The 72,089-nt window shown below is 44.3% G+C and overlaps 1 protein-coding gene across 1 annotated transcript; it reads left to right on the forward strand.

Annotated features, from left to right (window-relative positions):
* The first annotated feature begins 3,350 nt into the window (after window positions 1-3,350).
* GFI1 (growth factor independent 1 transcriptional repressor) lies at window positions 3,351-25,297 on the forward strand. The gene is made up of 6 exons (XM_086953935.1): window positions 3,351-3,650; window positions 6,910-7,065; window positions 12,548-13,011; window positions 14,691-14,828; window positions 16,998-17,163; window positions 23,136-25,297. The coding sequence occupies exons 1-6, from the start codon at window positions 3,536-3,538 to the stop codon at window positions 23,312-23,314; spliced, it is 1,218 nt and encodes a 405-aa protein (XP_086810061.1). The 5' UTR covers window positions 3,351-3,535; the 3' UTR covers window positions 23,315-25,297.
* The last annotated feature ends 46,792 nt before the right edge of the window (window positions 25,298-72,089 follow it).

Below are 72,089 nucleotides of genomic sequence, written 5' to 3' on the forward strand. Positions count from 1 at the left end.
GCGGTAAACCAGAGGCGCTGCAGAGATCACTGAATTGGCAGATGTAATGCTCTCTTCAGTACAGACACCTTTGATAGTATATGTTTGTAAATTTTTGCAGGAAAAAAGCCCCCCTCTACCCCAGTTGCAAAAAGACACAAAATAAACGACTAGAGAGGGGCGGTGTAATTTGGGCAGGTATTAAAATATTTTTAAGGTCTGCTTTTGGTCCCACGTCCACCCTGGTGAAAAAACTGAAAAAGGGAAAAATATTACTCTTTTTGTACCCAAGGCTGAGTATTGCACTGTGTGCAGACAATATATACAAATACAGATGTAGAAATAAATATATGTGCATAAGCATATATACATTTGATACACTACCCTCCGAAATACATTATAAGGATATGGCAAGTCACCATGGAGTTCAGTGAATACACAGAGGAAGGAGTCCGAAGGACGATTTCCTATATAAGATCATGAAACTCTGAGAGGTGACTTTCAATATCATTATAATGTATGGCAGGGGGTACTTTATTCCTTATAATATATGGTCACACTGTATCTCTTCCCATCAAACGCCTAATTCTTTGGTGTTGCTCTTACATGTGAACTTGTTAGGATACATGTAAATATGAAGAATGCATTTAGAACCTCTAATGCAAAATGAAACATAACAAAAGCAGTCAGCTATTTGTTGAAAAAAGATATTAGAATCACTTAATATGTCAGATTTGAAGAAATAAAACACTGTAGCTCAAAGTGTGTAGATAAATGCAGTGATTTTATCCTTCCTCATACCTTAGGCATAAAAAAGTAAACATGTTGCCAAAAATATCCCCTTTCTGCTTAACATTATTCATCTAGAAAAACAGCAGAAGTAAAAACTAAGTTTCGTTTTTGAAATGATGGTCCCTGCCACGCCTTTCCCCTTGGTTGCTGGCTCTGGCAGCAGAACTTGTGACATCAGAACTCAACTGTAAAAGGCTACTACAGTTGGAGGCTATATCATTTCTTTATGACATCCGAGTAGATGCATCATAGTCTTCCTAAAACCAGGCATATTACAACACTCTTTACATGTTCTATGACATGGATAACATCACAGATGGCAACTAATGTGACCTCAATGATGACATCACTGCATGCTTAGGGAGTACATCACAGTTACTTGAGTCAACTATAACTGTTAAATGTCAGTGTTTTTTAAGTTTAAAATGTTATGTTTTAACTGACATTTTCACCTAACTTTTACATTGCTTTCATTTGTTTCAGGTTTTTATATAAAGTAAGATATTATTAACATACCCAGAGATAACAAACCATTATTCTCCTCACATATGAATATGTAGTTTAGGCAGTGCTTAATTTGAGCTGGTGATTTACGGTGCTCGGCACCAGTACTTTTGAAAGTCTGCACATGGTGGCCCTGTCAGTCGAATTTAGAGATAAGGACAACAGCTGTTTAATAATACAATGCACAATAATAAATCACGAATACCTGCCTCCTAGGCCGTTTTTACATCTTTGTGGGCCTAGAATTGTCAAGAGTGTGATGATTAGTAGTGTGTTGGAGCTGTCCTTGGCTACACTGGCAGAGACAACTGGTGGTGCAGGCTGCAATGGTCTCCTGACGAGGGCACGGGCATTTTTTTTTTTTTTTTTACAAATTAAGAACTGGGTTTATGCCACGCTGCCTCTTCATGAAAATGAATTATAAACCTTGTAAGCCAACCCTGGACACAATCTCGTGATGTTGAAGCAGAGAGTTAAACAGTGAAGTTCTGATGGAAGATGCTGGCCCAGTAAACCCGGAGGATGCAGCTACGTTATGGCTAAAACATGGGAGTTAGCCTTTGCGCGTTTTTTTAAATTACTGGATCTGCGTGTTATTATACTTGCTTTAAATAATTTATTTTATGGGGAAAGTGGCAAGTGGTGTGTGTGTGCGTGTTCGCTCTGTGCCGTTTACACAATTGACTGCGATGTATCACGTTTTCCCCGCTTCGTGCCACAGGTCTGCGAGTCCCTGGTTTCACAAGAGAGTAAATACGGGGGCTGCATCCTCCTTGCGCAGCGGGGGCACCATCCGAGCTCCACCGCATCCACTGACAGCAGACTAAGATGGGGCTGAGTAACAGGCATTGAGTAAGAAGGCGAATGACACAACGGGCTCTCTAGGAAATGGGCAGCTCGCGGGGTCTCAGGAGGCGAATATTCCCTCCAGGGCCTACTGGCGACCCCCGCGTCGGATTGGTAACGCTGGCATTCGGGCAGTCCGCGGGCTGCTCTGGGCTGCTTTTTTGAGCAGTCTGGGGGGCTATTCGGGCGCTGTCGCTGTTCTTCTGATATAGTAAGCGGCCCAGTGCGAGTCTGAGTGGCCGTTCTAGAGGCGGATGGGCGCTCATTGCCTCCGTTTAGCACAGGTATCACTCCCTTTGTCTCTCGAGCCGGCCCATTAATGTCTGCACATACTGAGCGGGGGCAGGGGGTGGGCTCACTTGTTTCACCAGTATAAACTAACGCCCCCCTCCTAAAGTTTTTTTATAAGATTACACCAAAGCAATGATATGAGGAGTGTTTATGCAAATGTGGGCCGATTTTTTTTGTTGTTGTGTGCCCAGGTCGATTTTCTTTCCCAATCCAACCCTGTGAATAACCATGTTAGTCTCTGTGTGTTGACCAGGAGTTGATTGTTAGTGTTAACCCCAGTGGGCCCGGTGGGCGTATACCACTGCCAGTCTCAGTGAGAGGGTCGCAGGTGGGCTCGGAAGACTGTTGTCCCCCTTACTCTCTGTGGGCGACGTCCAGGTGGGCACAGTGGGTGAATACAACTATGTATTGTGTCTCGTGGGCCTTGAGTGCACCCGGTGGGGTCAGAGGGAGAATGACCCTGACAGTCTCTGAGAGGGAGTCATGGGTGGGCTCAGATGGGTAATATCAAACTCAGTATATGTGGGTGCTCCCATGATGGGTCAAGGTAGTCGGTATAGCTGTTATTCCCTGTGGGGGGTGGGGGAGTCTCTGTTGGCAGCGGGTAAATATTAATGTAAATATATGTAATGTAAACAAACCCCTATCGGCCGTGGGTGCGTCCAAGGGGTGGATATCATGCCAGCCTCTTGACTGCTCCCCGGGTGGGGTCAGAGGGTGTCAGTTTCAGGTGGGGGGGCATTGGGGGCGCCCTCCTGCTGCCGGGCATCCTTTATGGCCCAGAGAGCCGCCTCCTTTGCCACCTGTCTGAATGCCACCTGGTGAATGGGGGAGGTGCTCCGCGCGTGCCCCGCCCCGCGCGCTCTCAGGCTGTCTCGAGCCAGGTTAACACCCCCAACCAATGGGTTGTCAAATGTCCCCGCAGAGCAGCCGGCACCGGCCTTAAAGTCATTCACCGCAGCCTGCGTGACAGGAGGGAGGGCAGCGGCTGTAAACAGAAGCAGAGAGTGAAGGAGGAGGAGGCGGCGACCACACCTGCCCGGCAGCGAGGCCACCACCACCGGCAGCAGGGGCAGAGCGGACAGCCATCTCCAGCAGCACCGGCCACCTCCAGCAGCGCACCATGCCCCGCTCCTTCCTGGTGAAGAGCAAGAAAGCCCACAGCTACCACCAGCCGCGCTCCCCCGAGCGGGACTACGGGTTGCAGCTGGACTCCGTGCTGGCCCACATCTGTGCAGGTATGGCGGTGGGGGCACGGGGTGTGGGCGGGGGGTGTCTGCCTCGGAACACCGGAGCATAGATCCTTATTGACGCATCTTTGCCCTACCAACCCCTGGGCATAAATCAGAAGTGTGCCACCCCAGACCAGTGGCACTGCATTCACGCCACGCGCGGGAGCTGCCCGTGTCTCTGCAAACATCTCCCCGCCTGGTCTGAGGTGACGCCTCGTTCACTGCGAGCCCTCTCCGCGAGGCGGCTTTTACTCCTATGCAATCCTGGAATCCGTATCCAGCAGGAGACATGTCACTTGCTTTATTAAAAACAACCTTTCACACATCAGTTAGCTAAATCATATACAACGAATCATTCTATTACTAGGGGCGTGTGCCACTGCATCTAATACGCGGGGGAAATACACAATTCAAATATTATACGCATAGATGGCTTTTCATTTAAATGTAAATGCGCGGTTACGAAAAATGTCCAAAGGTATAAGTGCGTTTTATATATATATATATATATATATATATATATATATATATATATATATATATATATATATATATATATATATATATATATATATATACAGAAACACATACACACATATATATATATAGTACACATTTAAAAAGAAAAATTCACGTATATACCTTTCTTTATTAAACGCAGATGACATTATCCATGTATAGATTTCACAAACACTGTGTACTCTTCGCGAGCTTTTATTGAGTTAAATGCCTTTCTTCTGAATTACGGCGTCAACTGGGTCGTTTAGTTAAACGGGGAATGTCAAGTAAGAACGAAATAAGCTATATATAAAAAAGAAAAGGATACATGTACGGTGTCCGGGTTGTTTCTGCTCTGACCTGGCTTCCACCGGGGGTGGCGGACTCTCGTCCTGTGTGTCAGTGCCCGGCTCGGAGATCCGTCCCCAAAGTCGGATTCCTGAGCAGTTCATCTGCTTAGAAGGGCGGGGGGGGGGGGGAGGGGGGGGTCCCCGAGGGCGGCCCGGGGAGGGCGCCCTGTGCAGCTTTTACACCTTACAATGTGGCACCGGTTATAGATGTTGGAGTACATGTCGTGGGCGTTTGCTGAAGATTTCGTTTAATGTAAAAGGCCTCCAGAGTTGGCTCGACCAGTCTAGGCGCTGTACTGTGAGGTTCTCCGTTTCACCCTACCACAATGTACCGCACTGCGCTATTTTATGCTGGCGGCCACCCTAAGACCGGTACTGTATGGAATATGCTCTGCACGGTACCTTGATGCCATGTTTTGTGGTGTGCTGTGCTTCGGTGTATTCTGCCGTAGTGGGTTGTTGTAATGCGTTGCTCTGCTCTGTATTACAGTACGCTAAATGGAGATGCGCTTTACTGTGCCCTGCTGTGTTGTACTGTGCCCTGCTGTGTTATACTGGGACCTGCTGTGTTATACTGTGCCCTGCTGTGTTATACTGGGACCTGCTGTATTGTACTGAGCCCTTCTTTGTTATACTGGACCCTGCTGTGTTATACTGTGCCCTGCTGTGTTATACTGGGACCTGTTGTGTTGTACTGTGCCCTGCTTTGTTATACTCGACCCTGCTGTGTTGTACTGTGCCTTGGTGTGTTGTACTGCTCCCTGCTGTGTTGTACTGAGTTCTGCTGCGTTGAACTGTGCCTTGATGTGTTTCACCCTGCCCTGTTGTGTTTTACCGCGCCCTGCGTCTTGTGCTGCATTGGTATGCGCTACACTGTGCCCTGTCGTGTTGCACTGTATTGGTATGCGCTGTGCTGTGTAATTCCCTGTCCGCAATGCTGTGCTTGCAGTACTATCAGTAATAAGGGGCGTGGCCCAGTAAATCCAAATGAATGTCAGTTAGACAATCGAAAAAACGAAGAAAAGCATTTAGGGGTCTTTTTCCTTCAGCTAAAAGAACCCACTGAATGCCATTCCCTCTTTGCAATGCACGGGAGTACAGTTCCAATGTATCCTCATACTTAATGAACTGATATGCCCGAGGCACTGGATCCCATAAACCCCTTGTATTCTTTAGACTCGTCTTTTTTGCCCATCTTTAAGTGTACAGAGTCAAGCAGTGGTACTTAGACTTCACAACAGTAGCTAACAATGCATTCGTTGGTCCTTGTGCCTATTTCACAATAAGTCCTTGTGGCAACTCGTTCTTTGCACAACACTAAGATTTCAGCGTCCTTGATTGCATAACGAAGCTGTATCTATGTTTGAGACTCGCGCCTTTTTTTCGTACTTTCAGGAATAACCTCACTTTTTTACATCACTTATTATTATTTTTTTACCAATCATCACCTCTGAAGTGTCAACGCGTTTCAGTCACAACTCATATTATTAACCTCATCAAGAAAAAAAAATATAAAAATCAGATACATTTCCTATTCTGAGAGTTGATTCCCTGATTGAAACTCTCGATTCCTATAGGTGCCTGCCCTCCGAATGGTAAGGCGCCTGCAACACCCGAGGGTCCTGGGGGGTTCCAGAGACGAGACGCCAAGGACAATGCGGCCCTCAAATCTTTTCCCGAGCGGTCCATCACTTCTTTGAATACGATATATCAGAATTGCCTATCGGATTTGAGTCCCTGTGTTCGAACAAATCAGAATTGGCACTCACAAATTAAGCTGACCCCTGAACTAGAGTCTAAGAGTTGTCCGATCCTTGAACTTTTGCCCTGATGGGGCCCCTTAATGTAGTTTTGGTCCAAACGCGGCAGGCATGAGTTTAGGATTATATCCGGGGGAAAGAGCTTCTTATTCATGATAGTATGGAAACACGGCCTATGTTCCAGCCTAGATACAGTCTTGGTATGCAGCAAGGACACTGACATGTTAGTGTTGTGCAAATAAATTGTCACAAGCACTTTTTGTGAAACAAGTTCAGCACCACAGGATGAATTTTTAACAATTGTTGCAGTGTAACGTACCTTTGATTCAACGTGTCCACTTAAAGATGAACAATACATATTTTTCATAAATAATTAGTTGAACATGATTCAGAACCTGAGCTAAAGCAGGACATAAACGATGATGTTAAATTGAAATAAATGTTTTTTAAGAGCAAAAGCGTCATGGTTGAGAACATTAAATTGTTACATCTAGTTGAAGTAAACATTGTTATATCTCGGCACTTGCAGTGCTGCACTGCACTGTCCCCTGCTGTGCACGCCATGCCGAGCTGTAGTGCTGCGACATACGATGAGGCGCTATACTGTGAGGTGCTGCGCTGCGCCATTCTGATGCCCTCCTCCTCTCTCTCTTGCAGCCAACCACCCGTCGGCCACCCATGGGGGTAGCCTGTCCCCGGGGGAGGCGGCCCCGGTGCCCCCCGAGTCTCCGCCCAGCTGCGAGGGCAGCGTGTGCGACCGAAGCCCGGACATAGAAGACTTCTGGAGACCGCCCTCTCCTTCCGTGTCCCCAGGTAAGTTCATGTGGGCCCTGGTGGGTAGCGGGAGGACGGGGCTAATCTGCACAGTTGGGGCTTGTGCAGCGTACACCGCATACAGGCCGGGTCGCGGCACTGGCACACAAGCAGTGCCTTCTGTACATACAGAACACTCGGGCGCAGTACCCGTATGAACTCGGCGTATACCCGAGCTGTGCCTCCTGTGCCTCACACCAAGGGCACTGCAGCTGGAGACGCCGACGGGTTTATATGCACAAGGTGCACGGCGCAGTCTGGGGGTCTGCATGTTAAAGCACAGTAAAGGGGTTCAGTCATCACTAGAACTCACACCAGTGTTTGTCAACAACCTCAGAGCTACACAATTCGGAAATGTTTTCTTCACAGTTATCAATAATTCTTCAACTTGTCTTAAATTAGAAATGTAAATCATGTGTACAATAACAACGTTATGTCTACGATTTTCCAGAGACTTACTTTAAAAGTATTTTTATTTTGTTATTTTAATTAATAGTTTGTTATCGATTGTCTTAACCATATAAATCATGTGTACACTATGGCAACGTTTGCAGTGAAAAACAAACTTGAAAAAGACGACATTTTGAGTGCTTGTTAAATGGTGTGAAAGCAATGGCACGGTACAATTTAAAAGCCACCTATTCTAGCCTGCCTACAGGCACGTTTCGGAGTGTGAGGTTTTATCTCCGCGCACGGATTTAACCGAGCACTCACGACTCCCACGGATTCGGCGTCATTTGGACTGTGCTTGCAGCCAACGCCAGGGCGTGTTTCTCTCCACCAGCCACGGGCACACCACGGCGCGTGCACGCGAACAAAGAGGCCGCTCGCTGTGCGCCTGTTCGGACACAGTGGGCTGCTACTCTCTGTACGACGGCATTCTTATGCAAAGTGTGTGCACGTGCTGCACTTTTGTACTACACTTGTGGGCAAATCTTACTGAGATTTTCACGGCGGCCGGGGGAAGGGGTCACCACAGAGTGTGAAAATAGCAGGTGGCGCTTGTGCCGACCGAAAGAGTTGATTCATTCCTGCAGTTCAACCCAGGCGCGCAACACCCATTGGGCTCACGAGGCTTCAGCCCCTGCCCCCACCCCCCCACCTCCGGTCGTGTGTGTCAGCCCGGGCTGACACAGCTTTGCGGGCTGGCGACCATCTAATTGCAGCCGCACCCGACTACTTAACAGGTCTTTAAAAGACCATTTACTTGTAAAGTAGGCGTTTGTTGTATTTTCACCCCTTCTTTCAGTCACTCTGTCTATGGTTGGAAGAATTAGCCCCCCCCCCCCAAATATTTTTCAAGCCCCCCCCACCCACCTCCCGAAAGTTGGCTCTAGTTGCCAGCCTGATTCAACCGCATTATTAAAGACGCCAATACTGAAATGTCCACGGGTGGAGGGGGAGTACGGAAGGATGCGCGCAGGGAGGGTGATCTGGATAGAGTAAGGAAGGAGGCACGGGCATGCGCGCAGGGAGGGTGATGTTGACAGAGTAAGGAAGGCGGTACTGGAATGTACACAGGGAAGGTGATAGGCACAAAAGAGGGCACGGGTGCTGCGATGAGCGCAGTGATGGTGATCTGCCCTGAGAAGGGCAGGAAGCACTGGGATGTGTGTTCAGAAACCAGGACTGACTGGTGGTGACCCACACCCCACAGAGGCAGAGGTCAGTGAATTCAGAAACCAGGACTGGCTGGTGGTGACCCTCACCCCACAGAGGCAGAGGTCAGTGAGTTCAGAAACCAGGACTGGCTGGTGGTGACCCTCACCGCAGAGGTCAGTGAGTTCAGAAACCAGGACTGGCTGGTGGGGACCCTCACCCCACAGAGGCAGAGGTCAGTGAGTTCAGAAACCAGGACTGGGTGATGGTGACCCTCACCCCACAGAGACAGAGGCAGAGGTCAGTTAGTTCAGAAACGCGGGCTGGCAGATGGTGACCCTCAACAGAAGACTATGCCAGGCAATAACATGGAACATCAATTACATCAAAAGTTGCTTTTCGATTAAGCAAATTGAGGAAGCCTATGAAAATGAAAAAGAACCATGGTAGGCCCAACCTCCTGGTGAACAAGCTATTCACGTCTTCCCATAATGGTGTGTCAAGGGTTTACAGAAGCTTTACCACCACTGCCTGGAATCCTGGACTTTCCCTGAGGCCTGGTTTAACAAGAGCAAGACTTGATACCAGAAGCCACACAGTCCCTTAGACTGATAGATGTGGGAGCCAAGATAGTGACCCACATACTCTTGAGGAGATGAGTAGGGGACAAAGGACTCTTGATTTTATATGTTGACTGCTCACCAAGAGGAAGTTTGACCTGCTCTCTCCACCACAGCTCAGACCTTCACTCTAAAACATCTGACGTCGAAATATATAAAGCAAAAAAACAAACCCACACATGCACCTGTTTTAGCAATGTTTGATCCTATAGATGGGAACAAATTATGTTCGGAAGTCGAAAACACCCTCATTAATCTATATGTGATCCTTCTACCAAAGAAGATTTAAACACATTAAAACTGCACAGGTGAGGTAAGGAGCATATGGCCAACTGACTCCAAATTTACAATTAAAAATAGCACTAAAACAAAGATGTTTGTTGGCCCTTTTCCTCTTCACTGCGTACATAAACAACTTTTCTGAAGAGCTTTTGGAAAGGCCTTCAATACACCAACAATCCAATAGAAGTCAGTCCCTGTCTTACTCTATTCAAACAACTCTGTTCTATATCTGTGTACTCCCAATGCCTTACAACATCCTTTATAACAAACAGAAAAATATTGCAAAGAAAACAGTATGTAGATAAACAAAGACAAAAGCAAAATCATGATGAGAGGAAATCTAAAGGGGACTGAAAGTGAAACAGGGAAAAGAGTTTAAACCTTCACCTACCTGGTCATAACATTTGCAGCTTCTAACTGCTTGAATCCATATGTAGCCAGAAAACCTAGGAAGGCTGAAGCAGCTGGTAGGGGGATTTACCTGCTGCTTTCATGGATGAATTTTGCTCTACAAGCTTACTTTAGCACATGCCACAAAAGAATCAATCATCACTCACACCACTGAAATATGGTCAAGTATAGAATAAACAGGGGATTTGGATCCACACCAAAGGTAAACTTATACCACAAGCGACACAACGTGCAGCCCTGCGATCTGATTGTGCCTATATATCTGTGGACCTTCAATGTCTCAACAGGGTGTTGTGCCACCAAGCATGGCAGCTTATCTCATGTAGTAAGTTTTTGTTGGGAGGAGTTAATTAAACTGCACACAGACCCGGTGGCAGGGTGTATCTTGCTTCATCAACTACCCATGTTTTTAATTAAAAAAAGGCTGCAGATAGTTTGCTAGCAGTCAATTCCCACCTCAGGAAACCAGCCACCCAAAATTGGTTTCAAATACAATACATGAACACACAAAGTGGGAGCGGCAATGACAACTGAGCAGATACTATTAGGGTTCAGATCCTGAATCCTTCGTGGCATGTGCTGAAGTAAGCTTGTAGAGCAGAATTCATCCATGAAAGTAGCAGGTAAATCACCCTACCAGCTGCTTCAGCCTTCCTTGGTTTTCTGGCTACACGACGAGTGTTTTCTGACAAAAACGTGTTAGGTTTCTCTTGGAGGGCAGTTTCAAAAGGCTAGCAATTGATCGCGTTACACCGTATATACACTGGTCCTTGAAAGGGACAGCCACTACAGAGGCTCATAGAGTGAATATTGTTTAGGTTCTACATCATAAATAATTATTTAAACTAGTGTGGACTGCCCTGGAACAACTTCTGGAGATATCTCCCCAGCCCCTCCATGAACTGTGTGGACCCCTTATTTTGCCCTGAAGAAACACGCATGGGTGAAACGCATTGGCTGCTGTGTTTTAAATATGGAATAAAAAGAATTTACAACAGCATCAATGTGAAAGAACTACTTTTTCTGTCATCACAGTCATCCTTCTCGCTGTGGGATCTGAACCCTTTGAATATTTGCTCAGTTGTCATTGCCTCTCCCACTTTGGTGTTCAGGAGTTAATTAAACCAATTACTAAAGCCATCAAGAAGGATCACTGTCCCTTTAAGAAAGGAACTTGAACCTACAATCAGATATTTCTTTCCAGTAGATTGTCTCCAAGCCACATAGGTTATAGTTTACTGTTTACAAGAGAATTAAAATATAAATCTCTCGATCATAGAGAATGGCATGAACAAATTGAATCACTCAGAGTCATCCACTGGATTGAGGATTGTCGATCTGCAACCTCCACAATAACCATGTCCTCCTATACTGAAAGGCCTGGAAGATTGTACACAATTGCTCTGGCATGAGTGAAATTGCTGCATACTCGTAAACAAAGATAATAATAGAAGTTGGGTTGGCATGCAGAATGTTGTTGTGATAGAAAGTCAAGGGAAAACATTACCCACATTTTCCTCGACTGCAAACGGCATACAAAGAGAAGGACGATTTTCCTCAGGAAAATACTAAGGTCAGGCCCATTTATAGAATTAGCCATGCAATTTCGCCTATGCCATCTAGAGAACTGGCCAGGCAGCCTCATGGGGAACTAGTTTCAAGGGCTAACAGATATTACTGCCACTTTTCTCAGCCATGTGTGAAAAATTAGAAAAGGGAAATTTACCATTTGTTAAGCATCTGTTAAAAAGTTATTAGTGGATGGTCCTGTCCAAAACATAACATAATACAACCCACTCCTGGCAAACACACCAATACCAACTGAGATATATAGATGAAAATCCATGAAAAGCCTTGTAGATGAAAAAATACAGCCATGACAAACAAGTGCATAAGGCATTGTCTATCTGTACTGCCACCATCCCCCTTTATTTTCCTCTACTTTTTTCTTTTTTCCCTTGTGCAGTGGAAAGGATTGGAAATGGATTGCCCAAGAAAAAGGGACTAAAAGATATGCCTGAATAATCCTTTGCCATTGGTCAATCCACCAAAGAGGTCGAACAAAATTCAATTTTGTGAATGTTTAGGTGGCGAGCTGGACGGATACCCACCACACACCATTCACATTCCCCACAATTTATCAGAAATGAGTTTTCTGAGATACAAAAACATGTTTTTAAGTTTGTCACATTCACTTTGCATGGTTGGTACTAATTATATAATTGAACTTTTGTATGCGAAAGTCCAAGTGTCAAAATACCTAATAGACATTTGTTTTAAAAAAAAATGCACCCCTCATATGGGCCCCGTACCTGCAGTGCACAGGACTAAACATGCCACAGCTGGCTGAAGGTGTCCCTCATCACCTGGGGCCTGGTGCTGTGGTGCTAGAAGGATACAAAGATGAGACCGGCTTAACATCTTTCACTGGACGTGGGATAATTTGAGCCTCTTTTAACCGCATTGAAAACAGTATTTGGTGGAATAACTTCTCCCACGAGGCAAACTCTATTGAACAAATATCTGTGGTGTGAAGAAAACTAACCATATTCCTTTTTCTTGTGTTGCAGATTCTGAGAAATCTGTTTGTGTGGATGAGAACACCACTCACCCACTGTCCTTCAAGCCCTACTGGAGCAGCTTGATAGGTTCAGAACTACGGCAGCTGGTGTCTCAAGGCCGGCCCCTGGTGCACAGCGCTGCACTTGGGCTCTGCAGGGACCGAGGCCCCGAAACCTATGACAGGGAACGAGGGACAGCGCTTTACAGCAGGGAACATGAACCAGTGACTGCGATGTACAACAGAGAACAAGGAGCAGAGCCCATCCTCTTCGGCAGGGAGCACAGCCCCAGTCTAGCACTGTATAGCGACTTTGGCTCTGCTCCTGCGCTGTACAGTGAGCGCTCTGCACTGTACCAGGAACATGGTCTCCACATGCAAGAAAAGAACTGCACCATTAAGATGGAGTCAGAGATGCTGTGTACACGCCTACTTCTCAACAATGGAACCTACAAGTGCATCAAGTGCAGCAAGGTAAGTCGGAGTACAAAACACCCAGGTGTGTGTTCTCTAACACCCATAATGCAATGGTGTGTGAAAATTGTGATACAAGATCGGTCATAGAGGTATAGTATGTGAATGTGTACCAAATGGGCAAAGTTTTAACCAAACAAGAAGTTACACTCGGAAATTATAATCCACATGCAATTCTGGTGATCACCAACCAACCACTGAAAAAAATCCATCACTTACCAATACATTAGTTTATTACTCCATCCTAGCTGGCCATTATTCTTAATACCTCAATGTAAATAAAATGAAGCAGGACTAAACATTTTACCAGCAGAATATCTTGAGTCTGGTCAAAGAGAATCCGAGAACCATAAAGGAAACCCAGATTCCAAAACCGTTTCAAGGCATCACACGAATGGTAGAAATGCACTATACAAATGCCCATCGCATTGCATCGTACATGAGTTTGGTTTCATACAGACAAATGTATGGGACCTCTGTGTTGCAAAAAAGTAATCAACTGAGTTCATATAAAAGTCAAAGGAAAGATACAGATCATGTTTACTGAGATCCTTACATCTGAATTATTTTTTTGTGAGCAGTAACCCCTGTCGTGTATTTTCCTAAAAAACTGACATACTTACAACTACACCTTGTGAAAGTTTTAAGATCTTTCAGTTTGTGTATAATGTAGGGTATTTGGGGTTACAGAGGATAAGTAACAAATACAGAAACTGACAAAGCTACTGGCAGAACCCTATAGATATCCACAGGCAAACAGCTGTCATTTCGTAACACCTTTGTGGTTAGTACGTTAGACATGAAAGTGAACCGAACAGATATAACATGAGGTCTCGCAACACCCATACACTTTCGAGACTGATGTGAGTTTGGGAAAGTGGAGGACGGACTTTATGAGAGTCCATATCATGCACATTTCCTGCACTTATAGTTTACGAAACAGGGTAGGAAATATCTTCCTACATTTTCAATACTGAAACATCTCCCCCAATTCAAGGTACTTGCGATTTGCAGTCGCGCCAACTGCTCATCTAAACTCTCTCTTTGTAGCATCCAAAAGGTGATATGAGCGTGGATAACTACTGCTTTAAACATTAAAGAACTTTATAAGTTATGCCTCTGCCAGATGTCCTGGAGTGTTCCTGGATCTCATTACAGGCAGATTTTCTCTCGTCAAACATTTGCCTGCTGAGGGTTAGAGATAACAGTGGATTTTCAATATAAACGATTTCCTCTTTCTCCACAAGGAAAACGAATTTTCCCTACACCTCACTGCAAATTGGGATGATCCCTTCCACTTTACAATCTCTAGAAACACTCTTAAGCTAACTGTTTTTTTGGTCTACATTTACAAGTGTTTACAAAGTGCTAAACTACTTGCAAAGGTTTTGAGGACCGTACAAAGTTTCAATTTTGTAGAAGCCCCCAAAATGAGCATGTTAAACTGGCAGCCATAAAACAGTTTGTGAACCAGGCCCACAGAATTTTCATATTCGATTTAAAATCCATGTTTCATATGTAGAGCTACAACTTGAATGCTATATGTATAGCGGCAGCTTCACAATTTTTAGCGGTTAATCCGCCGATTATTATGACTACCTTTTTATATTTGCTGTTAAATAAAGTAGTATTCTGCCTTTCTTCATGCAAACAACTCAGAACTTTCCTCTGCCCTTCAGGTTTTCTCCACTCCCCATGGACTTGAAGTGCATGTGCGCAGATCCCACAGTGGTACAAGGCCCTTTGCATGTGAGATTTGTGGAAAAACCTTTGGACATGCAGTGAGCCTGGAGCAACACAAAGCCGTTCACTCCCAGGTAAATGCTTTCATTCAACATCTGCTCAGATTACTGCAACTGCAGACGCCTTGCCAGGTCTGAAAAGGCATGGTCAACAGGAGGTGAATGTTGTGATTTAACCACAATCTTAGGGGTAACAGATTTAACATTGCAGACACAGCAACTTTCCACTGGTGAGAGATCATTGTACGTTTTCAAAAATCTTGATTTAAAACTGCAAGCTTAAAGTTTGTAAAAAATATATATGTATATATATAACCGCATGTGTAGAAAGTGGTGGATCCTTGATATATGTTGCCTGCTAACAAAGCTGTGCAATCCTATTACGATTTAAATGTATTTCTTTCTCTAAATCAAGTATATTTTTCAGTTGACTAAAATTGAGTGGTTCCGTCCTGATGAAGACCCTAGAAATAAAATGTATGGTTCAAAACGTTAACAATTTGCACTCATTGATTGACTAGGTGCGTTCTTTGGCTTGCCTTTTGGTTCTACTGTCTGTCATCAAGGTTTACTTCACTTGTGTTTTTTTAATGAATATTGTTAATTCATTGTTAACGATCTGCACATATCGCACACAGCACTTAGCAAAACATAGTACAGGCAACATACATTTTGCATCACACAAAGGTGTTTCAGTAAACCCTTTGAAAAAAAATGAATTCACGAAAAACAATCAGTACAGAAAATTCTATTTGACCAGGTTTTATGCTTCTCTCCTTTAAAAACAAAATCACTGCTGCTTGGAATTAGATGCATTACACAATCCTAGTAAAATAAAAGTGTGTAAAACAGTTCCAATGGAACCCCAGTGCTACAACATACAAAGTTAGTAATCGAACAAAGAAGTAGTTTGGGGATCAGTCAATATTTTGTGCGCCACCTTTCTGCCATGAACAAAATATAGATTCTTTCTAGGTAAATGTACACACAATGCTTACAAGCATCCTCCTCATTCATTTTTAAAAGACACACACCCATTTATTTGCATGCTTAAACATCACAACATTCAGTGGAATAAATAACTTAAAAATAGGGCTTTCAAATAAACAAGAATATTGCAAGACTGTTCATCGCACATCTAGTAGGGTAGATTTTGACAATTATAGCACTGCACAAAAAATGCATGTACTGACAGTGTTCAATGGGAACCTTTGGTCTAGACAAGCACTCCCTTTATGAGGAGGTCAGACTGCATTTAGTAGACCTCTGATGCACCACTGAATACTGCACCTAGAAAGCCAGTGCTCCATGGAGCTTTGAAGACGAGCAAAGCCAACCGGAAACTGAAGAGGAAAACCACTTGTAATGAGTACATATTGCATGAGAAAAACCGGCATGTGCGTAATGTGAAAGACTAATGTAAGCTGATGAATTCTGCACTAGTTGAAGCTTCCTGGGTAGACACACACCCACCCCTACAGTGTAGGCAAGTTAATACCCAGAAATGGGCCAGTGATTCCCAGGTAAAAATGGATGTTCCACGTGCTTTAGGAATCTTAAGCATAAAGAAGGCAACGAAAAATCTACTACTTTATGAACGTGTAAGGTTGCAAATCATACTCACATACATAGTATGCAGCCAGAACAGATATGTATCTGTGGCTTTCAATTTAACATTTACCATTTTTCTTTAATACAACATTTTTTAAATATTTTCATCTTACTAATAATATGTGAAGAGGAATATGTTTTATTTGAATATTTGCCCCAAAACATCTGTCTTTATAGCTTAAAGTCTCTACCAACTAATAAAGTAAAACTACATAGTACCTATTCCACGGCCATCGACACCAGTGTTGATTGTGAGATTGGTATGCCATACTGCCTGTTGGGTACCTTTAGCAGGTGTTATCAGAAGGCTCGGGGTCTTAGAGAGAGACTGAAGTCAATGGAGCATGATCTCTTAATGCCATTTAAAAGGTGTTTCAATGGGAAATGTTATCCAAGAGCTGTATGTCTTCACTAATAATAGAAACTATGACCAAGGGTGAAGCAGTCCATTGCATGCCAATATTTGGATTAAATATTGCAGAACACTTGAAATTGATCATACCGCCATTGGAGTTTGTTTCTGGGATATCCACTTGAATTGGTATTCTGCTTAACTTTTTCTTCCTAACCAACGTGTTACACTAATATTTGTTTAAATGCGCCAATCAATTTTCTTTATATTTCCCTTGGCAGGAAAGAAGTTTTGATTGCAAGATTTGTGGCAAGAGCTTTAAGCGTTCTTCAACCCTGTCCACTCACCTGCTCATCCACTCTGACACCAGACCATACCCATGTCAATACTGCGGAAAGAGGTTCCACCAGAAATCTGACATGAAGAAACACACTTTTATTCACACAGGTGAGACTCTTAAGTGATCCCATTAGAGAATGAAACGTAGTGTGGAAACTTAACCTTCTAAATTGCTGCCTGAATAAGTAATAATATGTTGTCAATAATCTAAAATGCTCTGCCTCCTGTATCTTACCATAGTACATGCTTATCACCATCTCTATTTCTGATCTACCCTTTTCTAAAATGGAGCAACTCATGATTAATGAACCAAAAAGAATCATTATACAGTAACGGCAATCATTCACAGAGAGCATTAATAAAATATGATTGAGTCATAAATTATCATACACTAATCCTCCATGCAAATCCATTCAGGATCTATCCGACCACTATCCAAAATAATAGTTCACTAAATAAAGCACTATCCTGTTCAAACTTGCTGCCTGTTATCCAGTATGACGCACCCTTAAACATTATAAAACACAGCCAGATACAAAGTGAAATGACCACTTTGTCTCAGTCAATGAGTATCCCATAAGAGCAAAAGGTGGCCAGATTATGAAAGCACAACTGGCTGAACAAATGTAGGTATGTGTTGTAATGTACAGAACATAATATAGTACAACATACAATTTACACATTGTTATTTTTCAATATGCTATCTCGCAAAGGATGAGATTGACATTTTATGAAATAAATGTACCTTCATTTGTCAGGGATTCCTAAAGTTCTACTTCTGCTGTGCACGTAGCACTGCTGCATGCCCATCATCGCAACGTACACAATGTTAAAACTGGATGCTGAATAATACCTGTTGATAGAAGGCATGTTTGAGGGTGATTCCATTGCCAACATCTGTTGAATACCAGCGTTATCTTATAAACAGTGTTGTTCTACAGTGATCTACTTCGTCTTTATTCAGGCGGGTGTTTCCAAAGGATGATTTGGCGAGATGCTATGGCATTGTTGTCTTGACTCAGCAAATGAACCAAAACAAGCCTTTAGCCTGCTTAACTAAGCATCACATGCATCTTACAGAAGTGCACTTTGATTCAAACAGAAGTCTTGTGCTGTGATCAGCATCAAGTTTAAATATTTGTTCCGAAATGTGCATTGAGCTTCTACAGATAGATTCTCAATCAGAGCACTTAAGGTAAAATAGTAGAAACAAGTTTACTGTTCTCAAGTTTCAACGCTCTAAATAAAAGAGCAAACTGCAAAGTGTGTTCAAGCAGCCAATAAAATTCAGAACCCGGGATGTAATATGAATTACAGATTATGCTTGTATAGGTGTATACATTGGATTTCTATTGATAAAAGAAAATATAGGTTTGATTTCTTTGATCACTGACATTACATACTATGCAACTAAGAATTTGATCACCATACGTGAGATAAAGAACCCCACAAAATCGAGTTTCCTGATCACATAGTCTTTAGAATGTAAGCTTAGTACCTTAAAAAAGCCCATGGAAATTCGAGCGTATGGCTTGGTTATTTACAGGGTTGGAGGTACTTTATCTCCTATAATATAAGGTGCTCCACACCCTCAATGCCAAAGCATAACAGGTCCTACTATTAATTACCATCAATCTCAAATATATGTGTAAACGTAAAATATGGGTTTTGGGTGGCAGATTTCAGCATGTAAATGAATCGGAAACTTAAATTTGGATAACCCCTGAAATAGCAAGCAAAAACTTCACAGCACATCACTTTTGATTGCAATTGATTTGTCAATCCTCCCGCAAAAAGGAACAGGGCTTTTTTAATACAACTGAGCAGTTTATTTTAGTACATTAATATTTGAACCACCTATCAAAATGATATACACTGAATCTAAAACATAATGATAGTGAGTAAAAGGCAACGAAGAACTATTCGGTTTCACATAGAGAAAGATGAAGCTATCTATAGTCGACAGAGCTATCTTAAATATTTACTTAGACTGGGCTTTATGTCAACCCACCTCAAACCATTGGCTTTTTGTGTTTGTTCTCTTCCAACCACAGTCAATCTTACCTCAGATCAGCCAACAGGCAACTATCTCTCTTACCATACTCTATCAGCTGTTTTGGTGCCTTACACCTCCTATAAATTCACTGCTTTCCAGTGCATGAGGCACTATTTTCTCTCCTGCCTTTCCCTCTCTCGTCCCGATTACGGCTGCTGTGTGCTTTACGCACTCTCTCTTTTCCCACTTCACACTCTCTACACTTCACAGCCTTCCACTACCTACTTGTCTGATCCTTTCCCCAACTCTCTTTCTCCCTGCTTCTTGTAAGCTCCCCCTCAATGCTGCCCACCAGCCTATACTACTCTCAAGCATGAATACTAGCGGTTCCAATGCCTGCATAATTGCATTGGTAAAGTCAATATTAGCCAGTAACCTTTTTAAATGGTTATTTTTCTTCCTAAAAAACATTTAAAGTTGGCCAGAAAGCAGAGTGTTTATATTCAAATGCACAAACTTGCACATGTTTGGCCATTTTTTAATATTGTGTTGCAAAAAACATCTAAGGATGGCCTTAGATGCATATGCAAACATGTGCAAACAAGTACATACAAAAGCAGTCATCTTTGACTGTTTTATGGTAATATATATAAATGTCTTTATTCGGATGCAAAGCAACCATATAAGATACAATACGTTATGTAATAATTCATCTAAAAACAAAAGGAATACAGTAACATTTTAAAAAACAGTACACATAAATAAAACCTACATCACTTAATCAATTCACTCTAGATAATCTGGATTTATAAGTGGCCCACAAGAAACTTAACACTGCACAGAGAGTCAAAGGATTAGGTAGCAGCTGTAAATGCAAAAGGGCCACTTTAGCTTGCCTGACCTTCAAACAATTGAGCAGGGACCGGAGAAAGAGTTTCCTGGGAAGTGAAAAATATTTACACAATAGGATAAAATGTAATGTGTCCTGAGGAGATCAGTGGGCCCGATTCACAGAACTCAAGACAAAATCCTAAACGTACTACTTTTGGTATTCACAGAATGCACTTACTACTTTTGGTATTCACAGAATGCACTTACTACTTTTGGTATTCACAGAATGCACTTACTACTTTTGGTATTCACAGAATGGATTTGCGACTACTAACTTTACGTCCGCACTTGGGCCAGGGATTCCGGCCCGGAGGCGGAGATTCCGGCCCGTAGGTTGGACTTCCGGCCCAGAGGTGGAGATTTGGGCCATGACTAAATCCCCACCCCGGGCCTGGAGTCCCACCTCCGGGCCAGAAGTCCCACCTACGGGCCGGAATCTCCGGCCCGAGTGCGGATGTAAAGTTAGTAGTCGTACATCCATTGAGATTTGGGCCATGACTAAATCCCCACCCCGGGCCTGGAGTCCCACCTCCGGGCCAGAAGTCCCACCTACGGGCCGGAATCTCCGGCCCGAGTGCGGATGTAAAGTTAGTAGTCGTACATCCATTCTATGAATACCAAATTTAGTAAGTGCATTCTGTGAATACCAAAAGTAGTAAGTTTAAGATTTTGTCTTAAGTTAATTCTGTGAATCGGACCCGAAGATCGCAGCCACAGGGACCTCAGTGATCTGGTGAGGGGATAAAAAAAACACCGGGGATGCTAAAATGTGGTGAAATGTGTGATTAAAAATCTGTTGTGAGCACTAGTTAAGGACAGAAGGTACGGTTTCATAACCTATACCGATTTTAACATTACATATGCCCTGACTGAAAGTTTGCCGAGCTCAAGATTTTCACGGTTCGAGCTTAAAAATGTGTATTGTACATATGGTAAAATCCATTACGAGATGAAAGAGATGGCACTTGTGAGCGTGCATGCATAGGTCCGAACCAGAAGACATTTTTTAATGTTTTTCGGTATGCCTACTAAAAATGATAGCAAAGCAATTACTAGCAAAGCCAATATGTCTGCAGACCTATATTAAAGATAAATACATAGACTTTGCTAATGTATATTGCCAAATTGCATCCATAATTTAAAATAGATGAGATCTGATTTTATATGAATGTAATTACTCATAGAGTGTAAAACATGTTAGAATTTATTAAATATTGCCAGGTGTTCTTGGTACTGTTTATTGTACGAAATACAGTTCAACTCAAGGTTCTGACAACCATGTATGTCATTCAAGTAAGCAGATGGCATATCTTCATGCAAAGGGTAGGTGGAGGGATTTTGGCTGCTGAAAGTTAAGGTTTAATCCTCACCTGTTTTATTAGATCATTTGGCAACACTTTGTGCACGCTTTATTTAGCACACGGAGACAGTCTAACTACAAGAACTGACCTTTCTGAGTAGTGCAGATGGGAGGCCCTAAGTTTGTTAAACCTACATGGCACAAGACTGGTCTCTTTGCGCCTAAATTCCTGCCCGCCTGAATTGTTTTGCCCATCCACCACACCATGTTTGTTATGTTATGCCTTTTACACCTATGGGTTTCTAAGGATTTATTTGATTATTTTACATGTATTTCTGAGTGTTTGGTCTGTGTGTCAGTGTGGAAATTAGGAGACTAAAGCCTCCATTATCTGCTTCATTTTTCCTGATTATACTGGAAAGGTGATTCTACCCACATTCAAATCAAGGTTGATCTGCGGACAAACCTGATGTAGTGGCCTTTGTCTCCATGCTATTCCATTGGTTGCTCACTGGTTGTGGTGCTCAGCTTTTAACCTCATGCCCACTCCCTGTACAAAACAAAATGTACAACTGTTCCTTCTCAGGAATTGCCCCAAAAATCTGGAACTCTCTCCGGCCTGAGATCAGATGCAACTCTTCCACGTCCATCTTGAGGAAAGAAGTAAAAACTCTATTTGCAAAAAAATTCCTTTCAAACTGAGGACAATCATCCCTTTCCCCATGGACTCTGTCCTACTTGTGCCTTGCTGCTTTTTGCCACACCCTTCCACATACAACAGTGATACAAGTAATTTCTCCTGCTCGTTCCTGCAGATCTACCAACTGTTCTATCACTAGGTGGACTCTATCCATGCTGGTTTATTTAAATGTTTGCTTTCTCATCATTTGCCTGTGTGTCTTATATTGTACTTTGGTAAACTGCCTACCGTTTTGTAACATACCTTCTATTACTTTTCTTGTAAAGTGCTCTGTCACCCGAAAGGGTCTTGTTCGCGCTATATAAAACTCTTAATAAATAAATGTAAGTATGATACAGTAATCGTATTGTGTTTTATGCTGTTAGAGCAATTAATGCTTACAGCAAGAAATACGCACGAGAATCTCTATGGGAATCCATATTTTGTGTGGTTTTAATCAGTGTTGGCCTTTTCTGTATGTAAATAATGAATTACAACAACCTATAGGTCCATCTTGTTTGTCCTTCCTAAGGCCAATGCTGTCCACTCACATTGTTGGGTGCCATTTTTCCTGCCTCTCTACAGACCTCTCCGAAGATTTCACCCCAGATCTAACATTGCTCATACGAGCTGTCAGTGGAGAGATGTTTGTGCTGGGGAGAGTGTTCTCTTTTCGCTGACTGCTTCAGGTGGCCAATGGGCACCAAGGAATATTGGTTGACTTAATCAGAGAAGGCCATTGAGCCTGAGGCAGTTAACGTGGTGGGGTCAGCAGCCATACACCGCATAATAACAAGCAGTGTGAGGGGCCCACTGTAGCGTAATGGCAGTCTTTTATACCTAAATAGGGGCAATTGGGTTCATTTTCCTTGGTTGCATTTGAATTCATTGCACCCCTCGCTAAGGCCCTGGCTCAAAGATAAAAAAATTACCTTATCTCTGAATGTCCAAAACATGAGTAAACATTCCATATAGGTTCACCTTATAGTGTGCTATTATGGAGAATTCCTCTAGTCTGCTATTATGGAGAATTCTTCTATCACAGAAAACGACAGGATGCGTGTGGCAGTAAACATGCTACAATCTAACCATCACCATAATTACAAGACTTTTTGTTCTTAATGTACTGTAAAGTTAGCCTCATGCACGTGGCTTCAGAAATGTTTAAGTTACACAGAAATACCTAACCTTTTTTTCTTCTCTACTCCCTGCAGGTGAGAAGCCGCACAAGTGCCAGGTTTGCGGCAAGGCCTTCAGCCAGAGCTCCAACCTCATCACGCACAGCCGCAAGCACACAGGCTTCAAGCCCTTCGGCTGCGACCTGTGCGGGAAGGGCTTTCAGAGGAAGGTGGACCTACGCAGGCACCGGGAAACGCAGCACGGACTCAAGTGAGCAGTTGGGAACATTCCAGCCGGTAGCCCTGACACAAAAAGACAGTCTAGGGGACGAGAGGACTGACCACGCGGTAGGGTTGAGTAGAAGAGGCCATGCTCGTAGCAGCGGACTCTTATCATCTAGCAGTGCCGCCAACCCGTCCTTCCTGACCTCACGCACCTTCAGCTAACCTCCGTCATGACGTCACCAGCTTCCCACTCATCCAAGATGGCCGCCAGTAGCTGTCACCAGGAGCTGACAAGGGGATTATGGAACAGGCAGAATATTCCGGACCACAGCATTGTGAACTAATACTGCGAGGGTGGAACCGTCTTTCTGCGATTCCTGGAAAAATTGCCCCACCATCACCACTGGACCAGTCTTACCAAAACGAGTGAAAAGCTGAATCGAACCTGTCACCGCCAGTGTGTATGGGTCAGCCTATAATATAAACTGCCTTTGTAGGCACACCACAGATATTGGCTTTATGCAGAAAACTGTAAAATAGATACTGGACTTATAAACATATATTGAAGTTATGAAGAATGCTGTAAAATAACAGCGTGCCTCATAATTCTGAAAACGTGTATGTCATCTTGGTGTTAAAGAAAACGATGATGGCGCACCGTTTATGTTCAGCAAATGGGCCACGGTGTTGATAAAGAAACTGGTGAATGTTGCATTATACAAAAAAAGACATAGCATAGCTCAAGATACAAAAAGGCATAACATAGCTCAAGCTACATAAGCTGCTAGCAAGTGTAGCCACAGCTAATTTTGTTACTGCACTTTGATTTTATAAACAGTGAGGCAGAATTGAGTTTTAAATAGACAAACCTGGATCCGGTGGCTCAGTTCACTGTTGAATGTACTGAAGGGATTCAACTCCGAGGTCATGAGCTGAAATCCTGGTGTGTACGCTCAGCCTTTCATCTTCATGGTGTGGATACAATGAGTGCCACTGTGTTTGGTAGCAATAAACATTTGTAATGTGTAAATACGCGAATAGGCCAGTTGGGGTGAAAATGCACTCTTTAAATATGTACATTTAATTTAGTTAAAGGGATGCACTCACTTAAAACAATACAATCTCAGTGCACAAGTGTGTCTGTAGGCCATGAGCGTATCTTTATTGTGTATTTACAGTGGTCGTGTGATACAAATTTGGCTCGGGGACACAGCTATCATGAGTGCAACAGATGTAGTGGCGCCTGGGTGTTTGTGTGTGATCGGGGCGTGGGGGGTTGGGGGGTCGGGCCTGAATGCCCACGGGAAACTGTCCATGTTTGGAGTGAATATTGGAGTTAAGAGAGCTGGTCTCTCTAAATAATGTCATTTGGGAGCATTCTGGAAAGTGTTTGCACTTTATGAAGTTGTAGTTCTTACTAAACAGCATACTGTCTACATTTTTTCTTCTCATACACCATCACGTTTCTTCACCAGTTCTGCTATTTCCTTGGTATCACCACCTAGCGTTGGCACTTGACAGAGAACTTTTTTTTTGCTTTAAAATGACAAAATATTTGCTTCCTGAGGTCCTCTGTCACCTCTTTCTTTGGGTTATAATAACCGGGATGAATGTCCTGTGCGTGCTCCTCACACGCCATAAAATACTACGAGTGCCTTAATGATGCACCCACAATATTAAGTGACATTGATCTTCGTTTCCATGTAGTCCTTTTCTTCCCGTGGACCTCAGTAAACAAAGACCCCCGTCGGCCTGCAGGGCTGCATCAGCAGGAAGGCCCCAGAAGCGCTCGTGCCGCTGATTGGTTTGCCCTTGTCTGTTTTCGTCCTGAGCTCAGCCCTGTAGGTTGGCGGCCTCAGAGCTGGGACTACTTAGCATCGCCTGAAGTGTCCTTACCCTTCGAGGAAAAATACACCGTGCTTTAAACGGCATGTAAATAAACTTTCATGTAAACTTTATGGAGTGTAACTTACCTATTGCTGTTAATATATTTATTTGAATTGTGTTTTAAATTAAAGTATTGCCGAACTGTATTTTGCAGTGATTTGTGTCTTATTTATAGAACGCCGAATTATACGGAAACTCACCAACATATTGACATTTACTTTACATATGTTGTATGGGGCGAATATTCCCCGGACCGCGAGTGGTGCCCAGATTTCGAAAACGCTAGGGATCCTTGAAAATGGTAGGGCTATACAAATTACCTTTACGAAGCATTTAGAAAGTCTAGTTTATTAACTGCGATCATGGCATATAGATGCAAGCAACATGTTTATTGAACTTAGCTAAAGCGAACGGCTTGTGGGAGATACATCGCTTATTTAATTTAGCTATTTCACGATTACATAAAGAATAATAACGGTGAAATATGTATTATTATGTTTTTATTATTGCTGGTACTTTAATTATTAGTGAGAATCCTGAGAGTTTGTGTGTGGTTTACATTGTCTATCTGTCCAAACCGGGTACGCGGTCCTTCTTTCGAAAACATTGCTTTTCATTAAAATAAGTATAGATTTACTGGGCGGTTCCTATGCACAAATACATACAAGAACCATGAGTTCGTTTCGGAGTGTTTACACGTGGCGGTAACATGTAACAAACGTAAGTTTTAACATACAAGTCAGAAATAAAATACAACAATATAAACAAAGCAAATAAAATATGATACGTTATTTAAACACTTCTGCAGGCAACAAACAATTAGCGACTGTTTGTTTCTTACGAAATAATTCCAAAAGCCACTGCCTTGTTGACCAGCGTGATTTAGCATAGATCTGCTACCAGTAAGTAAGTATGTTAAGGGAACTCTAAAAATGTGCCAATAGTTGTTGCTGTTTTGCCATACAATATTATTAGGGTTATCAATAACAATATCAACAAGAACATGCAGTTATTATTAATTATTATTATTGTTCATATTGTTGTTATATTAGTTTTGCTTTCGCTGCTAACAATGTACTTCGAGAATAATCTCCCACCTGAGCTCCAGTAAGAACGGCCCGGAAGCACGTGCTTTGAGGGGCGGTGCTAGAGTTCCGCTTTGGCTGTATTTGTTGCCGTCCGTCACCTTTGCACTTCCGTTTGCTAATAAAGGGGTGTGTTGTAGGTGCACGCTGAGTGATGTCATTGGTGCGGGGGTCTGCTCTCGGTTCACAGCTGCCCCCGCCACTCTCACCCTTTCAGGAAGTCCACGTGCCCCCGCCAGTCTGCACCGGAGGTACCGGGGCTCCACCGACTGGTACATCTTCCCTTGGGGGGGGGGGGGGGGGGGGGGGGACGCGAGAGCACAGGTCATAACGGACACATAACTTGTCTTTGAGCCAGTCAAGTTATTGTGAACCAACAAGAACGGAAATATAGCGTAAATGTTTTAGGCCAGCTTGTACGGGAACCTCCTCTGGTTTATTTATTTTCAATATTTTGTTTGTAATCATTCGTGCGTATTTTCGCTAATTTTATGCGTGTTTTACTGCTTGTTATTTGAAAAATGAAGTTGCAACTAATATATTTTCAAATTTCATTAACAGTAATTGAAGACTCAGACTTGTATGTCTGTGGCGTTTTAGAACTATATAAAGCCGTCAATGACATAATACACTTACCTGAAAAAGTCAGCATCGTCATACAAATTTATAGTCGCATCTAAGCCTGTGGAAGGAAATGTTAGCGCTTCTTTAGCTCTCCATGCTGTCTATCTGCACAGATAGACAGGCGCTACTTTCAGTCACAACTGACAGCAAGGAATTAATTCAAAAGATGCACTTTTTTATTTTTCTGCTTTTCAAAACAAATGCAGACTGGAAACATATATTTCTCTTTGCATTTATGTATTGTAATCAGAAAAAATGGAAACCTGGCAGCTTTCTGTGCCCCAATGATCAATTGTAGTTTAACAGTTATAAATGTTTTATAGAGAGTTATGTTATTGTATCCAGGATTTAATAGCCTGAACTAGTTTTATCTAGAGGAAAAATGCAAAGGATCTCGTATCTCTGAAATAAAACATCAACTGAAACCAATAGACAACCTGACACCCAGTGAGCAGTTCCAGCATGCAATTGAAATAAAACTGAATTTTTGTTCCTAGTAGTTCATTGTCTGTCCATAGACTCCAATGCTGGCCACTGAATCCAGTAGAAACTAATTGCAACTTTTCAACTGAAATGTCTTCCATGGTCCTCGTAAAGTTGCTTATTTGGGGACATACAATAATACTGTGCGAGGTTGCTTTGTTGTGCTAATTTTTACAATTATGTTTATAAGAAAACATTTCTACAGTGAACAAGTAATATGAAGCGATAGAATTATAGAAGTTAATAATTGATAAAGGCACCCTGAGATGACAAGCTAAAAGAGGCCTGAGATTTGTAGCAGAGAACAGATGCTGTGAAAAACTTAAATATAATATAGAGTTGAAGACAGGGATTCAGAAATTGCAGTTTAGGTGTTTGTTCCATTGAATAGACTTTTTTAATTAGCTGATAACGTTGGAGAAGTTTGATAAATTTATGCAGAATTGGCTATTTCTTTATGGGTTCAACGTAGTTTTGTTTTGTCAGATTTTAATTGACTGTGCAGATGGTGAAAAGCCAGGCCTCACCCAGAAATCCAAGATATCTGGTGGTCACCCTATCTAAATAACATTGCCAAAATTGCACATGAGGCGCCGTTCTCGTTTCAGTCCAAAATAGATAATGCTAGTAAGATGGACTCAGTGAATATGGGTCCCAAGAAAGGAAAAACTGCAGAAACAAGAGCATAGTTATCATTAGTGCAGGAGGTGCAGTTTCAGGGCCTGAAGGTCTGAGATTCCCACTGCAGCCCAATTATGTTTGAATTTTAATACCTCATAAGCAGGGCCACTGAAATTGTGAAATTCCGCGTCACTGTTCTTTTCGCATTATTATGTATTCGCCACATAATCGACCATCTGTTGCATAATCTGTAGATTAATTTTTTTTATCTCAAACGATTAAAAAATTACTAAAACATGGCGATGTCGGTTGGTGCAAAGTGGACGGCCTTTTGCAAACGTTAACTGGTCATCACTCAGTTGCTTTGTTTTCTGTATTTTGTTGTGAAACAAACTGCGCCCAGACAGTATTACCATGTGTAAAAATGACACAATAGTGGTATAAAAAAATATGCGGCATATTTTAGTCAAACCTGCTGCATAATTTGGAGCCCCCTGCCACATAACTCCAGTGGCCCTTCTTATAAAGAAATGGGGACACATTTACTTCCTCGCACTAGGACCCTCAGAGCCATTGTTATACCACCTCTGGAAGTGGAAATCGAGGCGATGGCTGGTCCCTCATTTATCTCCAATCCTTTTTTTTCATAGTTCATTGTTAAACACCTAGATCGTCCAGTGTGCTGCATTCTTACCACCAGCCCTGAATGATACATTCCCCTGCTACACAAACCCAGATGACCTACTTTTGAGTGTGTGGTAATTGTAAAATATTGCGAAAACAGTGCCACTTTTTCCAACTGTTTCGCCCATTTTTCAGACTGCATACGCGTAGCCCAGAAATTCTCCGAGTTAGCGCTGCATTGTTGATAGCATAGCAGGGAAACAGGAAGCCGTGGTTGCCTCCCTTTTCTGAGCTGTGCTACACTGTGATTCAGGTATGTGTTTTACACAATGCGATACTTTTAAAACCATGCGCACAGTTGTGCGCCCGCTCACATGTTCATGACCCCTGGGGTCCCTGCAGGAATTTGCATACACAAATCAGTGCGATGAATGGGAATGGCATCAGAAAAAATGCCCACAAAAGACTTTTCGTACTTTATTTTCCATCGCAGGGTGCTCATGTTGTAACCGACCTTATGGAGTATACACATAAAACGGCATTTCCACAAGTATTTTTAGCATAATTCTTACATGGCCATAAATAACTCTGGTGAGTTATGTGCTAATGTTTTGCGCGGGCGCTCGTATGACGCAGAGCACTGCAGCTGTTTTCCTCCCATGAAAAAGGCGCAGGTGCACAATTCACAACTGCACAGCTCCGCAAGAACGGACACCAACCTCAGTCAATCCAGACCTTGTTTTATGTGCGGCGCTGTTACACTCGGAGGACAGGCTTCTGCGCTCTTAGGACGGATGCTCACGAGGCACTACAGAACGACGAAGTGCATGGTAAAAGTGCGCCGCCCTCGCCGCAGACTCCGTATCTCTGCACAATCTGCGCACAGCCCTGCGGATCAAACGCCCATTCTTTGTAACAGCAGGCTCTGAACATTTCTGACGGGACTAGGCCCAATCAGGACAAATGACTGAGCCAGGCTCGGTTGTGAAACTCGAAGATTGCAAATATCTTTTTTTAACGTTATTGCTGCGCGCATTAAAGTTGCATCGCCGTATTCCGTGTCCCATTATTCATGAGGCGGTTCTGAGCTTTTGTGTGCGTGTAACCGCAGGAAGGCTGACAGCAGACACCGGCGCACACCTTTTGTTGCTCAGTCTACATTTTTAATGAAGCCCCCGGCTAACCATTTGGTGCGAGCTCATCTCCTGCCTCACAACACCCCCTCGAGGAGCTAATTTCAGCCTCTGTTCATCCACACCGAGTGTGATTGAATTACCTCTCGCGTGCTCAGAGATATCAGGATTCAGGGCTTGGAAACGATGGGGATGTCACTGGGATAATCTGAAGCCATCAACAGGAGCAGCAGGTGAAATGCGCGCACACGTCAGGCTCCTGAGATGCGCGCACACGCCAGGCTCCTGAGATGTTTCATGCAAGGGCCCCATGGCTGACTGCTTCATGTCAAAGATCGTACTGGCCTATAAGGCAATCAGTGTCCGGTGGGCTGGTCTGACAGATTAGAGTGTGGCTGTGTTTCATTTTTTAACGGTTTGTGGGCCTGTGTTATCGCCAAATTGGCTGATTTTTACTTTTGATTTCTCTTAATGTATAGCAACCATTGCCTGTAGCCAGCTCAACTGCATGCAGTCTCCCATACCTTGCAAAATGTCCATTTAGCGTGCAAAACTGGTCAGATTTGCTAATGTGGGTCACTTTTTTTTTTTTAGCTATCTGGTTCGCTTATGGGGGCCACTTTTGCTTTGATTCCCAGGCCTATTTTTCCGACCCTGGTTTTGTCAAGTTCCTTGATAGAAATTGGTTTTCGGGTTCGCAGAGGTATGCACCCTGTTTAAGCAGGGCCCACAATCCTAGTCAAGGTAAGTAAGTATCACTTTAAATTAACCTGTGATCACCCTCTGATAGCGTGACAGAGAGCAGTCAGGCTTTACTTAAGAGGCAATGTGAAAGTATTTGTGCACACAACACACAATGAAAAACTTCACAGTAGTTTAGAAAAATAACCAATGTTTTAATGAGGAAAACAATACCAAAATGACAAAATCCAATAAGAAGAAGTCAAGATACGAATTGTTAAAGAATAAACTGTTTTATAGTGCTTAGAAACAAATAGCGCCAACCGGGGCTGTGTGGTCGTGCTTGACTGGGACAAATCCAGAAGTTCAGGCCGACTGTGATGGAGTGCAGATCAGATACAGGGACCAGCCTTGGCCTGCTGAAACAGTACCTTGGTTGCGTCAACACTGAGGACGATGCGGGAGGCAGCAAAGGTGATGCGTCGTCAATCCTTTCAAGGAAGGAGATGTAATTTCCAAGTCACACAGCATCGAAAGTCAAGATGCGATGAACATCGGGGCAATGTGTCTTCATCGAACCGTTGGGCTGTAGGCGATGCATGCAGCACAAAGCAAAGCATTGGTCCTGAGCCATGTAACGTTGGAGTTGTATTGGCAGCAGGGGATGATGCGTTGGCGCCGTCTGCAATGCGATGTCTACGGTTCGTACAGCAGCGGTGATGCATTGGTGTAGAAGGAAATGTGCTTGTTGCGCTCGGCTCCACGCCACCGATGCTTGGATTTTCTGGGTTGCAGAACTAAAAACTAATTTCCTAGTGACCAGTATTGGATTCTCATCACTTGGCAGAGTAGGACTCACATCAGACAGAGTCCAGGTGCTCGTTGCAGGGTGAAGTCTTTGATATCCCTGATACTTTAGAAACAGGAGGCAAGCCAACAAGCCCTTGGAGATACTTTGGTTCTGAGATGTAGAGGTGTAGGTCCAGTCCTTCTCACTCCCAGGCATAAGCCAGAAGACCAACATAGCAAAGCAGTTCAGTAAAATGTCAGTCCCTCCTGGCAGCACAGCAGTCCTTCTTTCTTGTAGAAGCGTTCTGATTTGGTGGTGTCAGAGGTCCACTACTTATACCCAGTTAGGCCTTTGAAGTGAGGAGGTTTCAAAGATATGCCTTTGAAGTGCACAAAACCCTGCCTTTCCTGCCTTTGGTGCCAGACTCACACCAGGGGGTATGCGACCCTTTGTGTGGGGACAGGACACATCCCTTTCAGGTATAAGTGTCCACTCCTCCCTCCCACCCTCTCAAGATGACACATCAGCATGCAGATGGCCACTCAGTCACACCTACCCTTCCTTTGTGTGTGGCCATCTAGAGGGAATGCAGGATGCCAGTTGTCATTCACCCCATACTTGTATTCCAGAGTCCTGCAGAAGGACCAAATGGCTACCGTAAGAAAATACCAACTTTCTAAAAGTGTCATTTTCTGAATTGAATTTAAAAACCAACTTCACCATAAGTTGTGTTTTAAATTGTGACTTCAGAGACACCAACTTTGGGGGTCCTGTCTTTTCCCAATTGGAAATTACACTCATAAACTGTAATAAGGCAGTACCAATGTTAACTAATGGGAGAGATAGGTGTTGCACTTGTGAAAAACACATTTAAGAGTTTTTCACTACTGGGAAATTTAAAACTTAAGAGTACATGTCCTAATTTTTAAATACACTGCACCCTGCCCATGGGCTGCCCAGGGGTGACCTATATGTAATAAAAAAGAAAGGAATGTTTGGGCCTGGCAAGTTAACCTACATGAAATGGCAGTTTAAAACTGCACACACAGGCTCTGATGTTGCAGTCCTGAGACATATTTAAAGAGATTCTTCAGTGAACGGCACAATTAGTGCTGCAGGCCACTAGTAGCATTTGATTTACAGGCCCTGAGCACATGTATTGCACTTTACTAGAGACATATAAGTAAATCAAATATGCCAGTTTTGGATAAACCAATGTTACCATGTTTTAAGTAAAGAGCACATGCACGCTAGCACTGATTAGCAGTGGTAAAGTGCACAGATTCCTAAAGCCATCAAAAACAAAGTCAGCAAAACAGTCAAACACAGGAGGTCAGAAGGCGAAAGTCAGGGGAAACCACACCCAGGATGCCAGGTTTAACATTCTCCGGACACTTATTCATGTCAGGCCTCAGATACAGCTTCATGTCAGGGCTCTGGTTTACTGCATCATGTCTAGCTCCTCAGGTACTGCCTCAGACTGACTCTGGCTCCTCTGTGACACTGCTTCTTGCCAGTCTCCTGGGATGCTTCACACCAGGCCTCACACAGCCTGATTCACATCATCTACTCAGACACTGCTTCCTTCCAGGCACTTGAGATGCTTCACATCCTGAGGTGCTTGATGCCAGGCTTCAGACTGATTGCTTCACGTCAGCGTCTTGGACACTGCTTCCTGCAAGGCGGTTGAGATGCCTCACATCAGATCTCAGACTGACTGTTTCATGACAGGCTCCTGAGATGCTTCATGTCCAGCTACGCACTGGCTGCTTCTTGTCTAGCTCTTCAGAAACAACTTCATGTCAGGCCTCAGTGACTGTTTCATGCCCGGCTCCTAAGACACTGCTTAATGCCAGGCCCCTGGGATGCTTCAGGCCAGGCCTCAGACTGACTCAGGCTCCTCTGAGACAATGCGTCCTACCAGGCTCTTGTGATGCTTCACATCAGACCTCAGACTAATCAGACTAACTGCTTCATGCCAGGCTCTTGCACGCTAGGACTCAGACTGACAACTTCATGTCAGGCTCCTGAAAATACCTCACTCCAGGCCTCTGACAGACTGTGTTATGTCAGGCTTCAGAGGTACTGCTTGATGACGAGCTCTTGAGATGCTTCACTCCCCGCCGCTCACTGTTTCCTGTCAGGCTCCTGATGATATCTCTCTCCAGAGACACTGCCTTATGTCAGGCTTCCCAGACACTGCTTCATGTCAAGCCTTTCAGATGCTTCATATCAGTCTCCCGCGGAGCTCCAGGTCAGGTTCCAGATATTCTCCATGTTAGGCTCCTTGAGACTTCGCTTCACGACAGACTACTTGAGAAACTGCTTAATGTCAGCTCCTGAGGTGATTCATGAGAATCTCCTGATATGCTTCATGTTAGACTCCACAGATGCTTTATTTCATGCCACGCTTCTGCAACCTTGCTTCATGCTAAGCTCTTGAGATGCTTCATGTCAGGCCCTGGTACCAGGCAGGTCGCTCCCCTCACCGCCACACAGCCCCTTGTGAGCTGTGATCGCCACTGAGCCTGCTCTTCGTTGTTCCAGTGCCCTTCCTGTGCTCCTGTGTGCCTGGTTCTGCCTGTGACCGCCTCTGACCCTGTTCTTCTTTTGTTCCAGTGCCCTTCGTTTTGGTCCATTGCTCTTTACCTGTGCTCCCCTGTGCCCGTTCTGCCCCCGTGCCCCTCTCTCCTCCCCCGCCCTCTGTATCCCCCTGCCATTTACCCGCCACTGCGTCCCTGCGGCCCCGCCCCCCTGTCCCCCATTGGCCACCCCGCTCCCACCACCAAGCTGCTCCTCCCTCCCTTAACCCATCATATGGAGGCTGCGCAGCATACGGGCACAGCGGGCGCGCCAAAGGCAAGCCCGTCCGCGCCTGGACCGCGCCCAGTGCCAGGACCCCATGCAACGCCAGACTGCACTACGACTCTAGCACCCTCCACGCACTCAACACCGGACGAGACCACCCCGGCTATCGGGCCACCCCAAAGCACACCCAAGGGCCCTTCGCCTGCCGGAACTGCAGATTCACCAGCATCCAGCCCACCAGACCACCAACCAGAGAACCCAACCACTTCCGCTGCATCCTCCTCAACACTCGCTCCGCTCGCAAGCACGCCATCAAACTCTGGGACCTCCTAGACTCCACCGCCCCGACGTCGCCTTCCTGACGGAGACCTGGCTGAATGCCACCTCAGCACCAGACATCACCATAGCCATCCCACAGGGCTACAAGATCTCCCGCAGAGACCGCACCAACGGAGTCGGAGGAGGAATCGCCATCATACACAAGGACACCCTCAGAGTCTCAACCAACACCGACAACACCCTCATCACTGCCGAACACATGCACTTCCAGATCCACACCGACCCCAACACGACCCTCTGAGGAATGCTCGTCTAGAGACCACCCGGACCAAGACCACAGTTCAGCGACACCATCCCCGACCTAGTCAGCACCCACGCCCTCGCCTCCACGGACTACATCCTCCTCGGGGACTTGAACTTCCAGCTCGAGAATAACAACTACACCAACTCCACCGCCCTGATAGACAACCTCGCCAACCTCTGACTCAAACAGCTCGTGACAACACCCACCCACGCCGCCGGATACACGCTGGACCCCATCTTCTCTACAAGCCCCCACGTCTCCTTCAACCACACCACCGAACCCCACTGGACCGACCACAGATGCGTCCACTTCACCTTTAGGAAACACACCACACACCACCGCACCCAACAGCTGCAACGCCGCTGCTGGGGCAAGGTCACCAAGGACCAACTGGCTACCACCCTCGCCCTGAGACCACCCGCCGACCCCCGACACCGCCGCGACCAACCTCAAACAATGGATCAACGATTGCGCCAACACCCTCGCCCCTCTCAAAACCTCCGCAACCAACCACACCAACAAGAAAGCCCCCTGTTTCACCGAAGACCTCCGGACCTCAAAGCGCACCTGTCGGAAGCTGGAGAAGAAATGGCTCCACGACCGAACACCTAACAGCCACACAGCCCACAAGAGCGCCCTCCGCAAACACCACCAAGTCATCAGGACCACCAAGAGGACCGCCTTCAAGGCCCGCCTTGATAACAACGCACACAACTCCAAAGAGCTCTTCAGCAGCGTGAAAGAACTCTCCAACCCCAGCTCCAACAACAACGACATCCCATCATCACAAGACCTGTGCGACTCCCTGGCCACCTTCTTTCACCGCAAGACCACGGACATCCAGGACAGCTTCAACTCCGAGACACCCGCACCCACCATCGAGCCCAGCATCCCCACGACCACCACCCGCACCAACCGCCTGTTCCAACGTCTGCGACAAAGACATCATCAAAACCATGAACTCCATCCACTCCGGATCCCCATCCGACCCCTGCCCTCACCACATGTTCAACAAAGCCAGCACAATCATCGCGCCCAACCTCCGGAAAACTATCAACAGCTCCTTTGAGACAGCAACCTTCCCGGAAAGCTGGAAGCACACCGAGATCAACGCCCTTCTGAAGAAACCCAAGGCGGACTCCAAGGACCTCAAGAACCTCCGGCCCATCTCGCTGCTCCCGTTCCCGGCGAAAGTGACAGAGAAGATTGTCAACAAACAGCTAACCCGCTACCTCGAAGACCACAACATCCTGGACCCTTCCCAATCCGGTTTTCGCAGCAATCACAGCACAGAAACCGCCCTCATCGCCGCCACTGACGACATCAGGGCCCTAATGGACAAAGGAGAAACAGCCGCCCTCATCCTCCTCGACCTATCAGTAGCCTGTGACACAGTCTGCCACCGCACCCTATCAGCAGGCCACCATGACGCCGGAATTCAAGAGAAGGCCCTGGCCTGGACCACATCCTTCCTCTCCGGCAGAACCCAGAGTGTCCGCCTCCCACCTTTTCGCTCAAAAACCACTGAGATCATCTGCGGTGTCCCACAGGGATCCTCCCTCAGCCCGACATTGTTCAATATCTACATGGCACGCTCGCCCACGTCGCTCGTCAACACAACCTCAACATCATCTCCTACGCCGACGATACCCAGCTGATCATATCCCTCACCGAAGATCCCCACACCGCCAAAGCCAACCTCCACAGAGGAATGAAGGCCGTAGCTGACTGGATGAAGGACAGCAGACTGAAGCTGAATTCAGACAAGACGGAGGTCCTCATTCTCGGACCCACCCCATCAGCCTGGGACGACTCTTGGTGGCCCACATCGCTAGGCACTGCACCGGAACCCACAGACCACGCACGCAACCTGGGGGTCATCCTCGACTCCACCCTCTCCATGACCAGACAAGTCAACGCCGTCTCTGCATCCTGCTTCAACACCCTCTGAATGCTCCTTAGGATCTTCAAGTGGATCCCTCCCGACACGAGAAAAACCGTCACCCAGGCCCTCGTCACCAGCAGACTCGACTACGGGAACGCCCTCTACTCAGAAAAAACAACCAAGCTCATGAGACGACTACAACGAATCCAGAACGCCTCGGCACGTCTGATCCTTGATGTCCCCCGACGTAGCCACATCCCACTCCACCTGAGATGCCTGCACTGGCTCCCTGTCAACATGAGGATCACCTTCAAAATCCTCATCCACGCACACAAAGCACTGCACAACACCGGACCTACATACCTCAACAACTGTTTCAGCTTCCACATCCCCACCCGAAGCTTTCCATCAGCCAACCTCGCCCTCGCCACAGTTCCTCGTATCCGGAAAACCACCGCCGACGGCAGATCCTTCTCCTACCTCGATGCCAAGACATGGAACGCTCTCCCTACCAGCCTACAACAGACTCAGGACCTTCTGGCCTTCAAAAGACTTCTCAAGACCTGGCTCTTCGATCAGTAGCGCCCGCCCCCGCCCCCTCCAGCACCGTGAGACCCTCACGGATATGTAGCGTGCTCTAGAAATGCATTCATTGATTGAACAGGGGCTTCATGACTATCTTCTGCGACATTGACTGATAATAGTAGGTTTCTGGAATGCTTCATGTCAGGCCCCTAACTCCTTAATGCCAGGAGCTTTGGCCACCACTTCATCTCAGGCTCCTGAGATGTATCATGTCACTCTCTAGAGTTCCTTCTTCCTGACAGCCCTGAATCAGTGCTTCATGTCAGGCTCCTGTGTTGCATTACATTAGGCATCCAATGCTCTACCTCAAGAGAGGTCCTGACTCACCACTTCATATCAACCCATTGCCAAGTGCTCAATGTTATGTTATATTTGATTTATACAGCGCACAGCTACTCGAAGTGTCCCGGCGCTTGCTCCAGAAGTAAATTGCACACAGACCAGAAGCTAAAAAAGCAAAGTTTACAATTTTTTCTTAAAAAGGAGTGGGTCCTGAATGCCCAATAGTTCCAGAGGTAGCATGTTCCAGGCCAAGCCGGCTTTTAGAACAAAGGAACTCATGCCAAGCCTTTGGCGATTGAACCTGGGGGTCTGTATCAATAACTGGTCGGACGAGCAAAGCTGTCTACTCGGTTTATAAAACGCAAATCTCTTCTGAAGATAAATAGGGCATAAACCATAAAGGGCCCGATGTGTGATGGATAACATTTTGAATTTTAGCAGAGATTCACCTGTGAGCCAATGCAAGTTGCGTAGGTGGATACAACACTATATCTAGATGATAGTCCCAATAGCAGTCTGACTGCCGAATTTTGGACTACTTGCAATTTCCTAGCAAGATAGCCTGGACTGCCAACCAAAAGAGAATTGGCATAGTCCAATCGGGATAAGATCAGAGCTCAGACCACAGTTTCCTTGGCGCTAGCAGGTGTAAAAGAAGGAGAAACTTCCACAAGATTTTCAAAGTGCCAAAGCAGGTCCCTGCCAGTTTCTTCACTTGTGTCGAAAAGTTCCAATTTTCGTCGAACCAGACACCAAGACTTTTTGCAATGCCCTTACCCATGGTGGGTTGGGGAAAATCAAAAGGCCACAGCCTTTCTCTGAAGTCCACTGGAAACGAACGATACAGGAGCACTTCCGATTTTCCTTCATTACATTTCAACTGTGCATTCGCCAGCCAGTGAAACACAGAGGACAAACAGTGCTGCGCCGCCACAACAGAGTCGTCATCCTTGCTCCAGGAAAACAAAAGCTGCGTGTCATCCGCATAGGCCATCACTTTAGCCACTAATGACTATGCGAGATAAACCAGCGGAGTCACATAGATGTTAAAAAGAAGAGGGCTAAGTGATGCCCCCTGCGGTACACCAGTCATCAGCTGCATAGGTGCCGAGGCCCAAGGAGGGAGCCAAACTTGCTGTGACCTATCCTCCAAGAAGAACATGATCCACAGCAGCGCCGAACCAGAAATACCAATTTCGACTTGGCGATCAAGGAGCAGAGAATGGGGCACCATGTTGAATGCCGCCGAGAGATCAAGCATAACCAAGGCTGCTCTCCTGCCGGCATCCAGACACTCCCGGATCGCCTCTGTCACCTCCAACAGTGCCGACTCTGTACTGTATGAGGCACGGAATCCAGATTGTACTGGATGCAGCAAGCCAGACACCTCTACATAGTTGGAGAGCTGAGATGTAACAACTTTCTCGCAAACTTTAACCAGACTTGGCAAGAGCGACCTGGGACGATAGTTCTCAGGAAGCAGAGGGTCAAGTGATGGCTTCTTGAGGAGGGGGAGAATCAATGCCTGCTTCCACAACAATGGGACACATGCCTCGCAGAGAGACTTGTTGATAATTAAATATACTTCAGAATTAATAGTGTCTGCCACTTCGGGCAGAAGTCTAGCCGCACACTGGTCATTCGGTGATCCAGATTTAAGTGCCTTAAGGATTCTGAGAGTACTAGGTGGATCTACAGGACTAAATGCAGAGAAGATGGAGACAGTTTCTGCCACCTGCTTCCCCAGCGAGGCGGCAATAGACTTCCTAGATATGGTCGAAAAAGTGTCCTGTATGCTGATTATTTTATCCCTAAAAAATGTCACCATGGTGTTGCACCAGATATCTGAGGTAGGTACCACCGAAACCTGGGCGCTGGGAACCAAGAAACTCTGCACAATAGCAAATATTTCTTTAGAATTCTCATTAGCCCTATCAATGCAAGTGGAGAAATGCAGGCCTTTAGCCATTCCAATAGCCGCATCATAGAGTTTCTGTTTGGCTCCAAGAGCAAGTTTGGCAATGGAGCAGTAGTCGTTGGAGCGCCATGCTCTTTCCAATACCTTACAGGCATGTTTCAGTCTTCAGCTCAGGAGTAAACCAAGGCTTGGAGGGAGACTCTCTCCTCAGCTTAAACTGGCCTGGAGCAGAAAGGGGGCCGACTGAATCGGTGATCCAATCTTCAAACCTGGATATATTATCCTCCAGGTCCCCTGAGAGGGAAGGCCGCTAGGCTGCCAGGCAGCTGCTAAGCAGTCCAGCGTCCAATTTCCTAGAAGTGGGAGGCCCGTGGAAACTAACCTGTCGTGGTGAACGTTCAATATCCCATGAAAAAAATATGGGAAAGTGGTCCAACCAAGCGTCAGGAAGCGGCCTCGCAACCGATATAGGAAAGTTGGCGCAGAGTATGCCCACCTTGATGGGTAGGATATTTGACCCATTGAGAGAGCTCTGCTAAATCCACTGAGTCAGCCGCCTCTATAAGATCAAGATGGATATTAATATCCCCAAGGAGCACATAGTTCGGGAAGGGCAGTGCTCTATCTGCCAGTGTTGTGAATGTATCTAGGACCCTAATTAAGACATTCCCGATTTATGCCCTTATGTGGTTATAACAAATCATATCCTTATAAAGGCATAAGAATCATATCCATATTAAGTCATAGCCAATGCAGTCCCAATACGGCAAGGCTACTCCCATAGACTCCTAGAAAGCACAACGCGCACAACGCGTTCTTACACACCAAGCCTCCAGCAGCCCGGGAATTCCCCCTGCTTCTGTTTTGATTTGTCCTAGAATTCCTGGAGTCCTGAAAGAACTGCCAGTTCTTAGTGACGTCTTATGTCCAACCTTACGTCAAACTCGGCACCTTCCAGGTATATATATACCAACATCTGCCTTAAGCAACACACAGTGGTTTGGAGCAGATCGGTTATCTACTTGCCCGACGCCCAGCTGATGCGAGTGCCGAAGGAAGCCGACCCTCCCTGCTGACGCACTGAGAGAGACGCTGTCTTTTCTCCTGCCGAGAAATCCAGCTCCAATGTTTCCCTGACACCCTCGCGGGTTGCTGGGAGATCGAGTCCTGAGAGAGAACAAGACCTCCTTCATTCTATACCCAAGGTACAGAGCTGATTAGACCCATAGAGAATTCTTGATTCAGATTCTTGGCAAAAACTGCAACTCATCTACTCCTTCCCACATACTAGGCTTAGGTTAGGTACACCGGGATAGGCGTATCTTAAAAACACCAGTTGAGTACGTTTAGTCATTATTTTATCATTGTATGTATTTTATCCATTTTAAGTATCTTATGGCTTAGAAACCATATAAATGGTTTTACAGTATTATTTCATAATACTCCTTTTACTGTACGCACTTTACTTTATGACAAGTATTGCAATTGTGGCAATTCATTTCTCTTGCATGAGAAAGAAGACTGCTCAATAAATAATCCTTTTATGGAAAACGCCCGTCTCTCTATTTCTCTGCATTTCTGGTGAAACGAAGCATGCACGATTGACTGAGTAAAATAGCTATCTATTGTTTCTGTGACTCTGGAGATATACTCCTTATTCTGGAGGAAGCAAAGTTGTCATGTTTATGCGGTTGTCAGAAGCAAATCCCTTCTTGTCTATTCAGGAAAGCTAAACACCTTCTTGTTTACTAGAGAACGTTTCTAGTGACCTCTGAGCTAGCTGGAACACACAATTAAGTCTAACCTATTCAATAGAGACCTAGTCGACCTCAGTCCTACGTCTAAACTATCGTTTATGTTATTCCAATGCGCAGAGCCTATTGGGAATATAGGAACTACACTACATGGAGCCCAACGTTTGGTAAGGCGATAATTTAACGCTAGATACATTGTAAATTGATACTTGTATAGCGTACTACTCACCCGCAAGGGTCTCAAGGCGCTTGTACGAATACCGCTGTGGAACCCATCCGGGCTTTCCCTGTGAGGCGTCCACTCCTGGGCACCCCCAAGGTGGAGGCCAGGCATCCTTAGCGTAGTGGGGGCCGTTGTGGAGATTAAGCAAGCTATTGCCCAGAGTTGCAGAGTGGGACTCCATGATTGGAATAGGCACCGAGGCAAGAATTATCAGGTCCGTGGAATTTTGAGCCCAAGACCCGCCAAGGCGGGGAATTGAACCCTGGTCCCGGGCTAGACCTCTGCATCAGGGTCTGCCGCTCTAATCATTGAGCCACACTCTAGTATCTCTAGATACTAGATTAACTCAGTCCTGCTTTTCACACAGACCCCTTTTTCCCATAAAAACTCAGATAGACGTCTGGAGTGGGTAAAAAGGTTAATATCCGCCAAGATTTAGTAGGAAGAGATTCCCATGTATTAGTTTTTGGTGTAGTCAACGTTGAAGGATACAGTGTTCCAAAATATTGTGCAAACTTTCATTAAACAATGTCAACCAACGGCGACAACAACGAAACCGGTGGAGCTGCAGTAGATGCAAATCAACCGGGTTTTGACGTTACAGGGTTTAATGAAAATGACCTGGATGTGAAAAACATCCCGGTAAATGTAAGGAAAACCTTAAATATAAAACTTATAGAAAATGGAGTATCATCAAGAGGTGGTACAGTCATATTTGTTGTTGAGGCACATGAATATCGGCAGACAGAGGTATTCTATTCATGGATAACTTTTCCAGCAGCAAATGCTGTAACACACGAGTTCCACTACTACAAAGCAGGGGAACCTCCAGAGGAATACACTCCTTTTGGGGAAGTTGAAATTCTACTAACTTACCAAGAGCATGAGCTCTGGTTCAATGGCGCCCTAAAACATCAAAATCACGTTACCAGGCTCGGTCCACTAGGTAGACCAGGAGCCACATGGCCGGTTCTAGCCAGCTATACACCACATCCTGAGATTGAGAAAATGTCAAGCGGAGAACTTTTAGTTCAGCTAAAACAATTAATTAAAATACATAGACAATTGGTACAATATGTCATGCGGACTTTAACAGTCCAACCAGCAATAAAAATTCCACAGCACACCCCTCACAAGGGGACACTAATAAAATTACACCACAGACCATACATCAGTCATTGGTAAATTACCCGCAAAACGGGAACAAATTCCGTTCTGGTTAGCTCAAAAAATTACTCAAATAGAGGCAGTATTTCCTGATACTACCCCTCACGAAAAACCTAGAATTCTGACTCATCTGCCTACCAATGGGGATTGCACCACATGTGGAGGACTGTGACACTTGGGGAACAGTCTTTGCTTCAATCTACACAAAAACACATGGTGTTCTGTCTATGGCGGTTATACCAGATGTACTAAGACAGATTCAAAATGAATACAGTCCGGAGCCTGCTTTAAATCTAGGTATGAAATTACTGAAAGACTTTAAGCAAGTCTCGGCTATACTACTAGCCAACATAAAAGGAGAAGCAGCATCCGTGGCAATCCGCCAGAAATTAAAAGAAACAGATATAGCAGAACAACCTTTTGAACTTGCCAGAATAATTGAAAAATTCTATGAAGAATTAGGTAGAGATATTTTGGGTGGGAAACCACTAAAACCACAACTAACTGAAAATCCTGAAAAGACTTTCATTAAAAATAATCTCAATTCCCAAAAGAAGAAGTGGGAGGGTAATAAGCAAACCACTCCCAGAGAAAAACATTTTCAGACCAGAGGAACGTCTCCCCAACGAAGAGATAGATCTCCAGAAAGGGGGGGCAAGTCTCCACAACGGGAGCCCTCTGAAGAAAGATATAACCTTAGGAATAGCGATAATTTGAGAAAACCTGACAGATATCAAGATATTGATACCTGTCCCTCTCGATCTTTTCAGACTTCCTCACAGAAATCTGAAAGAAGAGGACGGTCAGAACATAAAGAATAGCGCGTCAAGTCCAAAGACAAAGAACCTGCACATCAAAGTAAAAATTTACAATTTCCCAAAAAGAAGGTAGCCAGTATTAAAGTAAAACATGCTGAGGATCCTGAGGACACAACTCAAGAACGGAGAGTGGGCCCAAACAATGCTAGACAGCGCAGCAGAACTGACCATAGCTCGCAAGATCCTGATGAATCTTCTGGAGACAGTGGACACGAATGAATACATTCAAGTGGAAACTGCAGACACCAGAGTTAGCGTGCCCCACAAATTATATGAAATAACATTACATATAGAGGTGGACAAAACTAGGAAAATAAAAGGTCTCTTCTGGGAGAACCTATCTAAAGGCTATGATATCCTTCTAGCAGAGAAAGACTGGCCACCAGAGTTTGTTAGGGAGTGCCCACATGGCGAAGAAATGATAATGCCTGCCTTCTCAAATCACATTCCAATTCATAAAAAATACACATATGCAAGAAAATGGGCAGTGGCCCAAGCCCCTGCATTATATAAAAATCCTGTAGGATGGGATGAGGATTCTCCTCACCATAAAATCCAGTTAAAAAATCAACCTACTGAACAAAGGCAGTATCATGTTAAGCAAGAAGCTAAAAAACAAGTCAGGGAGATCTTAGATCAACTTGAGTACCAGGGGGTGATTGAAACATGCACCTCACAAATGAACAATCCTTTGTTTCCTGTCTCCAAGCCAGACGATTCATATTGTCTAGTTTTGAACTACAGACACCTAAACACTTGTTGCAAAACATTTGCAGTACAAAACTCACACAGTGCAGCACTAATGAATAATATCGTGCGCAAAAAATATAAAACAACATTAGATATTTCAAATGGTTTTTTCTATCAAAACATTGCACCAAAAAGCAGGTATTTGACCGCTTTCTCCAGCATGGGGGCCCAAAAGCAATTTTATCGTCTACCACAGGGATTCAAGAATAGCCCAGGATTATTTTCAGCCAGGGTAACAGAGTTACTACAAATACAATCTGGAAGAATTAATTTCCTTTTTAAACCCCACACTCACCCGCGCTCTTGCACTAACTCGATCCCTGGTCCTCGCACAGCGATTTACAGCTGATGCGATCGAACTCAGGGACGGACGCCATCTTGGGGAGAACGAAGGGCAGCGCTCCAGTCTTGCGACGCCTCCTGCCCTCCCAGGTATAAAATTGGCCTCTCACTCTGCGCACAACAAATCTTTGTGCATTGTAATTATCCCCTGAGGCGGAAAGCCGGGGGTTAGGCTGGCACCTTTTAAAAACGGTCTAATTTGATTTAACATTGTGTGCTTTTCTGGAAGAATTAATTTCCTTTTTAAACCTCACTCTCACCCGCGCTCTTGCACTAACTCGATCCCTGGTCCTCGCACAGCGATTTACAGCTGATGCTATCGAACTCAGGGACGGACGCCATCTTGGGGGAACGAAAGGCAGCGCTCCAGTCTTGCGACGCCTCCCACCCTCCTCCACCACTATATGAAGGACAACACCTCCCGTACGCGCAGCGGGCGGGCGCAGCGGGTGCGACGGCGGCACGCCGAAGGCGCGCCAAAGGAAAGCCCGTCTGCGCCGTCCGCGCCAAGGACGCGACAGACGCAGGACATTCTGGTCATTCACACCCCACCCTTCTGTATCAGGCAAGCGACCTTCGTAATCTCAATACTGCAAATATTTGCTAGTGTAATATGGATATGAGTAAGATTGAGGGACCCTTCTCCTGTAAATACTGCAAATGGACTTCTATTGGGCCCCCATTTGAGACCTCAGTTCCTCTCAATAACACTACCGCCGATACTTTAAATTTTAAAGGCGGACTAATAAACGCCCGTTCCATGTGTAGCCATAGTCAAGATATTAATGACCCTATTCTTGAGCAGGACTTGGATTGCCTCCTCATAACCGAAACATGGCTAACTAATAGTAGTAACCCAGACTTAGCAATATCCCCCGCGGCTGCCTTGTCCAGATGACGTTCTCTTGGGCATTCTCGGGGCCCGTTACTGGGCTCCTCACGGTTTGTTGGTCAGCCCGGTCTACCGCCACCCCTTCATGTCCTGATTATCGGGACAGTTTAACTTTGTCCACTTATCCCTCCCTTCTATCCAGGTAATTACCTAGCAGCTCAGGCCCCACAAGGACAGCCAGTGGGGATCATCTACCAGGGATTGAGGGTAAGATCTCCACACTTTACCAGCACACCCTGTGGTTCTCCTTATCCTCATTCCCTCTCAGGCGCATATGGCTACCCTCTCAGTAACTACATAACCCCTTGCAGTTGGCTTACGAATCAGTAACAAGCAATGGGTTTAGTAAATAATGTATAGTTAATAGTTTTAAATTGGTTCACTCACGCATGTCTACACTTGGCACGCACTATGAATCCCTCTCTCACTGTTCACAGTTGTGACCCCATTGAGCCACGACAATTACTGGGGAAAAGGGTCTGTCCCTTTCTTTACATAAAAAACCTGACCTACATATTTGATATGAGGCTGCGGAGAATGATTAGTCTTCTATTTTTATTTTCTTCTCCTAGGGCGGGATTCCACACAGGACTCCATCCTGCCTTGGTACATTCGACCACGCAGGTTGTATATGATACATTTTTCAGCCCGGATTGGTTTTCCTATGAGTTTATGAGCACGTTTAGGTCCTGAAGAATTGCCGACACGGCATGAAACATGTTGACCACACTATAGGTGAGGGTTGAACGAAGCCAAACTACCTTACTTTTGAGCTTCAGTACCCCTCCCTTCACCATTTTAATAAGGCAGTTAGCCACATGAATAAAGTTGTCTGAGTGGACTATACTTACCTTTTTTAATCACTCCTTCACGCTCACTACTTCACCTTCTAGGCCCCTCACACACACTCATCCAACGGCCAGGAACAAAAGAACTCCACTAAAGTGTAGCACCCCGTGCTACCCGACAGGCATTGCAGCGCCAGCCTGTCGCTGGAGCAGGAGGCCAATGAAGAAACAAAACAACCATCAGGTAGGATGACAACAGTCGTCCAGCTTTTTAGTTGTGTGAGGCATCCTAAGTTCTGATAAGGGATTATTTCATTCCCTGACACTCCCATACACACCATCCAGTGAGAGAGCGACTTTGTGAATCATTACCTTTTGGGGAACTTTGTACAATTTTTGGTTATTAGCAATAGCCCTGCCAGACGGCTATACCATTGTTAGGCAGGATAGAATGAAGGGGAGAGGAGGAGGAGTAGCTTTGGTGTTGAGAAGCCATATAAAATATCACACTTTCAATCTAGAACCTTTGAAAGGTATAGAGGGGCTTGGTTTCTCCATCAAGCTAAATGACACCACCTCCTTCTCAGGAGGGCTAATTTACCGCCCCCCAGGCAGTGCAACTAAGTTTTTAGAATCACTTAGCGATTCCCTAGGTCAGCTCCTTCTCCGTTACCCTCACTTCACTCTTCTGGGAGATTTCAATTTACAGTTGGAATCTAAACTTGACACTCAGGCGCTCAACTTTCATCAGACCCTGGAGATTTTTAACTTACAACAAAGGGTAATTAAACCTACACATTAAGCAGGTCATACCCTGGACGGGATCTGTACTAATTTTCCCCTTCTGAAAACCCACACACCTGTCCCACAAATTTGGACAGATCATAGTCTGATTCCCTTTAGCATTAGAACATCACGTCTTCATAACCCACAAAAATTGAATAAACTTTCAGAAAATAATATTAACTGGACTAAGGTCGAAGACAGTTTCAAGCTCCAACCCACAATACAAACTCAGATTCCCAACCTGTCCGGTAATGCAGAACGAGACTCGATACATTTTCACAGCTGGATGCAGCAAGAGATTAAAAAACGCGTTTCACCTAAACATCCCCGCAGAATTGAAAAAAGAGGAATGAGAAATGCCCCTGGTATACACTAGAACTGGCTTCGCTCCACCTACTATGTCAGAAAGGTGAACGCAATTGGCGTAAAACCTATGATCCTGCCAACAGAATCCTTTATGTCCAACAGAGAAAAATATATCTAGGTACCATTAAAACTGCTAAGAAGGAGTACTACACAAACGTCATTAAGGAAGCAAAACAAAAACAAAAAACTTTATTTTCCATTGTAAAGACTTTTACACATCCTAAAACCCTACAGCCTGAAATTCCTCCCTCCTTAGAACTCTGCAACCAAATTGCAGATTTCTTTGTGGAAAAGATTGACCTTATACAAAAAGATTTCCCAGCCCCGCAAGTCTATCAGCCCTTGGTCTCTCCTGACCAGAGAGAAAATGCGACCAATAGTCTTAGAACCTTCACACCAGTTTCGTTATCCCAAACCAGGGAAGTAATTCTTGCCTGTAAATCAGGTGCCCCTTCTGACTCATGCCCCCCACGAATTCTTCATCAGGTAATCGAAGTGGTCAATCCTTTCATAAACAAGATTGTAAATACTTCTCTCAATACAGGTATAGTCCCAGGCCAATGGAAACAAGCAATCGTAAAACCCCTGATGAAAAAAAACCAATAAATCCCCTACAGCGCTGGCCAATCTACGCCCAGTTTCACTTCTCCAAGTCCTGGGCAAGATTACAGAACAGATGGTATACAATGAACTAAAAAAATATGTAGAAACCAACAATATTCTTCATCCCCAACAATCGGGCTTCAGGTCTCACCATTCCACAGAAACAGCTCTGATTGAAGTCACTGACTCCATAAAAATCCTGCAGGACCAAGGAAAGAACGCTGTTCTGATTTTATTAGACCTCACAGCGGCGTTCGACACCATCTCCCATCCAATATTGATAGTGCGACTCAGAGATATTGGAATTTCGGGGGAAGTACTGGCGTGGATCATCTCATTCTTGACGGAGAGATCACAAACAATTGCACTGGGTCCATTCCTTTCCAAGGAAAAAAAGGTATTGTCCGGAGTTCCTCAGGGCTCAATTCTGAGCCCACTCCTGTTCAATATTTATATGGTTCCCCTTATCTCCCTTATTGAGTCATACGGCATACTCGTGGCATCGTATGCCAATGATACTGAACTTATTGTACCTCTTGAGAAGAGCTCCACCAATGCTGAACAAAACCTCAAGAATTGTCTTGAGGATGTGTTTCACTGGATGGATAAGAACCATCTTAAATGCAACGCAAATAAAACAGAGATTCTTCCCATGGGAAAGTCCCAGCATTTTTGTCCCAGCAAATGGTGGCCGGAAGACTCTCCTGCTCCCCCACAAACTGTGGTATCAGCAAGAAATCTAGGTGTCCCATTTGACACCGAGCTTTCCTTTGACCAGCATGTGAGGAATGTGGCAGGAAGTTGCTTTAGTATTATAAAATCTTTAAAGACATTTTTTTACTTCCTGCCCATTGACTCACGAAAAGCTGTTGCTGTGGCCTTAATCCTCGCACGTTTGGATTATTGCAATGGTCTGATGGCAGGTGTTAAAAAAATCACACTAAAAAAACTTCAAAGCGTGCAACACGCAGCTGCCAGACTTGTTCTTAAACTGCCAAGGAAATCCTCAGCTTCGGCCGCCTTAAAGACCCTTCACTGGCTGCCTCTACATAAGAGGATTTTATTTAAAATCCTGATTGTCGCCTTTCGAGCATATAATGGCACTGGCCCGAAGTATCTTATTAGGCGCTTCCCCCACTACAACCCTTCCAGGACGCTACGATCTACAGGAGACAATCTAATTAAGTTGGCCAAATTTAACTATAAAACCAAGGGAGGTAAGACCTTAACCTTCCTGTCATCTAAAGCCTGGAATGCAATGCCCAAGAACCTTAGATTGCTGACTCAGGAAAACCAGTTTAGGAGGTTCCTTAAAACCTGGATTTTCAATCTTCCAGACGAGTTCGTAATGACCAGTATCTAATTCTGTACTCGTAACTGTATGCACATTGTTTTATTAGCGCCAGGATGCTCCTTTCGGAGCGATAGATGCGCTTTACAAATAACCATACAAATACAAATACATGATGATGAGGCATTATCTTATGTTGATGACATCTATCTTACAGACAATGACCTGGAGACACACTTGAAAAGAGTGAACACCATCATACTTGGGTTCGCATCTGAAGGGTACAAATTTAACGTTAAAAAGTCACGAATTGCCCACCAGACTGTCCTATTTTTAGGATATGAATTATCAAGTGAAGGCAAAAGCCTAGCTGACAACTTCTTAGAGAAATGTGCAGTACTCCAAGCTCCAAAAACGCTGAAAAACTTACAATCAATTCTAGGTTTCCTGAATTTCGGAAGAACTTACATTCTAAATTATGCAGAGAGGGTTAAACCACTCTACGAATTAATAAAACCTGATTTGAAACCAATTAATTGGACTCAGAAACACACAGAAATTTTATGATCATTACAAACAGACATGTTAACTAAAACAAAACTGCAAACACGCGCAAACGAACGCAACCTAATGAGTGAGAAACGGTACCAATAGCTACAAATCACACTTGTAGACACAAACTGAAATGAAATTCAGTTCTACTGAAAAAATTCTAACTGCGGTACAAACTGCTGTAGCAAAAGAAAGAGCCCTCGCACAAGGTAAACGTATAATAATCGGTACGCCAGTACCTGCTTTAGAAGCAGTAACAAGAGCAAGCATTCCAAATGCTAAAGCGTTACATCCGAGATGGTACAATGGGTTAATTCTCTTGCTGCACCAGACGTAGTATACGAATTTGATCCTAACCTAAAAACGCAAGAATTTATCCAATACGATTACGAATGTCCTCTGCCGACTGAGATTCTGCCTCTGGAACATTACGGCTGTATAATATATACAGACGGTTCAGCACAGCCCGCAGTTGGGGTTAAACAAGCATATAGTGCTGCGTGCGCGATTGTTAAAGGTCGTTGGCACGAAGGAAAATTTAGACCATTGGTCACTAAAACTCAATCGCGAATTCCCCACACTAATAGTGTGCGATTCATATTACTGCGTCCAGTCCTACAGTGATTACTTGCAGAACTGGGTTCAAAATGGTTTCAAAGATGAAAAAGGTGGCACAATCAAACATAAAATGCTTTGGGAACAAGTAGTTCTTTTGCTGAAAGAACTACAAAAGACTCATGTGATACATACACTGAGTCATTAGCGTGATGGCGTTCACGTTGCAGGGAGTTCATTGGCTGATGAAGCCGCGAAGGCAGCTGTGCAAACAGCTTCTGTAGCTGCAATCACCTTGTCAAAAACAAAAATAGACAGCGATATATTGCTAGCTGTCAGTGCTTCAGTAAAAGCCAGTGGTAAGACACTCCTGAAAGACTTTCCAGTAAAGTACTCATACAAAACTGATGCAAACAATGTTCCTTTTGCTGTAATCCCTGGAGTGGGGGATAGGGCAATTCCAAACATGGAACGTAGGTTAGGACTAATCTTAGCGGCACATGAAGGGCATGCCTCTGCACATGCAGGTGTTTCCGCCACAGTATTGTTATTAAAACTGAGATACTGGTGGCCACACATGAGAAAACAGACTAGAAACTATGTTTTAGAAGGTGAAATATGCCAAAAAATGAAGGTATCAACAGTGAAACGACCAGCGCAGACGCCCCTTCTAATCTCAGACAAACCATTAGCATGTGTTTACCTGGACCACTGTGCTCTCTTACAAAGGGATGGCAACTATAAATATATCATGGTCGCAGTGGATTCCTGCACGAGATTCATTTGGATATGGCCCCGGCGCTCGGCTGACGCCAAGAACTGTTATAAAAGATTTGCGAGTCTTTATCGGCACATACCCAATTGGCATGCTACATTCGGACCAGGGGCCTGCGTTTAGCTCTCGAGCTTAAAAGGAGGCCATGGGCATTGCATTGCGGTACTCTAGTCCATTCCATCCTGAGGGAAATGCGGTAGTGGAGAGAAAAAACTGTGACGTAAAGCAATCTATAACAGCAAGGGTATTAGGTTCGGGTGATGGGTGGGTCAAACATCTAATCAGTGTCCAACGTAGTCTTAACAATCTGCCAAGAAATTCTCTGGGTGCAATCACTCCGTATGAACTTTTGTTTGGTACAAGAATGATAATCAAAGACCTCGATTGACAGTGGTGGAACAAAAAGCTTTTGATATCAAAGATCGTTTGGCTGTTTTACAGGACTTGAATGAAACAAGAAGAAGTCTAAAGTAGCACAAAGCTAAAGCCAACAGCCACTGAAGCGAAACCACCTGTCCCAACAAGACCTGTCTGGATTCCAAAAATTGGGGATCTGGTCAGAGAAAAGATCGCAGTGAAGAAGGAATTTGGGCCTTCTTACAGAAAAGCAGTACCTGTCTTAGCTATCAGCGGAACAAGATCAGTAGTACTACCGCCCCTTGCTGGTAAAAGGGAGAACCGAGTTGTATCAATCGACCTCGTAAAACCACAACCATGTGGCCAAAAATAAGTAGTAGGCCAATGGACTCCCAAGAAGTAGCAGAAGACCAAACCTTGCTACAATCCAAGAGGTTCAAACTGAGAGACTAATCACATTTGATAAACCTGCAGTGAATAAAAAAGGACTATGCAACAAAGCCATGGAACTTGTGCCTCTAGAAACCCAAATTGCAACAGTTCGTCAAGAAACACCTGTCTATAATGATGTAGCCTCTGACTATACTAATATGAAAAAGGAAGAAGCAACTACAAAGATTAATAACAATCCTGATGCCATTCAAACAATTGACAGAACTGCATCTGGCTACTTTATCAACTTTGATGACTTTTCTGATGATCCAAGTGAAAATGGAGACAAGCCAGCAAACAAAACTTTCAAAGACAAAATTACAGAACTCTTTCATCAACTTGGGGAAACATATCTGATTTCACTGTGGATTGAACTGTGGATTGTGTTAGGTGTACTTTTCCTCCTGCTTTGGCTCATCTTACTTTTAATTTTAAATGGTTTTTGATTGAGCCAAAGTAAAGCATAGCAAATCATCGCAGTACAAAGTAAATGTGACAGGTGAATCAGTAGCGAATTGTAGGCACGTGTCCACATAACGCTAAGGAAGAATTGGCATAGGAGATGAGCATTCAATAAAAGCGAGGTGATGCAGATGAGGCACGTGACAGGCAGTGTTGGCCAACAATTTAGAACTAGCAAACCCCACAAAACCCCCCCAACCCACCAACCAACCCCCCACCCCCCTCCCCAACCAGTGTGCCATACGTTAGAGGTCCATTGTCTGTGGATCAGAAAGAGACATGCCTTGCAAACCGTTGAAGCGATTAGGTGCCGGTCGTCGGGTCCGTAAGGCGTAGCAGCTGTAAGTATTTCGGACATGTAATTTCGTTAAATTCTTTGGACAGCAGCGAAATGAATGGTTGCCAGACCTTTTGAAATGTGGCTGTAGTGTGAGAGAGGGTGGCCTGAATACGTTCCATGCCCAGAATGAACCATAGTTTGTGTAGCCACCCCGTGTGAGTGGGTTTGGACGTGGACCCCCAGAGTGAGAGGACATGTTGCGTGGCAGCTTGCATGGCGATGTCCATCTGGCGGCCTCGGATAGATTTCAGGGGGAAGGTAAGTGCGTTTGGTAGCCCCAGTACGGCGTATGCGGGGAATCGAGGGATCTCGGTGTCAAAGGTCGCATCAATGTCATCTAAAACTGAGTCCCAATAGCCCCGGACCTCCCGGCAGTCCCAGAGGATGTGTGTCAGAGTACCCTTTTCCCCACACCCTCTCCAGCACAGGTCACTCCTAGATGGGTTCCCTTTATGCAGTCTGACTGGCATAAGGTGCCAGTAGGTCGCCAGTTTCACAGCTGATTCTTTGCCCGCCGTGTTGCGCGTGGTGTGTGATGCTCTGTAGTATACTTGGCCCCATTCTTTAGGTGACAAAGTTCTGCCCAGTTCGGTTTCCCATCTTTTCTGACCAGTGGTTTTGTGTAACTCCGTTGGGGGTGTAAGCATTTTATAGATATCAGAGATCAGATGGCGGTCGGTGTCTTTGGTCAGGAGCCATTTCTCGAAAGGAGTCATGGGGCGCCCCACCAAAGTGACAGTCGCAGGGTCCTTGCTCATCTTACTTTTAAGCTTGGGAAGAATGATTGATGGGAAATACAGTACAATGGACACAGCAAGTCAGAACATCAACTTGGTTCTAAAACCTCACAGATCCTCTCACATTGAAAAAAGAGAACTATGATCAGTGAACATCACAGCCATTCCTATACCTGGTGGTGTAGCATGGGGCAATACTGATTACGAAATCTATGGCCCGGTTGAACTCTTGAAATATCCACATCAGTTCAAGATTTCTTTAAGTGACTTTGTAGTACCTAGTACTTAATCTGATGATTGGGACTTTGAAAATATTAACAATATGATGTCAGATTTAGAAATGTCAGCTAAATATACAGAACATGATTATTTACAAGGTTTATCAAATTATGAAGAAATGTATTGCTTTAGTCATTTTGGGCATCATTATTTGCATAAATCTGCTAATCCTAGAAATGTTTTCAGTTATAATCAATGGGAACATTGTCCAACTCTGCCAAAAGGCAGTTCGAAAACATTTTATGAGAAATTCCCATACTTCTCAGGGTTTAATATCACTGATCCAGAAACGTTTTATTTAAAAATTATGAATAAGACAGGAATGAAAAACATGTTGACAAACACTAAACTGATTTATTCTGAAAAATTTTATGAAAAAATGTCTACATTTGGTTTTGAATTTTGTAAAAACAACATTGAGACAAAAACTGTCTGAGGTACAAAGGAATGGCAGGTACAAGAACTAGAATCATTATTCAGAGCCTGCATGATCCCAGAACAAAGAATGTTCCTGAATGACACCATTCAACAAACAACCTGTCTTGGTCTAGCCAAGATGAAAGATTTAAACAACCCATCTATACCAAAGCCTATGCCTGATAGAAATAACACTACAGATGAGGGGTTAGACGTGTCCTATATTTTAAAACAAAACAGAACAAATCCTGATTGGAACAAATGTTTGATCTGGCCCACAGACACTAATAACTGTCAAGATAGATTCCTGAACAAAATACAGGGGTTCAAACAGAACAGACCAGACCCAAGATATTCCCAGAGACCACATCCAGGGATAATAACAACATACAGTGTAGGAAAACTATGCCTCGAATGGCTACAGAAATCCACACTACCCAAAATTAAGCAACACTTAACTTTACTTAAAGAAGGTGCTGACTTGCGAGATTTCTTACTGGGACCTCGCAAACAGCGTCAAAAACTTTTCATATATGGCGGTATATACTCAGCTTACAATGACGCTTGGAATATAACACAAATTGAAACTGCAGAAAAAATATGAGAAATTTATTTTATTAATTTGGAAAAATCACTTTCTGTAGTGAACAATGTGTTAACGACTCTGTCCTCCAGAATTTATTCACTGGACAGCATTGTATCATCTGCTATTGATATAATAGAACAGGATATGCTAATGTTACAACATGGCCAGACCCAATTACGTTCTATTGTACAGTTAGGCTGGACGTTACAAAATTTGCGTTCAGGCAACGTGCCATGGCGTCTAATCAACACAACGTCATTATTTTCTATCTTTAACCTTACTGATAAACAAATCTCTTTAGCACAAAGAGGGGCTGAGCATTGAAAAACTCAAAAAATTACCATTGACAATGTCAGAACGACCGGTCTTTGAGTGGATAATCCATGGCATCATTACAATCCCGATAACAACTTTTCAGTTTCAATACTACCAAAAGTATACACCAGCAGGCCTGTATGAGAGGTTGGGTAAAGGATACATCAAGTCAACCTGGAATTTGCCTTATACACATAGATGTTGGAGTGGGGGCAAGAAAGAGGTATTTCTTAGTGGTAACAACTGTAAAAAATCACTAAGCGATACACTCCTATGTCAAGGAATTAACTTGCATGGAACATGTGAAGGTTCATCAAATAACCTTTCATGTCACCTGCACGGCACCCCTGCTACACAGATAGAGCCTTTTTTCAGACAGCTTTCCAACGGCAGCTACTTTCTAATAAGTGACCACAGCTGTTGTGGCCTGGTGCCAGGAAAAGCCTATCTCGTGAACGTTACTTACATGGTCACTTGTTGTATGCAAGTATTTTATCCAAACAGCAAACCAGACATGGAGGCGGCAATATGGCCTTCTTTGAATATCTTTCTATTCGAATTGATACTTTAAGCAAAATGAAGTCTATTCTTTTACAAACAACTGTGCCTTTAACCTCGTCTAGAGAAACGTATGATCTGCAAGTTGCAAGGACAGCAGCAGAGATACATGCATTATTATCAACAAATTGCCCAGTACATTTCGTAGAAATGTTAAGTCAAATCTTGAACATGTCAGATACTAGTGGCATCGCACATGTATTTAAGACAATTTTTTCAGGACTGTTAGCACCCTTTGAAGCAGTTCTTGGCATCTTCCCGAATTTCATACATTCCTTGTTCGGCGGCCTGCCTCTCATCTTGGGACTCGTAGCAGGAATCTTATTTTTGTTCCTTCTGCTCCGATATGGCAAGTCAAGTCACAGACAAAACTCAGGCTACGATGGAAGACACGATTCTAGCAATGAAATACAGAGAACGGATCACTAAAGTCCTCGGCTTGGCTCGGCTAAGAGATCTGAATACTACCTGGTTTCTTTCATTTAGACCAATCTGGCAAGATTGCATCTTACCTGTTCTACGATGCCTGCTTTGTGGAGAAGAATGCGTGTTAGATGTCTGTCTCACACTCCCATCAGCAGTACCTATGGATGTCGATACTTTGCTTGGTTCGGTAACGGCTCATGCAACGTGTTGTCCCCAGCGGCTACCCATTCTGATGACGGCATTCGTTGAGACCTCATCATTACGATTAGGTGGCGGTGAGGTACGAGATGAAAGCGGCACACAGGTACAACCTTCTGTGAACATTGCTGATCCAGATAACGCTAACGGTAATGCATCTTACATATGCACGATTTTCACTTTTTTGGAAATGGCCCAACTTTGACCTACTGTTGTAGACACATTTTTTACCAGCCTGTCTGAGTTAATGTTCTCTCCTAACAACGTGAATAACTTTTGAAATAGCGAGCACACAGTGTTCCCTGAATTCTGAATTCGGCCTTCAGTTTTGATAAACAGAACTTCTAAAAAACATTGGAACTATTTTTCTTCCCAGAAACGAAATTATTTTCTCCAGTCCCCAAATATTTACCTTTTTTGGCACATGATACTCTGCTTAAAGTAGAACTATTCTTAGAGAACAGGATTACTAATTTTAAAAATCTCTAGAGAGAATATTTTGACTTAGCCTCTAGCACATGTACAGTCTTGTATAAATATGTGATGAAATGGTCTCAACCTTCTCTTCTGTATTAAGAGCCATTTCATAAATGTAAATTTCATGATTCATTCAGTCAACATTCTAAATGTACAAAATATGCATTGTCTGAATGACACCTCTGCTTACTAAAAGCGTACGGTTTTATACTCATTTTTTGTGTATATACCATTTCAAATGCTAACTATGTATTTTGGGGTGGGCTGGTAAACACATGCATCGTTATATGTTTAGTATTGCTTAGTATTTAGTAATGATGGACATTATACGTGGAGTGGGTGTTGTGAATGTACCTAGGACCCTAATTAAGACATTCCCGATTTATGCCCTTATGTGGTTATAATAAATCATATCCTTATAAAGACATAAGAATCATATCCATATTAAGTCATAGCCAATGCAGTCCAAATACGGCAAGGCTACTCCCATAGACTCCTAGAAAGTACAACGCGTTCTTAACTTAAACAAACCAAGCCTCCAGCAGCCCCGGAATTCCCCCTGCTTCTGTTTTGATTTGTCCTAGAACTCCTGGAGTCCTGAAAGAACTGCCAGTTCTTAGTGACGTCTTATGTCCAACCTTATGTCAAATGTGGCACCTTCCAGGTATAAATATACCAACATCTGCCTTAAGCAACACACAGTGGTTTGGAGCAGATCGGCTATCTACTTGCCCGACGCCCAGCTGATGCGAGTGCCGAAGGAAGCCGACCCTCCCTGCTGACGCACTGAGAGAGACTCTGTCTTTTCTCCTGCCGAGAAATCCAGCTCCAGTGTTTCCCGGACACCCTCGCGGGTTGCTGGGAGATCGAGTCCTGAGAGAGAGATACAAGACCTCCTTCATTCTATACCCAAGGCAGGGAGCTGATTAGACCCATAGAGAATTCTTGATTCAGATTCTTGGCAAAAACTGTAACTCATCTACTCCTTCCCATGTACTAGGCTTAGGTTAGGTACACCGGGGGTAGGCGTATCTTAGAAACACCAGTTGAGTACATTTAGTAATTTTTTTTATCATTGTATGTATTTTATCCATTTTAAGTATCTTATGGCTTAGAAACCATATAAATGCTTTTACAGTATTATTTCATAATACTCCTTTTACTGTACGCACTTTACTTTATGACAAGTATTGCAATTGTGGCAAATCATTTCTCTTGCATGAGAAAGAAGACTGCTCAATAAATAACCCTTTTATTGAAAACGCCCGTCTCTCTATTTCTCTGAATTTCTGGTGAAACGAAGCATGCACGATTGACTGAGTAAAATAGCTATCTATTGTTTCCGCGACTCTGGAGATATACTCCTTATTCTGGAGGAAGCAAAGTTGTCATGTTTATGCGGTTGTCAGAAGCTAATCCCTTCTTGTCTATTCAGGAAAGCTAAACACCTTCTTGTTTACTCGAGAAAGTTTCTAGTGACCTCTGAGCTAGCTGGCACACACAATTAAGTCTAACATATTCAATAGAGACCTAGTCGACCTCAGTCCTACGTCTAAACTATCGTTTATGTTATTCCAATGCGCAGAGCCTATTGGGAATATAGGAACTACACTACACCCGAGCGTCCCCACAAGTTTCCAGAAAAACACTAGCTGGTCCTGGTGGTCGATATATCAGAGACCTCCCCAGAGTGAAATGGGCAGAAAGTTGTAAACTGAAATCCAGGACCTCACATTCACCCCAATTGTTAGATGTTTCACTATGCAGGGACCAGTATTCCCTATATAAAATGGCCACGCCCCCAACTCTGCCGACTGGGCGATCCACCCGATGGATTTTATAGCCAGCAGGAGTGGCCAAGGCCACAATAGGGTTAGAAAACGCATCAAGCCAGGTCTCAGTGATAAACAATAGATCTAAAAGATTATCAGAGACCAAGTCTGCAACATCTAAATAATACTTCATCAAGGATCTAGCACTAATGAAACAGGCCCTGATACACCCATGCGTAGGTGAGTCAGCAAACATGCTATCCGAAGGAAGCTTCTGTGTAAAAGAGTACCCACAGTCCACACAGGCCATAACACTTGTAAAACCTACCGGGTTGTCACTGTATGTTAGACACAATGGAGTTCTAAAAGATTTTAGAGACATACTCGAATACTGGATGTTATTTCTATTCGCTGAGTTGGATCCAACAGAATGATTCGCCCTGAGCACTGAATTAGCTCTGACGGGTGCAGACGGGCTTTCCTTAGGCGCGCCTTCGGCGCTCCTGGTCCGCGTTCGACCAGAGCCCATTTACATTAGTTTGGCTAATGCCGGTGTGCAGCGTACAATGACTGGACCTCTGACCGCGATGAGCGCGAGTCACGTCCAAAATGGCCGCTAACCTGCAGTGGCTTCTGCAAAGTGCACAGCAGTGGCGGGAAGTCTAACACAATCCGAGTGCAGTAAAAGAGGATGCCACAGAACATAAAACAATTTACAATTTAAAATGTCTGCTAGGATCTAACCAGAAAATAAAATCACGAAGGAGACATTCTCCCCCGTTCTCAAATCGTGACAAGCAACGCAACTTTCCAGTAGTTTACATTTTTTTAAAAAGATGAGCAAAATGACCTTTCTAGAGCGGTCTTTTGAAACACTGCATTGTGCCAGGCTCATAAGACACTGCACCACAACAGACCCATGAGTCTCTGCTTTGTACCAGGATCACCAAGCACTGCCTCATGAATGCTCCAGTGACAGTGGTTCACATCAGGCCCAAACTCACTGCTTTGTGCTATACTCCTGGCCCTCTGCCTCTTCTCAGCCTCACTGCAAACTGCTTTATCCTTCAAACATTACCTTCTTCCATGCTTCACAGACGCAATGCTTTTTGCCAGTCTTCCAAAACAATGGTTGACTTGGCCCTTAACTCACTGCTTTATTACTAAGTGGTCTAGACTTCTAGAACACTGCACACATGCCTTCATGCCAGACCCCTAGCACTGAGTACACTGTTTCATGCCAAGGACATACCTATACACACACTGATACAGGTGAGGTTCACAACTCACTGCACAAACTGCTTCAGGTCAGGTGCCCACTTAAATACATATGATGCTTCTGCACAAAACACAACATGCCAGGGCCCTGCATATACTGCTTCATTCCAGACTACTACCACTAAGTAGTAGTAGTAAATTGGGTGAACAAAAGAAAAGTAGGATTAGGGCGATCCTTCATGGAACAATGATGAAGGAGTACCTTACAAATAAAATGGCCCCCAAGGGTCTATTGGTATCTAATGCCCCACGAATATTCCTTGAGGACAGTGTATTCAGGAAGGAGTGGGCACAAATTGCGTGGCACTGCACGCATGATTGGGCCCTCCTAATTATAAAGACAGCAATGCGCTTATCAGAGGCACTACTAATTGAGATACAGGTCACAGAGAGTCAGATGAAGACCACAATTACAGGTTTTAAAAAGAAACTAGAGGAGTTCAATAAGGAACTCAATGAGTATAAGGATAACCTTGCACAATCCAAAATTACTAAGTTTCAAAAAGATCTTAAAAAATGGTCCTATGACAAAACCTACCCATACGCCAGTGATGATTATACTCCACCAGATCGAACTAACCAAGATCTTAACACCACTGATGATTCAGACTCTAGTAACTCGAGCAGTGGCAGTCGAGGGAACAAATCACGCGGCAGGGGTAGAGGCAATCAACAACGAAACCAATACAATCCTCATTGGTTTCCCTACCCAAATCAGGGACTGGGTGCATACCAACATAACCCCTACAACCAGCCACCTTTTCCACCGAACTTTGGTTGGAATCCACACTTTGTTCCCCCTCCTCCACAACATTTCCAACAAAACATGTACCCACAACCTTTTTTAGGGTTTGGCCGGAGGGGCAGGGGGAAGAGGAGAGCAGGGAACCAGGTCCATTGGGGACCAACAGAATCCGTAGGGGACAACACACGGAGCAAAACTCAGGACCAGAGAGCGGGCCCGAGCAACCAAAGAGTCTAATAACTAATCTATCAAATGTAGTCCTGACTCCTGATGAAACCTCTGTCTTGGAAAAGGGCTTGGGTTTTATACCCACCCCCCGTTTGGACCGCTTCAAATTGAGATGTGAACTGGGGGAGTTCTTTAGAAAACTTAGGCTTAAGACTTTCTTTGAACAACATGAACACACCACCCAGATACCTCCCAGTGACACTAATTTCAAAAACAAATCCAATTTCATTCCTCCTACTCATCTAATACCAGCAGACATTATAGCATTTGAAAATGCTGTGTCTCTCGAGGTAGAAGCACTGACAGAACCGACCCCATATAAGAACTTAACAGCTGGGGAGTATAAAGCTATAGAAAGTTTACAGAAGAACACTGAAATAGTGATCAAAAGTGCGGACAAGGGGGGTGGCATTGTCATCCAGGATGCTATTGCCTAGGACAATGAGTGTAAGCGCCTCCTGGGTGACACTAATAGCTACACCATCCTCCAACAGGATCCCTCCCCTTACCTTAAGGATGAAATCACAGACTTAGTTGGCACTGCGGAAAGGGATGGTTACATCAGCAAACAAGAGGCTGATTTTCTTACTGGTTCGGAAGGGAAAATACCATATTTTTATACCCTCCCAAAAACCCACAAAAATCGGGTCCCACCTCCGGGAAGACCTATTGTGTCAGGGATCGGCTCCCAATTAGAGCCCCTCTCAAAATATTGCGATTTCTTTTTCAAACCTTTGGTACAATCCACCAGTACCTACATTAAGGATACCAAAAGTCTCCTTTCGATGTTACTCACTGTGGAACTGCCAGAAGAACCTTGCTATTTGGTTTCCTTAGACATCGAAAGTCTATATACCTGCATCCCGCAGGATGCAACCTTAAAGGTCCTTGCGGATGTATTGGAACAGACCACCTGGACATATAACACCTCTAAGACTTTTATTATTGACTGTGCTACTTTAGCACTGAAACACAATTTTTTTCAGTACCAAGACACCATCTATTTACAGAAGACTGGTACCTCAATGGGTAGTACCTTTGCCCCCAGTATTGCGGGGCTGTATGTACACAATTTTGAGAAGACACACATCTTGAACGCCAGTAACCCCTACACTCTCAATGTTATCCTGTGGCAGAGGTACATTGATGATGTGCTTTTAATTTGGAAAGGGTCAGAAGAGAGCCTTCTAGCGTTCTTTGATTGGGTGAACACGTGCGACCCCCATCTTAGATTCACCCACCAATATGATTCTGAATCAATCGTCTTCTTAGATGTGACCCTCTCTAGAGCTGGCAATCGCCTTGTGAGTAAAACCTACTACAAGCCTACTAGTACCAACAACCTCCTCCATTTCACGAGTTTCCATCCTCGTCCCTTAAGGGAAAACCTCCCTTTCGGCCAATATCTACGCATCCGTAGAAATTGCAGTAATCTCAATGATTTTAACATCCAGGCTGATGACCTCACTGTAAAATTATCAAGTAGAGGATACCCCAAGAAAGTACTACAAAAGAGCCGCAAGAGGGCTAGGAATAACAATAGAGAGGCCCTGTTGGAGGACCATGAAAAGGAAGTGGAACCTGCTGTCCCTCTAACATGTGTGACCACCTTTAGTAATATCTCCAATGCCGTCAGTCGTTGCATTAATAAGCACTGGAGAATACTCACGAGTAATGGTCGCAATTGGCAAAAGCCTTTGTTCTCCTACAAAAGAGAAAGGAGTTTACATGATGCACTTGTACATACTCGCCCCAGAACCAATCAGACTCTTCACCACCAAACTGTGCTTAATGTCTGGGGTTTACCACCCGTCACAGGCTACTTCCCCTGCGGGGGATGTAGTGTGTGTCACCTTACCACCACCACTAAGGCCTTACAATTGGAAGAAGGGAAAGAATGGCAATTGAGAAGTCACACTAACTGTAATTCAAGTAATGTCATCTACTTGATTACTTGCCCCTGCCATCTGAGGTATGTGGGCATGACCACTAGGCGGATAAAGACACGCATTGGGGAACATCGCAGCAACATTAGATGTGGCAGGAATACTACCAAACTAACCACCCATTATCTGGAAAATGGTCACAGCCCCAATGATGTGAAATGGGTTGTGATAGAGCAAATCCACTCCAATAATGAGGGCACCCTCTTTGAAAAAGAACAGAGGTGGATATATCGCCTATCTACTCACCTACATGGACTTAACGATGAAATACCATGGGGCACGGTAATGCGGCGATAACTGTAATAATTGATTTACCCATGATAGCGTTATTTGGATCTTCAGTGACCTACTCTACAACACGAATGATTTATGGGTTACACACAATGTTTTTCTCTATAAGGATTTCCACCCCTTCCTCAAAATAGTTCTCATTTGGTGCACTGCGTTTTGTTAGATAGTGCTGGGGTATAACATCACTTTATTAAGAATAACTGTAGGAGTTGGGCTGATGTAGCGTTTGATTGCAGTCTTACTTGGTGAAATAGGGCGCTTAGTTAAATGCCATTCTATTCTGTGCCCCTTCTTTTGCCAATATTATCCGGACCTTTGTTCTGAGATAAACGGGTCTTTTTTCACTTTCCTTGTATAGACAAATGATGTGTGGAACGAGGCCCCTTTAAACTATAGGAGATCTGGCGAGAGCACGTGACTATGAGCACGAGACCACTGGCTAACGCGAGCCGCGCCCCTCTGGCGCTTCCGCGTTCCTTTCACTTAAAACAAACCCGCGTCTTCATTGCCGCTTGATGTTACGGGCGGCGGTCGCGGTTTTGAATAGGTCCGTAGGCGGGGAGTCGCATCGGATCAAGTAGGTGCTTGTAATGTTAGCGTTTTACTGCCACCATTTGTTTGAATATATCCGTACGGATACGGGTGCCTTTTAACATTAGTGCTACACAATGTTATATTAATAGATGGACCGAGCGTGAAGGTTTCCCCCCACCGCCAGCCCATGAGGTCCTATTGAGGGCTTACAAATGTGAGTTTTTTTCATTTTCTTTGTGTAACTCGACTGGCCAGCTTCATATGCCCCTTTCATAGGTCGCCTCGGAGATTTCTTCAACCCCGACCTTTAGGTTGGTTTTACAACTATGACGAGCACTTCTTTAAAATTATATATCTACCCTGTGAATGCAGACTAATAATATCTGCATGTTATTTGAATCAGGCTTCCAAGATTAGGAGCTCTGTTTAAACATTCATGTATTGTAATGGCCTTTCTCTGGGCCCAGTATCCTAAGTCCTTTAAGATTATATCCTTCAGGAATAATTACTCCCAGTTAGAATATTGGTGCATGTTTGATGTAAACACATGACTTCTAAAAAAACGTCACAATAGTCATATTTTAAAACAGACTTGTTTTTGTTTTCTTCTCATTTTTCAGATTTTTTGTCTGCCCCTTAGGGGTGAGACTGCTGGAAGACTTACCCAATATAGGAAGTCTACACTAATCAGGTTGTATTAGTTTTTTTTTTTATATTTGTTTCTCTACACCTTAGCTTTGGACACCCTAGCGAGTGCCCATCAAGGTATATGATAGAGTTCTTTGGTCCTGACGAATGCTGAGCCGACCCTTGGCTCTTAAGCAGAAACATGTTGACCATCTTTGTTTTCCTGTCACTCCAGTAAGGACTTGTTGGTTCAAACTAACCCAACCAATCACCAGTCCTTTAATTTGCACTGTTTTTACTAGAGTTAGAGCTATCCTCTTAATAAAATTATCATGTGATAAGTAGCCCACGCTCTTTTTAAAGCACTTCTTTATCACCACTTTGTTTTTCCAACTTTTTTGGACCCAATGAAGACAATTGGCTACTGACCTTCACAGGCGGTGCCTGAGGGTTCTTTTTCTTCACTGAGCACATGCACCTTATTTCTTTACTTAAATTCTGTTTTTCTAGACGGTGGTTATTTCCTTCCTGTCTATTTGACATCAGTGGGTTTTGAGTCTTGTTCTTTGTTATATAATTTACTTTGACACTCTTCTGTTGATTATTATACATTTCGAAGGGGTAAAAGTGTGGTCTTAGACATACCCTTACTCTCTTGTTGTTTCATACTACCACTAAGTACACTTTTTCATTAATACATTAATGAATAGGAACTTTTAGAGCACAAGCATCCACCTAAATAGGCATTGTGATACTAAATTAAGTTCAAATTACAGGGGACTGAAGGATGCACAGAGAACAATGTGATTAGCAAAAGTTGAATGTTTATAAGGCCTTCTAAACTTAACGTGAGACAATCTTGTGTTTAAGGTACATGGTCTTTAAGGAAATCCTACACTTTATAGGAAGTTAGTAGTGGAGGCAGATTCAGGTTCAAGTGAAGGGACGTGGCCAACCGCACACGAAGATGGTCACACTTTGCTAAAGCAATGTGCCGACCACCCAAATCCTAAATAATCCTGACCACTCTTGGCATCATAAATTGCACGAAATTGGATGCCCTGACATGCAGCGACAGGTGCAGACACTCAGCGGTGTCCTCTTGGACTTGACCTCGGCCTGAACTGTGAAACAGTAATGGGGCTTCCCTCCCATTGTGAGAGCCAACACAGTGACCGCCGGCTGCGAATGAAGTACTCGGGTATGAAACAGCAAGGTGGGGGCCGAGAGCATCCGCAAAATGGGGGGATTGGGGGTGGGGGAGAAGGAACAAAGAGGAGAGGCCGATCGTGGGGCATTCCTGCCCCCTGGGGTGCCCAACGAGAAGGGAAGCCAATAATAGCAGGGCACAGATCCCAGAAGACAGTCAGAAAAATCCATGTTATCATTAATGGAGGAAAAGTGTTCCTTCACCACTGAAAGACTATAGTGTTCTAGCCATCGTTGGCATGGCTTACCTACACTATATGTGGTTACTACTACATCTGTTTGTGTGTCATACTTTGGGTCAGGGCCATTGATTTTAGGTCCAGGAGTGTTGGAAAGAAAATATTGGTTGCAGGTATCCGAATCATAAGGCGATAATGCCAAACCTTTAACTGGAAATTAAGGGAAATTATGTTATGTTATGTTAACCGGATTTGCAGAGCGCGCAGCTGCCCCAGCAAAGGGGCGTCCCAGCGCTATAATGGACAAAAAGCCGGACACAAGCAGTACCAAAGACACAACCATAACAACTCTAGGAATCCGGAGGAAAAAGGAAGTTTTTTACGGCCTTCCTAAAGACCAGAAGTTCGTCAATAGCGCGGATATGGACAGGAAGAGAGTCCCATAGCCTGGCAGCAAGCACTCTGAAAGAGCGGCCACCGGCCCTAGCCCTCTTGAAGCGCGGGACTGTGACCAGATGGAGTCCTGAAGATCTTAGAGACCGCGGGGGTGCATACGGCAAGATAAAATGCTCCAAGATCTGAGGAGAGGAGTGCTTCAGAATTTTAAACGAAAGGCAAAGAGACTTAAACTTAATCCTCTGAGCAACAGGGAGCCAATGGAGTTTATAGATTGTTTTTTTGGCCGAACAGAATCTCGGAAAGCCTACCAGAGCCCAGGCGGCAGCGTTTTGAACGCGTTAAAGTCTGGAAAATTCGGCCTGATTAGCTCCCAGCAGAAGGGAACTCGCGTAGTCCAACCTGGACAAAATCGTAGCTTGTACAATAAGCTGTCTGGTTGGAGCATCAAAGAATTTAAAAATGGGTCTGAGCCTACGAAGAGTCCCGAAGCATGTGGCAGCGGTTTTCTTAGTGTGAGAGGCAAAACTAAGTTTAGAATCCAACCAGACCCCTAGGTTTTTAACCTCGGTGGCAGGGATAGGGGTTGGGCCGAGCTCAGATGGCCACCAATGATCACCCCAGAGATGACTCTGCCTGCCAACAATGAGCACCTCGTTTTTTTGGCGTTCAATTGCAGGCAATTGTCTGTCATCCAACGAGCCACTGAGCTGATTCCCTCACGGAACTTAGCCGCCTCAAGGTCGGAGGCCCCACTTATTGCAACTGCCAGCTGCGTGTCGTCAGCGTAGGACACCATAGTCAGGTTCCAACGCTTGGCGACAGCAGCCAGCGGCTGCACATAGAGATTGGAAAGTGTGGGGCTAAGAGCCGACCCCTGCGGAACATCCTGTGCAATAGGATAGGGTTTAGATTGGAAGGGAGGAGTGGCAACCCTGAATGTGCGACCAGATAAAAACGATTGGAACCATTCGAGTGCCACGTTGTCGACGCCTGCCTCACCCAAACGCTGTAATAAAACAGCGTGGGAGACGGTGTCGAACGCACGGAGGTCAAGAAGCACCAGTGCCGCCGGTTATAGGTTCAGTTCTGTAACATATCATTAATGTATGAATCAGATATAGTAAGTTGACTTTTGGGAAATAAGAAGTCCTTCATTGTTCTGAATTGCATACAAGTAGTCTGCTGGGGAGCTTTGTTTAGAAAGATGATTTATTTCGATATTATACAGACATGAAATAAGGCTTCCTTGCCTTGGATCTGTCAAAATCTGGTTCCCCCCAAAACTTTTTTCATCAAAATTTGCTTTCCAATACTCATATTCCTGAATAGCCAGGTTTTGACTAAACTCAGTGGAGTTGGTAGTAATTCTATTTTTTGGAAGTTGCTTTGACTTCCGTGTAAAATTTTAGGATGAAGGGTGTAATCTGTCACCACTCTAGAAATAAGAACATTTCCTTAAGAAATTAGAATGGCTCTCAGGGGGCGGAGCCTCACAATGATCTCACTGTGTATAATTGTAAATTATTCTAGGCTAGCTAGTACTATGCATAAACTAGTGTGCATAGTGGTGATAAATATACATTTCTTTGTAATTTGCTGAATTCAAGTAAGGATCTTTATTATTCAAAGTAGAATAAGCCTGTAATCAGACATCATTCTTTTAACAGTTTCAATGTCCCAATGATCTGAAATATAACCAGGTATTGCAACATCACTCATTGATGCTTTTATCACATATGGCAATTGCAATTTCTTGGTGGGTCCCATAATTTGATATGGAACATTTTCCCAGGCTATGCCCTTAGGCAGAGTAGGGTGTAATGCTCATAGCATAGATACCTCTTCAATCTCTGTGGGATGAGGAAGGTGGCTGTAGTTCATCATGAACCACAGGGTAGGAAATTGTCTTGCAGGGATGTAGTTTCCATTCAGTAGTAGTAGAACAACCAGTATTGTTAATAACCACGTGTTGAAAAGAAAAGTTTCCAGAATTATCCAAGCATAGGACCACAGAGAAATCAAATATTTGTCACAAAACAACCTAGAAGCATGAATCAGCCTCTGGATGGTGTGTGTCTGCAGAAAGGGCTGAAAAGTCTTCTCCGAACTATCAAGAGTCATTTTCAAAATTGTTGGTCTCTCGAAAGGGCATCAGTTCAAATGGCATGGCATCAGGTGGGATCTCATAGTAAACCATGGAATGCATTGGACAGTAGCCACTGTCATGCTGACAACATCCTCTGTGTTGGTTGCACTCAATGTTCTTAGTAGAGTGTCTAGTCAATTATCACTGGTTGGGAACTCGCACTAGAAATGTTACTGCTTTGTTCCTTCTTGGTGTCTGTGGTGGTCGGCTGTAGAGGACTGGCCACATAGTGTCTTTGACGTGATCGATACACCTGTCTCTTTCTCCTTGAACCAGGAACAGTTGAACAGTTCTGTTGGCTTTTACTTCAAGAACAGTGACAAATGACCTGTAAGATGGTTCAAAAGCTTGCTTGTCGTGAATTTTCTCCTGAACTAGGTCCCTAACATTGGGAACTCACCTGTCAGCAGCACGAATAATCTTCTTTTCACAGGTGGCGGTGTCAGAGTGGTTAGTATTAGGCAGCTTGTCTCAGACTTCTTTCTTTTACTCTGTAAAAAATTCAAACTTTTCTCCAAGTCAAACGTTTCTTTATCTGCTACCTTCCTAGAATTATCTAGGCCAGGCACATACATGAACTCCTAAGAGAACCTAGCATGGAGTGCTTGTCTTTGGGACAAGTATGCACAAACCCTTTGGCTGCCCATTTACAGTACCACAATATGGAAAAGCATTGTTTACAGTTAAGGTAATATTTGTATACACTGTTCAAAGCCTTTATTATTAGGGGGAGCTCTCTAGGTAAATGTTGTAAGGTCGGACTGCACTACTGACAGTGATTCCAGTAAAAATGTGTACATGCAGTATCAAACTTTAGCAATATGAGACAATGTTTAATGCTCCCAGAATGCACTCTGATTAGATGCAAATATTTCCATAAGCTTGAAAACAAGATTGATGATTCCTTGCTTTAAAAATAAAATGTTCACAAAACAATGCAAATAGATAAAAAACTTTTCGCTGAAGTACTGTAAAATTGTAGGTACCATTTCTTTGCATCATCATTAAGTAAAATGTGTTGATGCATGCTAGCATTTCCCAAAAATATTCATAATGGAAAATCAGTGTAACCAGTTTCAATAAGATTATGGGAAACATCAACATAAATAAGCATTGGCAAAGCCAGTAGGTCTGAAATCGGTGGTCAGCCGTTTGGTTTTGTCAGTGTGTCTTGTTTCGGCGTGCTTTTTGTAACCTTATTGGTGTGGGAGCTGCTGAGCCCTCATCATTATAACAAACATTGGCAAAAGCAAAACTTGCTTTTGGTCTCAAAAAGCATGCATTGCCTCAGGAGTTCTTAGCACTGAACAAAACTACTTTTTGTGCCGATATGCTCCTTTTGAAAGAGCAATCTACTGTAATACACAGGGAAGCTAGCCAATAGACAGATAGAGAGAGACAACATTTTATTAAACACAAAAGGTCATTGCTAACGCCAGACCAAATAAGAGGCCTAAATATTAATGAAAGTCTCAAAAGTGAGGGGGCGTGGCCTAGCGAGCTAAAGATGGTGGTCGCACCTTGAGTGTGCTCCCAGACCCCTCTGCTATCCGCGCGCAATCTGCCCGTCTTGATAGCCATCCAGCCTTGAAATCCGGCGCCCTCACTGCTGCTGCATATCTGACAGTGGCCCTGGCTGTGGGGACCCAGGGCACCAGTGCTTTCCCATGATCCCCTGACGGTCCAGTCGGCGCTCGCCTCTAAAATGGTGGCTGCCCCTCCATGCCATTTGCTACCTGCTGCCTGGGATTGAGCTGCCTGGTATCCTGCTGAGATGCCCGTACCGGCCTGAGAGGTCCCTGGGGAGCGAGTGACCTCTGAGGTGCTTTGGCGGTTTGGACGCCGCTTGCCTCCTCCTCTTCCTGTTGTGGCCTGGAATCCTCAGGATCGTACGTTGCTTAGATTGGGCCACACCTCAACACCACCACGGTCTGATTGTATATATACAGACTCCATGGAGTGGTCAACCAGGGGAAGGGAAGGAAGGGGACAGCAGGGAGGGAGACCTATGAAGAGAACAAGACAGGTATAAGCAAAAGGACAACAGTACAGTTTTTCCTTTCCTACCCTGACCCTTCTGAACTGATTACAGAATTCAAAGAGCTGTACCTGTAAAGAAAGAAAAGCTTCTCTTCTAACTCTGCTAATCACATAAGGCGTGTAGTGGCTCTCAGCTAGATCTGGAGGTAAAGTATCATAATCAGCATGTTCATCAAAACCACATATCAACAATATCTGAGGGCTTAAACAGTAGTAGTCTAACCAGACCCTCCAGCTTTTCGCGATTTCGCGATTTGCAAAATAATCGCGAAATCAGCTGAAGGGCCCGATGACCGCGAAATTGACCTTTTTGGCCGCGAAAAAGGTCTTCGGTGGGCAGCAAAAAAGATGGTGACATCTTATTTGCTGAACGTACCTACATCACCACATGAGCGCGTACAGCCGTAATAGCCACACAACCAGCCGAGTTTAATTTAGTACCAGTGCAGCAGTAAACATAACTATGCCCTTATCCCAGTCCCCCCTCCAATCCTTCATGCCCCCTCTCCCTAAACTGACTGAAACAAACAAAATAAATAAAACGTGTGTCTCATTCCTAGTCTTCTCATTTCAAGATCACCCTTTTTGCGAATAAACAATCACCCCACTGTAACTCCAAACATACCCCCGATTTTCCGTGCCCGATACTTCGAAACTGTGAAGAAATACCTTGCTGAAGCCGCAGCAGGCGACCTAACCTCCTCATCCATCTTCCACATTGCCTCGAAAAATCATCTGTTCCCGCTGTCACTCAATCCGTTCGTTTTTAATCACATCCTCACCGGCTCATTTTGAACATTGTTAACCCTGTGACTTGCTCTCATCAGCTGCACCACGTTACTCTCACTGTTCTCGAACTACTGATCCCACAATGCACCCTCCCCTGCCTCGTACCAAAAGTAATGCGTGAACCTAAATCTAAGTATTAAACCCCCATCCATGCTCTACCTTTTATCTCCAATGTGAGTGTGGCTTGCCAGGCGCAACCCACATCTGGAAACCAGCGTCCAGAGGAAAATAGCTCCCTCCGAGGTGTAGTAATCCCAGGTCACCGCCCCCCCCCCCCCCCTACCCACCCTCTACCCACCCTATTCCCCGCAGCTACAAATTCTGAAATTGTTCCAACATAAGATGATCACAGCCCCTCTCCAGTTTCGGTTTCTTGTTTGTCAAGGAGGGAAGTCGCTGTGCGTGTGCTTGACATTAAACCTCAATGTTTCCCCGCCCCAGTCTCGATGTCATCGTATCAAAGGGCTGATCATCCTCTGCTTGCCCCATCTTGTGCCCTGGGGAAACCCCACACCAGGCAATAAGAGGTAAACATCACGCTTTGCCAAATCCTCGGCCTGTGTTCACTGGCACCATACTCATTGAGCCAATCACAGCATCCCACATCAGGAGGCAATTCTTTTTTTAGGTGCTGTTGGGGTTACCAACCGTACAGACCCATTGCATGTAAAGGCTCTGAATCTTTTTAACAAAGGACATTTTCATTTTGATACTAGCAACCACACGTCATATATGCTAACAACGCAGCCATGCTTCGTTGTAATTAACTTCACAGACTGTACAACAGACTTCAAGCTCAGTGATATATAATAAAATAGGGCAGAGGATTATTATGCCTGCTACAAAGTACGTGAATCAGGTTGGGCACTAGGCTAGAGACCTTCTATTTCTGGTACTTTGGTGCAGTTTCAAGATATTCTTAGAGTTTTGAATTGCTCAAATTGGGGTAATTTCTGATATTTATCGGTTTCCCTAACTTCATTGCTTGATTTTGTTCAGAAGAAAGCGTCACTCATGGTCATTGAAAGTCACTCATATTTACAGTGAATTTATGAAAATGGCACACATAAGCAATCTGAAACCCTGGCAGTTATGTGCCCTGCAGCAGCGCTTCTGAACTGCTGGGGATATTTTAAGGCCCCTTTTAGATGATAGTTTTTTTAAATGCACTGCCTTGTCTTTGTCCACTCACAAAGTGGCACTTAAATTGCCACACTTAAATCGTTGCATTACTTTTTAGTAAGGCACTCTAGCAGCAAAGCAAGACTTCCTCTATGGGTCATATTTGTATTCACAATATATTTTCAATGTTAAAAAGGGTGATAGAAATTACTGTTTTTGGACGAGTCTAGGATTCAGTGGTGCCCCGCAGGGGTGTATACATGGGTGCTAGAACATCCCAGGGAG

This window comes from Lissotriton vulgaris, chromosome 1_1, assembly GCF_964263255.1.
Source record: "Lissotriton vulgaris chromosome 1_1, aLisVul1.2, whole genome shotgun sequence".
In the NCBI taxonomy this organism is placed as follows: Eukaryota; Metazoa; Chordata; class Amphibia; order Caudata; family Salamandridae; genus Lissotriton; species Lissotriton vulgaris.

Excerpts from the sequence above, each read along its gene's own strand:
- GFI1 (XM_086953935.1), top strand. The coding sequence starts at position 3,536 with ATGCCCCGCTCCTTCCTGGTGAAGAGCAAGAAAGCCCACAGCTACCAC. Across the intron at positions 7,066-12,547 it reads CTCTCCTTCCGTGTCCCCAG|ATTCTGAGAAATCTGTTTGT; the intron begins GTAAGTTCATGT and ends CTTGTGTTGCAG. Across the intron at positions 13,012-14,690 it reads AGTGCATCAAGTGCAGCAAG|GTTTTCTCCACTCCCCATGG; the intron begins GTAAGTCGGAGT and ends TCTGCCCTTCAG.